Genomic DNA, 60,948 nt, shown 5'->3' on the forward strand with positions numbered 1-60,948 from the left:
TAACTTTCTCCACCGAACTCCAAATGAGTTGATTCTTGTTTTTTTGGAATCTATACTCAAAGACCTTTCAAATTATGTCATGGTAATCAAGTTTAGGCCTTTTTTGCCATTGTAGTCGATTATAAGGACCCTGTAAACGATTACCACAGTGTTTTTTCTACAGATTAGCTCTACACTTGTCGAACTTGGTCCCCTAAGTAAGAATGGCTTCTTCTCCACTTCTTGGGGTCACCTCCCATCACTTACCACTCTCTACCACCACTGAAACACCAACACCAAGTAAATATAAGTGGACTTGTGCCTGAAAGTAACAATTTTTGCCAATGATCACCCAGGACACCACAACTGACTACTTCAGTTCAACTTTCTATACAAAACAGTGATTTCTCTCATGTAATCATTTACGAGGCCACTGTAAACTATTACGACAATGTTTTTTCTGCAGATTAGCTCTGCACTTGTCCAACTTGGTCCCCTCAGTAAGAATGGCTTCTTCCCCACTTCTTGGGGTCACCAAACATAACCTCCCAACCAGTAATGACCCTTAAATTCACTTGTATGGTTTTTTGGTCAACAAATTCCACAACTTATATTCATTTCTGAAACCATTGCCATTTTAAATACTTATTAATATTCTGCGTTCTTTTTTCAATATAACACCTTTATTCATTATAACACACACAACTTAAAAAGAATTAAATTCATGACACTCAAACCGCCACCAGACTTCGAATCAGAAAAAAGATACAAGAATAGGATTAGAACGACAGAGAAGATAGAGGTTAGATCGAGAGAGAAGATAAAAGGGATGAAAGAAGTGTAGAGGTGAGAGCAAAAAAACGAAAACGAAAACCGCGAAATCAAAAATGTTAAACTTGTAAACTTTTCTTCCAATTTTACCCTTAGTCTGATAACTTCTCTCTATTTTCTTTTTATTAAATTTTGCATTCTTTTTATTAAATTTGGCCAATGCAAAGACACCACCTGGCGTTGTCAAATTGTTCACAAAATATCGTTCTCGACATACCATTTTCCTTATTGAATTTATATGCGGTGGAAGGGCGGCCACGTGGCCGCATGGAACGCGTTTATATAATTGGATGGTTTAACGCGTTTATTTATCTCTCTATGTCCACATCTTCACTATTCAATTCGTTGCGCCCAAAGCCATAGTTACCTTAATTTTTAGTAAAGGAGAAGTTTCTTTCTTTCTTTATTGCATTCTAACTTTTTACTGTTACTTTTTACAGAATAATGTTTGTCTTCTAATTATACAAAATTGCATTCTAACTTTTTGCTGTTACTTTTACAGAACCCTCTTTGCCTTTTAATTATATAAAAGCTGTTTTATTTCTTTCACATTACATTAAATTATTTTAGTAACTGTCTAATAAAATGAAAATTTGTGGTTTTTTTATTGACATGTATTTATTCGATTTAAATCTAAGAAATTATTTAAAATATTACTAAAGTGATATGTTATTATTTTTGTTATTGTAAAATTAAATGAGCATTGTCCAAGTAGAACCTAAAGAATGGGCAAATGCGTTTGAGAAGGAGAATTAAAAAATCATGAGGTCAAATGAGTATAAATCTAGAATTAAGAAAAAGAAGCCAAGATTTGAAAGGGTGAAACCGAAATTTTAGTTGAGAAATTGGAATTTCGGGTTGGATTTATTTAGAAATGTATGAAAGAAAGATATAATATGAAATATTTTATATGAAAGATTATAGAGAAAGAGGAAGTAAAGGAAAGAATGTTCGAAAGCTTTCCTTGTTGAAGAGTAGTATCTAAAATCTTGAAGGCGTAAATCGCAAAAGTGATATATTTAGTTCAAAACAATTCTAAGATTAACAAGCTTGACTAATATAATATATCTTAGTTTATAAATATTAACACAAAAATTATGAAAACATAACAAACATCATATCAATTTTTTTCTATTCATAAACCAACAACTATATCTATAATCCAAAACTCATCAATATAAAACAATTTTTTAAATCAGAACAATCACACCACTTTTTAAAACAAATAATCTAACTAGAAATGCTTATGAGATAATTCATTACTTATACCTAGTCTTTAAAATCTAAAATAGTTCCGTGAATTTTCACCTAGGAACAACATTTATTTAAAGAAAACTCGTTAATAATTTAAACATATCTTAACAAAGACAAAAAAATATTTGTATGGATCTTGTTAAGTTATGATGAATACATATTTATATCTCATTTAATTTTTAATATTGGATTTTTAATTAATTTTTATATTTTAAAAGATTGTTTTAATTATAATTTATTATAATTTAATCTATTAAATATGTGATAAAAAATATGTTAAAAATAATTTTTTATTTACATATATTCTTTAGATATTTTGAAATTGGGTAGCATAATTACAATTAAGTTAAACTCGTAAAAATATAAAAATAAATTAATTAAAATTTCATAACTGTTTCAAAATAAATCTCAAAATAACAGGTAATCAACACCATAACAAGTTAAGTGAAACATTTTTAACATAAAAAACAAACAAAATATAAAAAAGTGAAAAAAATTAACTAAATAAAAAATAACAAATTAAATCTTACAGTTTTCTCTATTTCTTTTAAAAGAAATTAATGATTAAAAAATATTTATAATAAAAGATAATTAAGAAAAAGTATATCTATACATGTTTTATTCAATATTTTTAAATAATTATCTTTCTTTAATTATATTAGTAAATATAAAAAATAATATTTATCAAAAGAAATTAATCTAACATGGAAAATAGTGTTATTTGACAGAAAAAAATAATATATCTTTACATGATTTATTCTCTCTAGCTGTTTTGCAGGTCTTATTCACTAGGCCGGCTCATTTTTTCTTTTCAAGGTTCATTTCCTGAACTCTCTCTCTGCTCGTATGTGTATGTGTGTTTGTTGGCATTTCTGGTTTCGTACATGGTAATGAATGACACAGTGAATGTTGCACAGATGTTCACTATAATTCTTTAATGCATCATTCTTTACTTTTATCATATTTATCACTGTTCATTTTCAAATCTTGATTATCCACTGTGAGAGATTTATTTGGGCTCGGTTGCAATGATTTAGTTTCAACTTTTCTACTACAACTAGAAAATCATATTAAAAAAATCTTCATAAACTAAAATTAGCTTAGCAAGTTAAATTTTAAAATCTATACAAACTACGTAAGAGAACTTGTATAAATTAACTTGTTCTTAAACTACCCATAAATTAATTTCTTATGGATAAGACGATCTACAACAATTGTTAGACGTGTGAAAATATAATAGAGTGTTTAAGAAAACTTTTGAAGTAAATAATTATACATGTTTTTATACTGGTTTACTTATCCTGAATCACCTCCAGTCTCGTTTAAGAATTCTTAAGGGATTCAACAAATTTTATCTAAAATTATAAACGAGTATAACTCATTCTTGGTTGCAAGTAATATCAAACAACTCCGAGTTCCCCTTGTCAACCTAACTAATCTGAGTATTCTAAATCACTCTTGGTTCTCCTAGTTAACCTGACTAGTTTGAGTATTCTAAACTATTTCTGGTTCCCCTAGTCAACCTGACTAATCTAACTTTACCTATTCCTGGTTGAAAGTATTGTAACCACTCCTAGTTTACAAGTGTTTGATTACAAGATGGACATAACTCTCTTAGAGAGGATGCTTAACCAATAGAATATATTCATGAATTCTCGCAATTACTCTCCTCTCTCTTTTTTTGAATGAAGGCTTTGAATAATGTGATCTTGGAGAAGAATACTTGTTCTTTGATAGCTTCATTGTTTTCTCTCTTCTTTTTTGTCGAGTATAAGCATTAGACGTTATAAGCTTGGAGATAAACATTGGAGTAGATATTCAACAAAGACTCTTTTTTCTCTTCTCTTTCTTTTCTTTTATTTCTTTCTGAAAGCTTCAAACGTTGTAAGCTTAGAGATAAAGTAGCGAGATAGACATATGATGATAGCTCTTTTCAATTTTCTTTCACTCTTGCTCATCACTTCTTATTTTTCACATTCTCTCTTGCTCGTGCTTCCTTTCATCCATCATCTTTCTCTCTTTCTTCTTTTGCGAGACTTATTTATATAAGTTTTCCTAAGAGATGATCGTTGCACACAAAGTTGACTTCGAGATAGGTTTCATAGTATTTTTCGGTAGCTTGGTTAGACTCAAGTTTAGGCTGTAGAGTAGCATTGCTTTTTCGTGCAAATAGCTTGTACAATCCTTCTAGGCTAAAAGTTTGAGGAAACATTTTAAGAATGTCTTCTTATATCACAACGTCTTATTTTCCTTTGTGCAATGCTTCTGAATAAAGCTTTAGCATTGACATTACTTGCATAAATAACAAGAACAAACATGCAAGCAAAGAGACACTTCTTCATACAACATTATTTATTTTATGCATTGATGATTGTACAACAAATTTCATGTTCTGAGCATTCTTTCATATGTCAACGTCATTTAATTACTGCATCATTTAAGGGCGAGTTGACATAGATGATATACTCTTTAGATGCTTGTCTTATAAAACTCTTTCTCGCAATATCACGTTTTTTTAGCAAGGTTAGCGTGTAGACGCCTTAACATTATATCATACATGTAATTTAGTTCAGATGTTACTATATTTAGACACTTTGTTACGAGTGTTGTATCGTTTAACGCAAGTTTGAGTAATATTTCACTTGATGAAATGTATATCTTTTATCCTTGATTTCTTTTTAGACATGCTATTAATAGACGCATTGTGATGTGTGTGTGTGTGTATATATATATATATATATATATATATATATATATATTTACTGATCGTGTTTAGTGCAATATATAGTTATAAAAAATGACTTAGTTCTTTTAGAAACGTTGTGTCTTCATTGTATTGTATTCACTTTGAGGCATTTATTGTAGCATTAGTTTGAGTGTCCTTTTACATCAGACGTTATTAGTTTCAAAAGAATAAATTTATTGTGAATGTCTTAACTATTCAGATAGACAATTTTATTGTCAAGCATTTACTTCTTTAAACATTGACTTTTGGCATATCTAATTGTTTAGACGCTTCTCTCTATAAGCAATATTTCGTTTAGTATTATTTGATAAACTTCAAAATATGGGTTGCTAGACATTGTAGTCACTCTAGACGATTTTGATTCAACAAAATCCCTCACAAACTTTCACAAACGTTACTTCTAAATCAACCCTCTATTACTTCCAAATCCCTTAGAAAAGCAACACACACTTTAGTGTTAAATGCATTCAAATTCACGAGTGAACACACTATAAGGGTGTGTTTGAAGTTAAAGATAGATTTGATTGAGTAAATTTGAGTATATTTAAAAGGAAAATAAAGTAAAGTTTGTGTTGTTCGGATTAAGGGGAAGATGGTAAGAAATATTTGAAAAGAAAGTTTATGGAGGTTAATGAGTGATAAGATAAATTTAATAAATTAAAAAAATGTTAATTAATAAAAATGAAAAATTATTATTGTTATTTATATTCATTATTACTATCATTTATATTATTATTATTGGTTAACTTAAAAAACAAAAGAAAAAAACTGTGTGGACGAGGATCCTGCCATAGGATAGGGATACATTGACAGTGTCACATGTCTTCTTGAAAAAAGTGTCATATGAAAAATATGAATTTAGTCATTTTATTAGTATTTTATCTCACCTTAATATTATTATTTTTTTAAATTGGAACAATTTCATCCCTCTATAAATTAAGACCAAATTTAACTTTTATATAAATTTCTAATGATATTTCTTTAAAATTAAAATTTTTCTTAAATATTTTTAACAATATTAAACTTATATTTTACATTGAAGTTTATTTAAATTTTATTTTAAATATTTATATATTAATAATTTGTATACAAATGTTAGAGTTGGTTTAACAATATTATAAATTCAAATATAAAATTTTAGCAATATTTAATTAATTTAAATTTATTTTTTACATTGAACTTTATTTATACCGTCCGGATTGCCTGTTTTGACATATTTAATAAATTTATTTTTATTAAAATTTATATTTTTATTAATAATTTTAATGAGATTAAGTTTATTTAAATTAATATACTATATTGAATTTTATTTAATTTTTTTAAATTTTAAATTGTTATAAAACAATTTAAAACTTTATATTTAAATTTATAATGTTTATATTTTTAAACAAAACATTTCTATAGAAATTATTAATATGTGAATATTGAAACAAAATTTAAATAAAATATAATATAAAATATAAATTTAATATTACTAAAAATATTTAATAAAAATATCAATTTTATAGAAAATATTATTATATATTTATATAAAAGTTAAATTTGCTCCTAATTTGGAGAAGGATGAAATTGTTCCAGTTTAAAACAAAACAAAATTAAGACTAAAGTGAGACAAAACAAAAATAAAAAGATATTTTTCACATTACATTTTTTCTAAGGACACGTGACAGTATCACTATCACATCACACTATCTCTGTCGCATGATAGGATCTTCACGTGACAAACTTATTTTTATATAAAAAAATTTGAAAAATTTTAAAAATAATTAAAAAAGTATAAAAGATTAAAAAAATTAAAAAAACCACATACCCGTGAGGTGATATTGAGTTAATGTCGTCAATCTTATACTAACAGAGGTCAAATTACATCACATTTTCAAAATTGGAGACCCAATAATTGAAATTCCTATAAAAATATGAAGATCATAAGAGAGTTTTAACCTATTATTATTTTATCACTACCATTATTTATTTCAAAAAATAACTTTATTTAAAAATAAAATTATCACATCTTCTTTGTAAATCTCTTCAATATTGAAGAGAAAGTTAAAACAAAAGAAATTTTTCGATTTTTGCATTTATTTTGTCTTCTTGAGTGCACTATCTCCTTAAACCGTGTGTTTTACTCCGAAAAAAATAAAAGACCCTAAAGTAATTTGTTAATACTTTGGTCAAATTGTCCGGTATGAACTAGTTCTCAAACAAGTATCATTATTGGCAGAAACTAAGTAAATTTAACTATTTTAATTATGATAAAGTAGTAATTAATGATATTAAAAAAGTAGTAATACATCAATGGCAAAATGTTGGAGTATCATAAAATAAAAAATAAATACACTATTACTAATAACTAAATGTAGTTGAGTTGGATGATATTTATTTTTACCACCCAACCAAATCTAATGAATTAGCTTAAATAAATTGAACAAAACGTGTCGGCAAGCTGTATCCAACCAACTTCTACCCTTTGCAAAATGTTTGTGTCATGTAATGAAGAATAGTTTTTGGTAGCATAGTAATTGAAACCCTCAATTCATGAAAAGGTTGATGATGATGGATGTGTGCAAATTTTCATTGTTCAAATATATTATTAACTATGCAAATTTCTTGGAACAGGTGATAGAAATTTTAATTTATAAGTCAATTAATGAATAATTTTAAATTTCAGATTAATAAAATTCATTTTAACATTATTTGTTGGATTTATTATTTATATGTTAGATTATTTATAAACATCTAATTTTATGTTTTTGAGGTGTTTTGTCGTGTGTATTACAAATTTCATTAAAACTAAATTACATTATATAAATATAAATTGATATAAACATTATTTTACAAGTTTGATTTCTAAGATGGTTATACACTTCTCTCGTTCCTATACCAGTAATAGATATCACCTTATGAAGCAGATAAGCAACCTCCCTTATCTTTCCAAATAAAAATTAAACATCTTAATAACAAAAGAAACATGATCGATATTATTAAGAATTTAATGAAATAAAAAAGTGTACAAATATTCTTTTATTGTCAAATATTAAAAGAAATTAAAATTAGATAAATATAAAATAATAATTGAATAAAATCATGTAAGCAAAAGTTGAAAAATCAATACATGCGAAAAACACAATGATAAAAATAAATCTTGAACTTTGGGAAGATTGTAAAAGAATGATGACAATCGATTATAAAAAAACACGAAATGTTATTTTTTATTTGATTAATATTTTTATTTTCACAATTAATAATTTTCATAATAAGTTATTTATAAATTATTTTTTAAATATATTAATATTTAATTAAATTTATTTTATTATATCAATCAAATCTATTACAATTTTCTTTTTCACTCAGTTTTCTTCAATCCAAACCATTTTCTTTTCGCCTTCTTTTCTGTTTTTTTTTTCTCAACCCTTCATCATCAAACATTCTATAAGAGATATGAAAATAGTTGAACGAAATAGAAAACAATGACGTGACAAGTAACATTAAAGAGATGTGTATGTGTAGGAAAACATTAATTTAATATAGTAGTGTGAGAAAAATGTCCGAGAAAGCAATGTAAAAAGATTGCTATTAAATTGCTATAGTGTTAGGTTTATATTCCAAAATTTTCAGTATCCATCATTCTCATGCACGTGTTTTAAATTCTATAATATGTAACCCTACGGAATGAGAATAGCATTGCCATTGGAGTAAACATTCGTTAAAACTGGCCCTTCGCGATTAGCGGGGTTGCTCTTTCAAAATGAATTCATTCTGATGATGAAATATATATTTTTAAGATAATAAGTCTATTAAAATCTTACTACTTAATACTTATTTATAAAATATATAAAATTTAAATTTCGTATTAAATAAAAATAAGAAAATTAAACAACTTATAAATTTATTATTTTAAGATATTAAATTAAAAATGATATTAAATATATTATGGAATTTAACTAAAGTCTCATTAATATTAAATCTTCTTAGTGCATCTCTTTCAATGCATTTTACACTTAAATTTTTAATAATAATATATATTGAATTATTATTGAATAAGATTGGAAAGAAAAACATGCGACGATTTGATAAGCTATTAATTAGTTACTTAATGTTAAAGTTTAAGAGTTTTGCTATAAAGTTAGTAATACCTAACAAATCCAAGATCTGAAAGAATGCTTATTGGTTAGCTAAATCTACAAGTTGTTTTAAGGTGTTTGTATATAAAATTTTGATTGATGGTTACTTTCTGCCAACTTGTTCAACAAAGTATATAAATATAATGGATCTCCATCAAAAGTACATGTTGAGCATCAAAATGTATTTTAGGGTTTTAGCAAATCCTCCATAAAACTTAGTTAATCATACTTTTTCAACTTGCATAAATAAAGTACATATATATAAAAAAAAAAAAACAATGGACTAGAGTCTTACGTGAACATACGCGTCAACTGAAAATTGATAATAAAGGTGATAATAATTTTATATTATATTATTCATACGTGTGTCTATACATAAACTTCATATTTTATTCTGTGATTATTTGATGATTTTTTATATCTGAAAGTAAAGAGAATGATGAAATGAAGTAAAATAAAATAATAAACGAGGTTGCATTATTTAGTTCTTCCTGACTGGCCCATTATACAGAAATATGATACTTTATACCTGTAATTAAATAGATACTTTCTAAGTACTGATTAATATGATATAACTTTGGTCCTTGATTTGATTATTTTTTTAATTATAATCAGCACTGGCCCTATACAACAAAGAACAACAATGTGATAAGTTCAACCAGCTAGGAATAATTATCAGAAACGTCTTCTTCAATTCCATATCAAACAACTAATAATTAAAAATAGTGTCATATATAAGATTCTCAATTATAAAAACATTTTACATATTTTCTAACTTTGACTAAGCTCTGATAATAATTGAAACAGCTAAACATTCACTCAGCATACAGCAAAATCTGCAAAATAATAATGCTTGCGGCTATAAAAGGCCAAAATATATGGAATCATAAATATATAAGAAAATAGAAAAACAAAGAATAAAACAATTTGCTTAATTTAACAAATTTGCTGTTCTGTTTTTCTTGCTGTACTTATCTGACTTTTTTTGCTGTTTGATAAGACGTTGCTGTGATTAACTGCGGGTAGCATTCATTGAGTCTAATATCGATCCATGCATTTCTCTACATATACATGTATAGATGTTTTCATCAAGAATATTCTCACGTGCTCTAATTAATCGAGTCAAAAAAATATGTTAATATATGATAATTTATTAACATACTTAGATCATAACATTACATAACTCTAATTAAGCTAGAGTTAAACAAATTCTCAAAACTTAAACTATATCTTTGCAAACTTAATAATACGTTAGTAATCAACCAGCTGAGATCCAACTTTACCTGTTAATTTCCAATCCTAATTTAGACAATCTATCATGTGTGGTGAGTCACCAATCTTAATTTATTTATACATTAATAAATATTTAAATATTAATATTTATTTCAATGTTTTTATTTTAGTGAAAGAATAGGTGCTTCATTTATATAAAGAAAAGAGTAGATATAATTCATTTCATTTTAATGTTACGTACTTACAAGTTGGAAAATAAAGCTGATGGAGATGATGATATAATATTGAAAGTGATGGCTAACCAGATCTCATGCATGGTTCTTTATTTCTTCCTTGCAATGAGTTTTTTTTTTTCTTTAAAAAAAAAACTAAACTTTTGTTGAGCGAAAACTTTGACTAAATCGCATGTTGTATCAAAGAGTTTAGTTTTCTTCACCATTCCTTGATCATGGTCTTGTCGCGATTCAGATCCTAACGTTGGAGAATGCAACATGTTCCACCAGGAATGAACCTTTTTTTCCTTTTACGAGTGCTAGCATGCACACAGCAAATAGTTGTTTAATATATATTCTCTCTATATTTAATATTAATATTAATTTATATTATTTTGCACCTAGTTATATATATATATATATATATATATATATATATATATATATATATATATATATATATTAAAAAAAATAAAAAATATTACTGGAATAAACTCTAATCATGATTCTATTACCATATTAAAAAGTGGATTTTAAGTCTAATTCAACATCACAAAATCAATTTATAAGATGAAGTTTGCATTCCACTTATATATTATAAATTAGCCTGAGACTTCTATCAATACTCTAAAATATTTATCACTTAAATATGTTTTCTTTCTTTATATTTTTATATTATGAGAATGGAAATACCTAAAGATTACTATGCATATCTAATATTATGTTTACGTATCTCTATCGTATTTTAGTTTTAGTAAGAGAACGTATTGTCTATTCTTGTACCAAATAATCATGTTTCTAATAGACTTGGGTATTCCTATTTTATAGGATTTGTGAAACAAAAAGCTATATATTGCACTGTTTATTAATGTCTACCTTAAAAACAAATCTCCTTCACATAATAATAAGTTATAATTTATTTTATTTTAGTTCGAGATTTAAGACAAAAATGTGATTTTAGTAAAAGACTAGAGTTGATATTTGAAAATTTAGAATCGTGACATAAATGACTGTCTTGATAAGGGAAAATCAAGGTAAATAATAAAAGAATCAGTGAAATAAAATTTAAAAAATGTATAAATATTAAATACCATGTGTGGAACGTGTTATTACAAAGTGTATTTCGATCAAACAAGCCAGCTAAATAATTTATAATGCCTTTTTTATACTTTTAAAAATAGAAATTCGAACTAATTAGGGTCACTCAAATTAATCACTTGTTGTGTGTAAATAACAATAAAGTTATATACTACGTACAAGAAATAATCAATAGAATGAAAGATACTTTTCCATTTCAAAACGAAGCTCTAAATAATAATCAAAAATAAGATAATGATACTTTAACAATAATTTTTTGATAACATTTTAACATCATCGACGTGTCATGCTTTAATTGGTTCAAAATTACTCCACAATCAATAATAATAATCATAAACACCAACATTGACCAATCACAGAATAACACACGTAGATGATGTTGAAATATTACCAAAAAAATATTGTCAAAGTATCATTATCCTAAAAAATAATTTCTAACTTTAATATATTTAATATTTATTATATGGGATAATGATATTTTGACAATATATTTTTAACAACATTTTTCAGATATATAAACAATATTAAAATATTATAAAAAAATATTGTCAAAGTAATATTATCTTATCACAAGTATTTACTTAGCAGACAAACGTTGATTAAAACTGAAAATTAAACAAGAAATTTGAAAGAAGTCTGAATAAAGCACATAATTTTTGAATATGGCAAAGTAAACACTTTAAATGTGTCCAAGCTTTCAGAATGATCAATGAACATGGAGATGAATATGAAGAGTAGTTGATATGATAGAATAGGTATTGGAAAAAGAAAGAACTGCTTGCATGTTGAATCACCAGCTGGCTTGGGAAAAGTAGGAGTAATACAGAACAGAACCATGGCAATGGAACTTTGAAAATCGAGGAGGAAACTTTGGTGTTGAAAATTGGGTCAAGGAAAAGGCACATGGAAAGAGTCAGAGGAAAAGGGTGGTGTACAGTGTAAGTGGCACATGAGCTGTGATCCATTATCCGTACCTTTCACATGCAGCAGATAAGTACAAAACTCATTAAGATGAACATCAACTCCAACATTTTGTCTTTATTCCTTTATCACTCTTCTTCCTGTGCCTTCCCTGCCACCCTAGTGTTTCATCCAAACAGCTCTCTAATTCTCTTTTCGCCTAAGATTCTACTCGTTTCAGATTATCCAAATATAAATTTAAATCTCTCATTAAATAAAAATAAAATTAATCATCATATAAAAAAATTATAAAAGTTTTAAAATAGAAAGTAGTGTCAATTCGTGTAAACTCAGGTTCACATCATTCTACGTAACAAAAAATTGTATTTAGTTACGGAGTACCACAAACATAACGGGTTTATTTTCAGTTTACTAGGAAAAAGCATGTAACTAAAAAAACATTTATATATCCACGTTGTTTATATAGAGTAATTTGATTTAAAAGAGATACTTTTTTTTAATATGTAATATAAATTCAATTTCGGATTTCTGTCTACAATAAATATTTCCTAATGAGTACTCAGTTTTTTCAGTAAAGAAAATTGATCTTGTTGCAAACAGAAAGATGCTTTGGTTTGAAAAAAGTAACAGCAGATATCAACATTAATGAACTTGAAAGAGACCCGTTTGCATTGCTCAGATCGCTAAGAAACAAGGACCAAATATATAAGTGAATGAATTTTTGAAATTCTGAACCTTTTAAATCACTTGGCCTTTTACGTAATTGTAAATGTGCAACTTATATTGATTTTTAATATTGATTTAAAATTTTTAATACGAGCAATGTTAATTTCTTTTTTTTTTTATAAATTTTAAAGCTTGGTGATGGGAGGGAATATATTTTTGAAAAAGAAAATTGGATAGCATGATGAAAGGAGAGGTGGCTTATCTTATCTTATCTATCACTGTTTCTTGTTGTCGTCATTCATCACGAGGAATCAATCCTTAACATGTATATACATTGTGTTGACAGTGTGCTACATAATCTTCCATTCTTGAAAAAAAAAAATTTTCTTAACTCTATTTTTATTTTCTATTGCGACAAAAATTTAAAAAAGTCATTTAGCATTGTTATTTTTATAAAAAGAATATAAAAAATTAGCTCTATTCATCTTGCCATGTCTACATTACTTATTATTTTGTGTCAAAATTAAAATGTTATACATGTAGTTTTTAATCCAAGAGATAGAAACAGTTTTTGAAGGAACCCAATAGCTCTATAACCCTGACCAGCCTTCTTTAAAAAGAGATCTTGAAGTTCATATGGTATACATAATTTGGCTTCGTATTTTATATTAGATTTTTAATTTCATGTTTATTAAGAAAATAATACTTATGGTTTTTAACTTTATTTACGTTAAAAGTTATAATTTTTCCGACTTTATGTTTTGAGGTTAAAAAATATTATAACTTTCAAATTAATTACAGTTTGAGGTGAATTTATGTTTTAACTACCTTAAACATATTTAACTCGATATTATATAGAACTTAAAACTGATTGTGATGTTTTAATTGCCTCTCAAACCAGTCCTAATACATTTTCAAGTATTTATAAAGTTACAATTACTTTCTGTACATATATTCAATTATGCAAGTTTTACATATTACAAGTATTTACAGTATTTTTCATCAGTAAATGTGTGAAGTATAATTAACTCTACAATCATTAAATGGTTAATAAATAGGGTAGAGTTATTTAGATGAAAAGCTTGTGATGAATAATGGCACATGACTGAAACTAGATGAATGTGGGTTCAGAATTGAAGAGGTTGTTGGAGTGAATTATGAGTGAGTTACTATGTATTTCACTCGAAGGTTGTTCCCATGTACACATCATATAATCTTTAGTTGTACTTTGTGCCATAGAGGAGCTGCCCTAGGTAGTTGTGGAAAATATAATTAATTTCTTTCTAATAATTAGTATGGTTTTCTATTATTATATATTTCATTACACATCTAGGCTCTTCTATGTCTTTAGAGAAAGACGTTGTTTTGTTGTGTCCATGAAAGTAGATGATGTGAATTAAAGCATAGACAAAGAAGAACTAAACTAAGCCGAGGAAGAAAGAAAAACATGCGATAAAGAAAACCATAATAAGAGAAAAAATATATATAAGCCATATTTAAATAATAAAATCCAACTTAGAAAAAAAAAACCTTTACAGTAGTGGGAGATTTGACGTGGTTTCACACTATCCAGTATAAACAGGAACAAAATTGGAAGAGGACCACCAACTTCTTCAAATAGAATCTTTAAAATTAGAATTTTTTACTAGGTTAAAATAATTTGTGTACATGACAATTATAGTTGATTGCATCTTTTTTTATTTTATTGGTGTGATGTTTTGTGAATAAAAATCAATGATTTTATATTATTTAATTTAAAATTTGTTCTAATGTCTTTAAATTAGATTTATATGAATTGAATATTTGAACGATTAGTTATACTAATTAGAATATTTTTTAACAGTGATTTTCTTGTCACATAATATAATTGGGATAATTTTTAGTATACATAGATTTTAAGTTAATCCTTGTTGTGAGGGTAAATCAATTTTTTTTTTATATTTAATTGTTGTGAACTTGAGTATATAGAGCTATAAGAAAAACAATTATTGTATAAAATTGATTTTGTCTAATTTTTATGATTATAATAATGTAAATGGTTAGAAATGGTAAAGACAATTATTTTTGTGATCTATATGTTGAGAGATACTTGACCAAGTTGTCAACTCAGATATGTGTTAATATTAACAAACTTTAGTCTAATAGTTTCATTCTTTTACTCTTAACCTTTTCAAAACATATACTTTGTCCTACACCTTGGTAAGGAGAACAAGTAAATATTGAGTAAAATAAATAAAGGTATGAGATCAGTTTGTGATAGGATATATAAACACCCTACCATGGTAATGAGATTTGATAAGTTTGGGATAGGGTGTTCCTTACCCTAGGTAAAAAAAAAAGAGGGAAGACAACAAATTTCATGTGATGAAAAGGGATTGTGGTGTGGAAAGGATGTGAAAACTTTTGGGAGAATTATTGTGTATAAAGATAGCAAATATCATGATGCCTTTGAATTATTTACATTTAGTTATTCTCTTCGGCTTAGTTGTGCTTTTGAATTCTTGAAAAATCATATTTCTTCTATCCAAGCCTCACTAAAACTTTGAAAGACCTTTTAATATAACCATATGTGTGAATTTTGTAAATTATATGATAGAAAAAAGTTGATAAAGTGGTTTTATAATATGTTGATTATGAGTGATCATTGATAAACACATGGTGGAGAACCTAGGGTTTACAAAATTGAAAGAATAGGGAAGAAATTAAAACCATGGATCAAAATTAAGGTCTCGCCTAAGGTTCTTGGTAGTTGCTTCATGCTCCAATAGTGCCTCTCATTCGCATTCCACCTCCAATTTCGTGACCCATCTTCCTCCTCAATCCAAAAGGGATAAAACCTCCATGGATGAAGATAAAGACCCAAGGAAGAGAAGGGAGGGTTTTCTAGTAGCTCAAATAGTCTCCAAGAGTCTATCTCCAAGACCTCAAGTGAATTCTAGTCATGAGAAAGGAAGAAGATACCAAAACCCTCATGAAAACATGTTTAAATACATAATTTCACATATCAGGCCCAACATTCTCGTTGGACGAATTGGCATAGCTCACCAAGCAACTTGGCCTTACTTGCTAGACAAATTGGTCTTTCTTGCTAGACAAATTGGGTCAAACTAACTAGGTTTAAAAAGTGTACTTGAATGAATTGTAATTGATAATTATTGTATATTCTTCAATCTTTTTTAAATTTCCACTTATCTACCCAATATTCCACAAATAAAATCTAAATATTTCTCTTTTATGTAAAACCCCAGAAAAAAATGATATTTTAGAAGTGATGATAGTCTAAAATAGTGAGACTCGATTATTTTAATGTTAAATGATTTTATTATAAATAGTTTTGTTATAAACGAGTTTCATTATTTTAAAACGTACCATCTCTCTAGAAACCACTTTTCTAGAGTTCTCTACCTTCTCTCTAAGAGTTCTAACTCCTGAGTCATCTCTTTGACGATCAGGAGGTGTCTAGACGATTATGGCATCAAGGTCTAGAAATACAACTGATCAATTTATGTTTTAGAGCAAGTAAGCTTTTACTCGTTTTTCTGTCCTCTTTGCTTCGGTCAATGATCATGCACAAAACTGTTATGCATGTATCATTTGGTTCTCTTTTCTTGCTCTTGGTGAATTTAGAGTTCTAAGAACTCTGTCCGTTTCAATTTTGGTGTCTCGTAGGTCCGTTTGAGAATTTCTTGCGTTTCAAGCGACCAGCGGGACGCTTCCGTGGGTTGAACTGTTATTTTGAAGTAAGGGAAGCTAGACCTTGTCTTAATTTCTGTTTTTGTTATAAATTTTGGTATCATTATAAGTTATAGACGATTTTGAGAAATTGGTATGATTGTGTATGTTATGTATGTCTCATGGATGATTTTAATAGTATGATGTTGTGTATATTTTGTATGGTGTGATTGTGATGCTTGATAATGTCATGATTGAGTGTGATAATGATGTTTTACTATTGAAAACTGAATTCAAAGTAGTGGTGAGGTGAAAGGGTTAAATTCTTGAGTTTTAAGTCTAAAAAGTGGGGTTTTGATGAGTGAATTTGAGAAATAGGTATGAAAGTGAGAAGTTAACTGATTTAGCATTGTTTTGTGGTTAATTAGGACTTGTTAGAAGTGTTGGATGATTGAAAATCGATATGTAGCAAAGAGGGGGATTCATAGGTTAAAGTTTCAAGTGTTTTTGGTGTAAAAAGGGGGTTTTGAGTAGTGAGATTTTGAAATAAAAGGTGTAAACTGTTTTGGAGAGTTTAAAGCATATTTTGAGACCAATTAGGACTTGTTTAGAGCTTCATATACGAAAAATCTGTCATGGAAGTGTTAATTGCTTCATAGGATGAGTTTCTAATCCATTTTGGAGGTTTTAAGTGTTGGAAATTGAAAGTAGGAGGACTGAGATTGATGTGTGCATATTTATGCCCACGTTTATGTTTGAAAATTAAAATTTTGATGGGATAATTGTGTTTAAATGGTTGATTTTAAGTGAATTTGTGATGATTGGAATTATTGGGTTTCGGAAATAAAGAGACGTAAAAAGTAAGTTTTAGCGCATAAATTATTCTTGGATGTTTTAATGTTTATTTGTGCAGTTGAGAATATAAGATTTATTGGTCCAAATGGCAATTCAAGGCCCAAAATCAGGTTTTAATTGGAAAATAATGTACAGATAGGCCAAACAGGCAGACTTTACCCTTGCACCCCCTAAAATTCCTACATACACTCCTATTTCTGAAACAAGCCAACAACCAAGCCCAAACACTAAGTCATTTCTAATACACCTCCCTAAGTTTCCTATACACACCCCTCCTAAGCCAAACTTCACCAGATCATGCCACGACAATCTATCACTAACATATTAAACCACTTAGATGATGCCACATCACTGATCCTTGCACTCACTAGTGAACCAGTCAGAACGCGCCACCTCAGGCCTAACACATTAGCATCATCTTCCACCCACTGAAACCCTAACCCTAGCCGCCATTGTCGCGCCGCGCTGCTCCGCCACAAGCCCCAACGCCGTTCCGTCACCAGACAGCCACCATCATTCTCGCGCATCCGCAACCATGCTGCACCGCCGCGACGCTCTGTCACCGGACAGCCACTGCCGTGTCGCGTCACCACCACGCCGCGACCTCCGTTCATCTTCTTCCTTCTCGAAACCAAATCGCGCCACCATCTCCATGCCGCCGTGAAGCCGCCGCAACATCCACCTTCATCACGCCATTAACAGAGACGCCACCACAACGCCTCTCCTCCATTTACGCAAGCTTCTTCCACAGCCACTGTCATCTTCATCTTCTCCATTCTCGCGAGGCCACCACTGGGTGAATCTCTCCACCATAGACGCGAGTCCTCCTTCCCCGATCACTACCTTACCGCAACCATGCCCCGCAAGCAGAGCCACCCTAGGTCGAAGTCTCTACGCATCAGACCATCACCGGATCTGCAACCGAGAAACCACGCCTCCGCTGCCTTCGTTCTCATCATCGTCTTCGCGTCTCCACCATCAACACTCAGACGCGAATTCTTCCCGCTGCTACACCGCAAGGCCGCCACAATCTTCACCACCATGAACTTCTTCCACGGCCAATCATCATCTCAGACCTGCAAATCCAAAAACCCAGAAAAACCAGATTCAAAGAGGGCGAGCTCATTCCAAAATGAGAACAGCGGCACAGGAAGCAGGAACGTAGGGGGAAGACCTTTCCCCAATTCTGAACCCTAATTTTGGGTAGGGAGGAGCCTGACACGTGTCGAGCTCCCATTGGGCGCGTCCTCCTTTGGTCAAAGTTGGTCAATAAGTCTTCTCTGGTCAAAGTCTGGTCAACTAAGGGGCTTTCTTGCAATTTCAGAAACTCAGAAGGGGATAAAGTGCAGATAGAGGAAATTTTAGGGCATTTGCGCAATTTTGAAAAGTCAAAAAAACTAAAAAATAAAATTCAGTTGTTAAATTAATTTAATTTGTGAATATCAACAGAAAATATCTTCCAAATAATGTTATAATTATCTAAATCTTTTAGTTATTTGGAAGATATGAGATAAAATATTCTTTCAACTGAATATTCAGAGTCCAAGCCCAAGCAAGCCCTATATTAAGAGACCCAGGGGACTTTATATTTTCATTCTCTCCTACTCCTCTCACTTTTCTTTCATCTTGTATTCAACTCCATTCATGGAGAGCTAAGCATCTAGGGCTATTTTGCTATAATTCCATGACGGATTCTGAGGTTATGTTCAGTTAATGCAATTGTTTACTTTGATTATTGATTTAAGTTGTTCTCTCTATGTCTTTCATCTCTCTATCTTGTTAAAAGCAAAGATTTTTGCATCATAATGTGTTTGAATCTACATGCATATTAATTATATGAGTTTTAGGGTTTCTAGGTTTAAATTGAGAATCTACTTTGACTTAATTTAGGAAATTTCATATGATTAAATGGTTTTTACTATCAATTGAGAATGTACTTTGGTTGATTAGTAATAATTTCAACTATAATCAATTGAGAATTTACTTTGATTGATTAGCTTTTAATTTGGTTAGGAGATTTAAGAATAGACATGATTAAACACAATAGAATTTGATTGAGAATGTACTTTGGTTGAATTTATTGTGAATAATCTAAAAAGGTTTTGCATTTGATTGAGAATTTACTTTGGTTAAATGCATGATCGCCCTCAAATTAATTAAGAATGTACTTTAATTAATTTGAAACTTAAACAATAATCAATTGAACAATTATCCGTGAATAACCGATGATGAATCTATCTTGGAAAAGCAGTGGAATTAGCCTATTTCATCGTAACTGTTTTTAAGTTTCTTATTTATTCTTTAAACACTCTTTAACCATTACTTTTATTCATAAGCATTGCATAGCATTCGTAAGAGTCACAGATATTCAAAAGCAATTCCGTGTTCGTTGGGAGACGACTCAGGGTTACTTCAACCCTATCTACTTTCTTAAATACTACTTGGCAATACTGAAGTTGCCTTGAAAAGTAGTATTAATTTGATAGCTTCAACGACAGCCTATCAAATTTGGCGCCGTTGCCGGGGAATACGATTGCGTAGTGCATGACCAGAGCTAACCCGGGAGAATTTTATCAAATTAACCCGGAAGTCGAAAGGAATTTGCGTAAGCTGCGGAGAAGATTGAAATTTGAGTGTTCTACTAAGAGAACACTTCCTACATCTGAAGTCATTCCACCTTCATTATCTCCAGTCACAAACATACCATCCAATCCTTTACCTGATTCTAACCCAAACAATATGGCACAAAGAACCATCAGACAGTTAGCCACCTCCCACAATACAGCTATCCGAAGTAACATTGAATATCCTAATGAGGAGTGGGAGCTGAGACCTGACCTGTTAAATGCATTACCAAAGTTCAATGGGTTATCAAGGGAGAATCCACACAAGCACTTAAGACAATTTCACATGTTGTGTGAAAACTTTAGATCTCCCAAGATCACAATAGAGAGCCTTAAAATGAGAGCTTTTCCATTTGCTCTTCAAGGAGCAGCTCAAGATTGGTGGTATTATCTCTCTGCATGGATTACAAATTGGGAAACTATTGAAAGACTCTTTCTTGAGAATTATTTTCCTGCATCCAGATTATCAGCTATCCGCAGAGAAATTCAAGATATAAGACAGAGAGATAGAGAGAATCTTAGTGAATATTGGGAAAGATTCAAGAAACTATGTTCTTCATGCCCTCAACTCCAAATGGAAGATTTTATTCTAAGCTTTTATGAAGGCTTAAGTCCTACTGATAGGTCATGGGCAGATGCTGCAAGCGGAGGATCTTTCTTAGACAGGTCACCAGAAGATGGTATAGATCTAATAGAACGGAAGGCAGTAGACAATCAACAGTATGGCACAAGAGAAAATTTAGTGACTTTGTTGAAGGGAGTACATGAAATTGATAATGGTGCAGTTGATGGAAAGAGGATAGATGAAAGATTGAATAAGCTAGAAAGCAAACTCGACGAGATTGCAAGTTTGTTTAAAACCTCAGCTCCACAAATTGCTAAGAAGTGTAGAATTTGCATTTCAACTAACCATTATACTGATGAATGTCCTAGCTTGGTGGAAACCACTATGGAAAACCCATCTCAAGCTTTTGCTGCAAACATGATTGGAGGAAATAGACCATACCAGAATTATCATGATTCGCCCTCCAATAGATATCAGCAGAACAGGCAACCTTATGTTCCACCTCAACAAAGGCAGCAATCTCAGCCTGAAATGCAATGCAAGATTTCATGAAAACAATACTTGAGCAAAATTCAGAAATCAAGAAATCAATTGTAGAGTTGACTCAGAGGGTGGAAAAATTAGAGGCTAAGGACTCAAATAAACTACTTGCACAAACAGTGATCAACCCGCAAAATGTAAGTGCTATTACTTTGAGAACGGGTAAGCAAGTAGAAAGCCCTGAAGGAGCCCAAGAGGATGAAGATAAGGAGAAAGAAGGAGCGCAAATTGATGACAATGGAGGACCGAGTGATAAATCCAGGTTAGTATCTTCTAACTGTTCTTCTAAAAATTCTTCTTCATTTTATTCTCCACCTCCTCCATATCCAAATCGGTTGAAGCTGAGAAACAAAAAAATGGAGGAATTAGATCAAGAGATCTTAAATACTTTCAAAAAGGTGGAGATCAATATTCCCTTGCTAGATGTTGTTCAACAAATCCCTAAATACGCCAAGTTTTTGAAAGAAATTTGTACAAATAGAAGGCGTTTTAGGGATAATGAGGTTGTGAATTTGGGAAGGAATGTGTCAAGCTTGATTAAGAAGCATATTGAAATACCGCGAAAATGCAAAGATCCAGGTATGTTTTCTGTTCCATGTGTTATTGGAAATTCAAAGTTTGACAATTCCATGCTAGATTTAGGGGCTTCCATAAATGTAATGCCTTTATCAGTGTTTACTTCTCTATCTCTGGGACCTCTTAAGACTACTGGTGTGGTCATTCAACTGGCCAACCGTAGCACAGTTAACCCTGCAGGTGTGCTTGAGGACGTCCTTGTCCAAGTAGACAAATTAGTTTTTCCTGCAGATTTTTATATCTTGGACATGAAGGATGATGAAGGAATCAGTCCAACAACTATTATCTTGGGAAGACCCTTCATGATGACAGCACGAACCAAGATAGATGTGCATGCAGGATCATTGACAATGGAGATAGGAGACGAGAAGGTGCGGTTCAACGTGTTGGAAGCTGGGAAGAACCAAATTAAAGATCATTCTTTGTTTTGTATTGACTTATCAAGTGATGTTGTAAACAATTTTTCTTTTTCAAATATGTCGTCCCTAATTTTGGACGAAAAAGGAAACTGTAAAGCAGGTGATATTGAGGATACAGTATTAATAGATGATACCTCTGTGGCGTCCGAGTGTGATGTTGAGGTGGCTGAGAATACCTTAGGTAGTAAGATGTTGTCATCTGTGGTACAGTCACCCGTTTTGGAGAATGATGCTAAACCAGTGAGACAACCTCAAGGAGGACTAAATCCTCAACTGATGGGGGTTGTAAAGAAGAAGGACAAGTTGACTCCTATTCAAGACAGAAGTGGGTCACATAATTTAGTAGTTGACCATCTTAGTAGGATTGAAAAGGGAAAAGATAACATTCCTATCCAGGATGACTTTTCCAATGAAGTCCTACTAGCATTCCTTCCACCATGAAGGAGGTAAGTTCCCTCATACTTTTTCTTTGCATTTTATATATAAGGCATACATTGAGGACAATGCATAGTTTAAGTGTGGGGGTGTGGGGAAACAATTAATTCTAGTCCATTTTGGAGGTTTTAAGTGTTGGAAATTGAAAGTAGGAGGAATGAGATGAAACTGAGGTGTTGGGGTGTACTAACAAGTGTATTTAGACCTAGTTATGCAGTTAGGAAACTGGTATGGGGGTTAGAAAGTGTAGATTTGAGTTTGGGTAACTTATAGGAGTGAATTTGGGTTTTCATAGGTCAATTTGGGTTTGGAGTGGTCAATTCTAGTTAGAGGTATGCTTTTAGATATTTCTCAGCGCCTAAGAGTGTTTAGAAATCATTTAAACTTGTATATAGAGTCACCAAAGTCCAAATAAGTGAATTTTAGAACCTAGTGTAGCGTTGGACGCCTCTAAGGGACCCCTGGGCGTTTTTGTGAGAAGAATTCGCTTAGGCGCCCCCTCAACGCCCCTGTTCCAGGGGTCTGGCGCCCGAGCGCCCCTTTTTGGGGTGCTGGGTGCAACTCAGCAGAATTTAGTTTTTTTTTTTCAATTTTTGGGATCTCAAATTGGGGGTTCTTGGTGTCCGTTTTTTGACATTCTTTAGGTCGTTTTAGGGGTTTCGGACCCTTCCGAAGCTTTTGGTGAGGGTTTCAAAGTTTTTTTCCTTACGTAAATATGAGTATCAAGATGCCATGAATAAATTGTGTTATTGGGTGATTTCTGATGACTTGTATATGTGTTTCTATTTCTTTAATGTATGATCAGTAGTCTCATGTATTGGTGTACTATGTGAATGTGAAGTGATATCAATGGTTTTAAAGGTATGGAAGAGAATTCCATGGAGGAACTTCTCAATGGTGGTTTTTAGTGTGTTAGTATGAATGGAGAGAACTTAGTATATGGGGTTATCTTAACACTCTAATGGTCATACATTCTCAAATAGAGAGGTTTGACGCATGTGGTGAGAGTAGTAGGAGGTCCGAGCCTAGGGATGGCAAAAAAATCCGCGCCCGCGGATATCCGCAGATAAAATCCGCGACGGATAGTTGATACCCGCGGATATTTACTATCCGCAACCCGTGGGTAGCGGATATTTTAATACCCGCTTATAAACGGGTCGGGTGCGGGTATTATACTATCCGTACCCGTGGATACCCGCTACCCGCAAAAAATAAAAATAAAAATTTAATTTATTTTTTATTAAGTTAAATTTAATTAAAATTAACATTAATTTATATTTTACAAGATTAAATTTAATTAAAATTGAATTTAAATTTATATTTAATTTAATTTATATTATATTTTATATATTTATTGTAATTTTATTTAAATTTTATTTTAATAATTTATTAAAATATATATTTTTTTAATATTTACGGGTATCCGCGGATATCCGCGGGTTTTAAAATACCCGCGGATATTTTTTAAGCGGATATCCGTGCGGGTAGCGGGTCGGGTAGCGGGTGGATTTTTTTTTGTCGGGTCGGGTTGCGGGTAGGCACTATCCGTGCCCGACCCGACCCGTTGCCATCCCTATCCGAGCCTGAGGGGCCTTTCTCCATTTGAAAAAAAGGTGTTTAATGACTAACCTTGTGATGTGTGGTAGGGTGAAACCCAATTAGCAAGGGCTTTGCAAAGCATAGTGGCCACCACAAGCGCATAACCCACCATAGCTCGACATTCATGCTAAGTTCAGACAGTTCAGTCAAAGTATTGTCATGCATAATTAGTTTGGTTGGTTAGTGTGATATGTGTATTATGTGTATAATGTTTAACATGTTTCAATATATCATTAATTGTTTGTACTCTAGCTTACACTTGCTTTTGTTTTTGTTTGTCTGTGTGTTTTCTTTTTTGTGATGATCACCTTGATGGGTGTGAGCTTAGGGAGGACATCTTTTCAGTTGTCTCAGCGTAGGGGTTGGTGGTGAAGCAACCGTATAATTAATCTCTTTTTCTTTTCAAATGTAGATTTTTCTTCTCTTGAAATCTCAAGTTTGTTGTAAGTTATCTTCTTTGTAGCTCTTATTTTAGTGAATTTAAATTACTAAAATGGGATGTTACATTTCCAAATTTTTTTAACAAACTCTCAATTATTTTAAAAAAATTAATAAAAGTATCAGTAAAAAATAAAAATAAAAATAATAAAAATAATAATAATAATGATAATGACAATTATTATTCTTTTGTTAATTTAATGATGTTTGGTAATCATAAATAAAATTCATAAATTATTGTAAGATTGCATCTAAGTTTAGTTGAACTTTTTAAAAAAATGAAAATTTAAAATGTTATTTTGTATTAAATATATAAATTAGAATTTTAATTACTTTAAAAAAAATATTTCTTCTTTTGTAACATTAATTTTAAATCTCCTCAAATTTTAAAGTATCAACATCATTGTATTTTTAATACTCAATAAAGAAACTCAACAAAGAATTTGAACTCCAAAACTTTTAATAGAATATAAGTTTATTTACTAGTGCAAAAACAAGGTATAACGTCACGCGTTCAACGTCTAATCACTCAATAGTCAACGTTAAAAATGACCGATGACAATTTTGTAAATAAACGCAATTATTAAACGTCGTTTAGAATTATAATTCGATGTAAGAGGATATAAAACGCCGAATGTCTCAGCGTTAGACGTCAAAAGGTTAGTAAATTAAATAAAAATTTCAGCGAGAGATTGAAAATTTATTCACTTTATTTTAGCGCGCGAGACCCTCTTCTCTGCTCAAACTTTTCTCAAACGAAGTTTGATGACCATCACATGTTATCTTTCTTTCATTTGATATAAATGCATGTTAATTAACTACTTTAGGTGTGATTCTTATCCTTCATAGGCACATTCTGTTTTCTCTCTACTCGTGGCAAATACTTTATTCAGATGAACCCACCTTTTGAAGGTTAATTTTCGTTTTGGTTTTGAAGAACTTATTTGTTGAACTTGTTTGTTGTTTTTTTTGTTGAACTTGTTTGTTGTTGTTGTTTGGTTGAACTTATTTGTTGTTGTTGTTTGATTGAACTTGTTTATTGTTTGTTATTGTTGATCCTATATTACTGTTCATAGTTATGCTTTTCAGGTTTCATAGAGTTGTAAAAAAAGGATTACAATTAATTAAAAATAAATAAATAAAAAATTTGATTAACGTCGTATATTGACAAAATTCGACATTAAATTAACGTCGAATTTTTTTAATTCGACGCCAATTTAACGTTTTTCGATATGACGTCGTTCTCGAATTCGACGTGAAAGACAAAAAAATTTCAACGTTGTAAGTTGTTTTTGTACTAATGTTATTCTCTATAAAATATTTTTAATCTTTTGATAATTTATAAGGAAGTTTGGATTCTGATAAGTTTTGTAAGATGAGATGATGTTTTATCAAAATCATATTTTCATTTTGGTGTTTTGTTATTTTTAGTGTTTCTTAGATATTTGGAATTCTTAGAAGTAGATTTCCTGACCTAGTCAATATTGAGATTTTTGTCCTTGGAAGACAAATCACTTTGACAATAGTTGATAAACTTGCTTTTATTTTAATTGGTTTAAAATTTTGGTATGGAGTTGAAATTAAATACTTGAATATGATGAGAGATTGTATAATGTTATTTAGGTCTAAAAATACAACTTGGTTATTTGTATGAAATGATGTGAGAAAAGAAAAAGTTATGAATATCATATTTTGTGTTATACTTGGTACTGTTGAACATTTAATAAATTTATATATAATTCGATTACTTTGAATTACGAAAATTTTATGATGTTTTTAATCTTAATTAGATATTTTGAGCTAGGTTAATGATATGAGTTCTCAATTAATTGTATGGTGTTGAATAAGATGTAATTAAACTTGTAAAGATTTTTTTTTAAATGATAGAGTAAGGTTTGGTTGAGTTTTGAAATATCTCTAAATTGTTGCAGATTTATTTTTTTATTTTTGATATTTTTGCTTAAGTAAAAATGAGAATTAGACAACGATATTTTTTTAGCTATATATTTTTATTAGAGATGTATTTCTTACTCAAACAAAAATAAAAACAAGACTAAACTCTCTTCTTGACATGATTTTTACTTAAGTGAGATGTGATGATTGACTCTCCAATTACGCGTTTGATAAAAAACACAAAATATCATTTACTAAGGGAGCATAGTGGTGTTGAGTTTAGATAAATCATCTAACACATGAATTAAACTATATTTAAACTAACGATTTGATGCTATTTTGGTTTTTATATTTGAAGAGCTATGTATATAGTAGATACACACAAACCACGTATATAGAACTGCATGTCCAATGAATAAAAGTGTTTTCTTTCAATCTTATTCTTTTTTTTCTTGTTGTTTTCAAACCCAACACGAGATGTTCTTGTTTAATAAAAAAATCTAAGGCAAAACAAATATCTTTCTTGGAAAGAATTTTCAGTCTAACAAGAATTTTTTTCATTTAGGAAAAATTCTTACTCACTCAAGTGAGAGATTTCATGAAAAATCGACAAAGGAAGCTCTTAATAAATCGTGTCTATGTAGTGGATGATTCGTGTGTGGGATTGTGTGGATCGTGATAAACCAGAAGTGAAAAAAGTAAACTTACAGAAGCGACAAAAGTAAACTTGCAAAGCAGAGGAAGGAGAAAGACCCTTTGAGAATTTTCTACAAATTGTTATTATGTGAGTGAAAAATGTATTGTACAATAGGAAAGCAAAAAAGTACCTATATATATAGCGTAACAAATAAGCAAAGAAAAACATAATAGAAATTACAGAGGAGGATTCTAATAGCCCCCTCAAGCTTGGCATAGATATTGAGAGTGCCAAGCTTGGAATTGATGTTATGAAAGGTTGAAGGAGGAAGAGTCTTGGTCAATATATCAGCAAGTTGTAGAGTAGTGTGTATGGAGAGGAACTTCACAATGCCCTGTTGGACTTTTTCCCGAATGAGATGACAATCAATTTCAATGTGCTTCATTCGTTCATGGAAAACTTGGTTGATGGCGATTTTGATGGCAGACATGTTATCACAATATATGGTGGAAGGTTAAGGAAGTGGTAGATGGAGATCGTTCATAAGATCGCTAAGCCACTAAAGCTCAAGATAGTCTCGGCAAGAGTGTGATATTCTGCTTTGAATGAGTTGCGTGAGACCATGTTATGCTTTTGGGATTTCCATGATATTGACAAGTCCCCCATCTGAACAATGTAGCCAATGGTGGATTTGTAAGAGTTGGGGCAATTGGCCCAATCGAAATCACTGTAAGCTTTCAATTGAAGGTTATTAGTCGCGGTTAGAAAAATACCTTGGCTAGGAGTTTGTTTGATATAACATAAGATTCTAAAAGTAGCTTGGTAATGGAGCGTGGTTGGAGCAACAACATATTGGCTAAGATGATGTACATCGTAACTGATATCTGGACGGGTGTTTGTGAGGTAGATGAGCCTTCCTATTAGCCTCCTTAACGCAACGGGGTCACCAAGAGGAGCACCATGAAAGGAGACTTTGGTGGAGAAGTTCATAGGGGTGCTGACAGGAGCTACATCAATCATCCTTGTTTTTGTGAGAAGATCCAAAACATATTTCCTTTGGGTTAAACAGATCCCCGCACTTCTTCTAGCAACTTCAAAGCCTAGAAAGTAAGATAGATTACCAAGATTTTTTATTTAAAAGCTGTCATTAAGCAGTTAGTTATTTTATCAATATCATGAATATTATTTTTAGTGAGTATTATATCATCAACATAAACAAGCATTATAGTAATGTTATTCCCAGTATGCTTTGTAGAAAGGAAGTGGTCTCCAAATGTTTGTGAAAAGTTGTGAGAGAGATGAAAAGATGATAACTTGTCATACCACTGTCTGCTAGCTTGTTTCAAACCATAAAGGGATTTGTGAAGGAGACAAACCTGATTTTTACCTATTGCAAGGAACCCTAGTGGTATTTGCATGTAAACCTCTTCATTTAAGTCACCATGTAAAAAGGCATTATTGACATCCAATTGTCAGATGTGCTAATTTTTAGCTGAAGTTAAAGATAGGATAAAACGAACACTGGTCAGTTTAACTACAAGAGAGATTGTATCAAAATAATCAATACTCTCCATTTAAGTGTAGCCCTTGGCAACTAGGCGAGCCTTGAATCTACCTATGGTCCCATCAGCCTTGTGCTTTGTTTTGTATACCCATTTGCAGCTTATGGCCTTTTTGTTAGAAGGAAGAGTGGTGATGGTCCATGTATTGTTGTGTTATAGAGCCATGATTTCTTCTTTCATAGCATGCCACTAGTGATCATGTTGTATGACCTCTTTGTAATCCTTTGGATCAGTAATACTATCTAGAGAGAAAATGAAAGCTTTATACCCAGTGGATATTTTGGAAAAAGATAGGACATTACTAATTTGGTATTTTGTGTTAGTGGTACTATAAGAAGAGATTTGAAAAATCTTTTAGATAGGTTGGTGGTTTTCTAACTCTAGTAGATCGTGTGGGAGAGTTATTTTCATCTTTTTCATTTGTTGTAGGGTCTTGAATGTTAAAAAAGGAGTGCTTAGTTTCTCACACCAAGAGGGGGGTGAATTGGTGATGTGTAAAAACGTTCGCTTTCAAAATCTTTTTCGCAATGAAGGATGTCTTTCAACTTTTCTTGAAACTCAAGTAAGTTTGTATGTAATGCAACAATAACCTTAATCGAATGCAATGACAGATCAATCGATTATATGCAGAGATAGGGATCAGAGAAATCAAACACTGGTTTTTATACTGGTTCGGCCAAGCCTACATCCAGTGTCCTTCCAATCAACCTGAGTTGGAAGCCAATCCACTATAAAGATCTAGGTTTTTACAACAAGGTTTTTACAGCAACCTCAAGTCAAAATGTAAAACACCTCTCTAACCTACTAATCTAAAAATAGGCAGTAAGCAATACAGACACACAACAAGAACACCCTCTTCTGCTGTCAAACCCTTTGAGCCACCCTTAAAGTCAAGAACACAGTTCTTCTTCCTGTAATCACAATAGGGAACACCAGTCAATCTTCACGATTGCAGATTTCCTGATAATGCAGTGTACACCACTTTGTGCAGATAGATCAGACGTTCAGTAAACCTTTCTTCGCAAGAAACCTTCAAGTCTTTGATCACCACGATCAATCTTTGGTTCTTAGAGCTTTTCTTTCCTCTGTAAGATCACACAACATTTTCTGAAAGATATGAAAGTGTTAATTCCCAAAAGTTCTTACAGAATTCAAATGAGCGTCAATTTATAGTATTACACACATCAGACGTATTTTAGTCGATTTAGCTATTAACGTAGTCGAATACATTTGACAGTTGTAACAGAATAATACTAGTCAAATGCATTAATTGAATACACATTTAATATAATCGATTTGTCATAAATTTTTGGTCAACATATTCAAAAATATGATCGTTGTTACAATTATGTCAAACATTTAAACAATTTTTAAATCAACAACAAACTTAGCACACTTTTGAAAACTTTTCTTCTCAAAATATCTCACAGCACACTTGAGAAGTATTTGTGTAAACCCACGAGTTTTAATCGATTTCACCCATAATGTAATCGACTTAAAAATTGTTGTTTTGTCACACTTTAAAGTTCAACAAAAGTGCTTGTGGTTTTTTATATCTGAAAACATATGTTATGCATACACAAATAAAATCACATATCAATCACAGTAGTATGTTTTAATCAACACAATAATGTTCACATATATGCTTTTAACAGATATAACATAGTAATCAAAAGCATATTACATGTATAACACAATACATACATCTGTTATTATTAATTATGTGTTGTCATCATAAAAACACAGTTATCGCTAAGATTGTAGGTTCAAATAAACCTGTGCGCCCCCTGTCAACAATCTCAACACTGAATATGTTCATCATTTATGGTGACATTGTCAATGGGAACAATAGTGTGAGTGTGATCATCATTATACATAAAGGGATTAGCATATAAAGGCATTAAAACACTCTGATCTTGGACAAGAGGAGATGTAATGGCAGGAAATTCAGTTTCAAGGAAAACAACATTTCTAGAAACTTTAATATCATGGTTGTCAAGGTCATATATAATGTAACCTTTAGTAGTAGGATGTAATCCAAGGAAGAGGCTGGACTTGGCACAAGGATCAAGCTTTTTTCTATCAACATGTAGAGTGCTAACATAACAGAGGTAACCAAAGACTCTCAACCTAGAAATATCAAAAGCATTATGATATAATATGTCATATGGTGAAGTGTTATTGAGAAAAGGATTAAGCATTATGTTAATTAGAAGAGTAGCATAGTTGAGGGCATATGTCCAAAATTGAATAGAGATTTTAGAATGAAAAAGCATGGCTCTAGTTACATTGAGAAGATGTTGGTGTTTCCTCTCAAGTATACCATTTTGTTCAGGGGTTTCAATGCAAGATGTTTGATGAATTATACCTTCAGTATTAAAATAATCAGTCATAGCAAATTCGCTACCATTATCAGATCGAATGATCTTGATGCTAGTTTGAAACAAATTTTTAACATATGCTTGTAGTCATGAAACTTTTTCCATTATGGAGTTTATGACCAGGAGGAAACCCATGTTCCCTGTAACAAACTTCAATGGTATATCCAGTTTTGCCACAATGGGAGAAAATATTTTTACCAGTAGTATTTTTGTTGGCAGGAAATCCATGTTTCTTGAAGCAAACCGATTCATTATGATCATTCTTGCCACAATAGCAACAAGTGACAATACCCACAATAGAAACATGTTTAATTTCCAGTCCATTGAGAAAATTATTGCTCATAACATTCTTATTGTGCAACTGCAATTCAAATTTTAATTCCAACTGCATCAACAAACATTAGACTATCTAAGATAATTTATGCAACTAAAATAACATTTTAAGCCTCTTTAATTTCCAAACTCGATAAAGTCAATTATCACACATCTTATTTTAAATCAATCATTTAAGCACAAGAATCTCATAAAAAAATTGAATTTTAAAACATAAATGTGGGCATAAATATGCACTTATCAACAACATAGGAAAAATTTTCGAAATGGGAGGCATAGGATTCATTAACAAAACGTGAGACTGAATGTTACTGTATTGTTCATTCAATCCACGAAGAAATTGTAGAATCTGATCCTCATGCTTTCTTTGAGCAATTGTTGAACTTAGTTTGCAAGAACACCTGATTTCACAGGAGCAGGTTGGCTCAAGATGAAAGTTGTCGACCTCATCCCATATTATACAAAGCTTGGTAAAATACTCTGTCACGGTTCTTTCCCGTTGTTTTAGAGCAGTGGCTTCATTTTGAAACTTAGAGATACATAGGAAATCTCCTTGGAAGAATCTTGATTTTAGGTCGTCCCATATGGCCTGGGTGTTGTCCATCCATAAATGTTGCGGCGTATATCGGAGATATAGAATGCACGAGTCAGGAAACGACCATGTCATTGCATCTTCTCCATGCATGATAAGAATCGACTTCCTTTTGCGACGGAGTAAAGGTACCATCAATAAATTGAACCTTGTTCTTGGCATTCTAGGTTGTGTACATTGATTTTCTCCCAGCATGATAATTATTGGATTCTAGGAGAGGAGAAACAAGGGAAATCCCAAGGCTTTCGCTTGGATGGAGATACAAGAGACTAGAAGAATGGTTATGTTCCTCTGTCATCGTGCAAGATCCTGTAAAAGAATAGACAAATAGAAGAAAACAGGAACAAAGAAAAGAAAGAAGAGAGAAAGGAAAAGAAAAAGAAAAAGGGTTAAAGGCGCAACAAAGCTCTTTAAAGGAAGAGCTCTTATACCATCATGGAAGAGCGACAAAGGAGACTCTTGATAGATCATGTCTATGTAGTAGGTGATCCATGTGTGGGATTATGTGCATCGTGATAAACCAAAAGCGACAAACGTAAACTTATAGAAGTGACAAAAGTAAACTTACACAATAGAGGAAGGAGAAAGACCCTTTCAGAACTTTCTACAAATTGTTATTATGTGAGTGAAAAATGAATTTCCCTTACTCTTCTCATTTTCTTCATCCTTTTCTTTCTTTTTTATCGGGATGTTAGCAAAGCTCAAGAGGTTAACTTCACTTTGATTCTCTTCCCATTGTTCTCCTTCTATTTTTAAAATTTCAAAGATTAGTATACTATATTCTTCCTTAATCTTTATGATTTTTGGGTTTAGCTTATAGAATTCTCCTTTTTTTGTAATTAGTATTGGTTGACTTTTCCTGATTTGGTCAATTGTTTTTCTATCTTTCATTTTAATTGGATTCCCTAAGTTTTTCATGCTTTCCTGCCATTCTTCCTTTTCTTCCATGGGTATTATGAGTGCACTGCTTTGATTATAGGCTAAGTTTATTTGTTTTGGTGCTTCTTCCTTTTCTGTAGCATATGCGCTTTTTTTGATTCTTCTTAGTAAGCATCCCCATAATGTGGCAATTACTCTTTCCTCCTCAAAATTTTGTATCTTTGTGGAGAACCTTACTCTAAAGAACCTTGCTCTAAAGGGTCCATGCCTTTCCATTATTTTTGGTAGCTTATTTGCTATCATGATTATGGGAACGTTTTTCTTCTTTTTGAAAACCTTTGCATATTTTGAGTCTAGCCTGCACTCCTGCCCATCGAGTACTTTCAATAAGTATAGGGGTTTGGCGGCGAATCGTCTTCTTCTTCCCTAATTCTTCCTTTATTTGGGGGAAATTTACCTATCGGCGTATCGTCTGTTCCCGTCGGCGAATCGTCTTCCCTTCGGTAAATCGTCTTCCCTTCGGCGAATCGTCTTCCCGTCAACTTTTCCTACACACACTAGCATTCAATATTCCACATTTGTTTCTCAGCATTTCTTGCTATCGATACCACACATTTAATAGTCTCAATCTCTGTATTTCTTTCTGTCTTTTCTATTAGCGCCTTTAACTCTTCATACCTTTTTTTAATTTGTCTTTCCTCTTCCCCTTCCCTTCTTACATTCCTAAGTATGGCCGGGAATACTCTATTGGTTTCCCTCCCTGAGTTCTCATCTTTTTCAACTATTTTAATTTCCAGTGGCCACATCGCATAGTCTTCCCCCTCCCCCTGTTCCCTCCTGTCTCTTTGTACACTTATTACGCTCCATACTTCATCTTCTTTCACACCATGTAGTTGCCCCATATGTACATGCTTCCTCTCTTCTTTTCTTATCCATTCTCTTTCTTTGTCATCAAAAACGATGCTATTGAGTCGCACAATAGTCTCCTCCGCCCTTCCCTCTTGTTGTTCTTCCTCTTCTTCCTCCCCCATCGCTTTTTTTTCTTCCCTTTTTTCAAATAGTTTTTGTAAGGTACCCTTACTCTTCTCATTTTCTTCATCCTTTTCTTTCTTTTTTATCGGGATGTTAGCAAAGCTCAAGAGGTTAACTTCACTTTGATTCTCTTCCCATTGTTCTCCTTCTATTTTTAAAATTTCAAAGATTAGTATACTATATTCTTCCTTAATCTTTATGATTTTTGGGTTTAGCTTATAGAATTCTCCTTTTTTTGTAATTAGTATTGGTTGACTTTTCCTGATTTGGTCAATTGTTTTTAAATTAAGACGTAGGTAGATAGAAGTAGTAGGGGCAAATGATTCATTTAGAAAAGATCCGATACCAAGTGACAGCGCACTAGCTGGTCGGTGTGAATGATAAAGTGTTAAGTTAGTCTTTTTGGAACGCCACATCGTAGAATAGCAACATCTTTCTTATTACAGCACAAAAAAAAACACACAGATAACTATCGCTGTTGGACCGGGGAAGGCAAGAGCGATTGTATTCATAAGAATTCCCCAACAGGAGGGAGAAGGATCGTTACTTTGAGTCCTAAAAGCACGACAATCCTATTTTTTAAAACGACTTGTATTTTTTTTAGACGTCAATGGTTTAGGAGAGGTTTCCTGCCCCGCCTAATCATCTGAGGCCATAGTCAGCCTCAATCTTTCTGATTCGTAAGTAACTCAGTGAGTGCTTTCCTTTTCCCATGTCTTTTTTGGTCAACAACCAACCACATATCACTCACTACTCCTACATGAAGGGACTCTCTTTCTGTCCGGAGGGAATCATTCTTTCTCAATCAATCATGCATCAACTGGATAAATTCACTTATTTCACACAATTCTTCTGGTCATGCCTTTTCCTCTTTACTTTTTATATTCCCATATGCAATGATGGAGATGGAGTACTTGGGATCAGCAGAATTCTAAAACTACGCAACCAACTGGTTTCAAACCGGGGGAACAAAATCCGGAGCAACGACCCCAAGAGTTTGGAAGATATCTTTATAAAAGGTTTGAGCACCGGTGTATCCTATATGTACTCTAGTTTATTCGAAGTATCCCAATGGTGTAACGCCGTCGACTTATTGGGAAAAAGGAGGAAAATCACTTTTCTCTCTTGTTTCGGAGAAATAAGTGGCTCGCGAGGAATGGAAAGAAACATCTTATATTTGATCTCGAAGTCCTCATATGGCGCTTCTTCTTCAAATCCTGGATGGGTGATCACTAGTAGGAATGACATAATGCTAATCCATGTTCCACACGGCCAAGTCATAATAAAACAAATAAGAGAAGAAAGATCGTAGAAAAGAAAGTCTTACGTGCTCTCTCCTCTATCTAAGTAAGAGAAAGAGGAAGGTCCAATCATGCTACTTTGAGAAAGATGCTTAACACATGCAAGTCGATCAGTTCGCCCTTAATAAATAGGCAACATCGGTTCGAATCCGATACCGATAAAGGGCTTTTTCCTTTTTTTTCGGTATGCCGCTCCGCCAGCAAGGAGCGAAAGAACCAAGTGGTTTGTGGTTATGTTAGAATTTGCACCTATTTGTATCTATTTAGTGGTCAGTCTGCTAGTTTCTTTGATCTTACTCGGTCTTCCTTTTCCCTTTGCTTCCAATAGTTCGACCTATCCAGAAAAATTGTCGGCCTACGAATGTGGTTTCGATCCTTTCGGTGATGCCAGAAGTCGTTTCGATATACGATTTTATCTTGTTTCTATTTTATTTATTATTCCTGATCCGGAAGTAACCTTTTCCTTTCCTTGGGCAGTACCTCCCAACAAGATTGATCCGTTTAGATCTTGGTCTATGATGGCCTTTTTATTGATTTTGACGATTGGATCTCTCTATGAATGGAAAAGGGGTGCTTCGGATCGGGAGTAATCACTAGTGATAGGGCAAAAATAGGAAGGACAAAGGAAAGAGCGATGCCTACATTAAATCAATTGATTCGTCATGGTAGAGAAGAAAAACGGCGCACGGACCGTACTCGAGCTTCGGATCAATGTCCCCAGAAGCAAGGAGTACGCCCGCGTGTTTCAACGAGAACACCGAAAAAACCAAATTCAGCTCCACGTAAGATAGCCAAAGTACGATTGAGCAATCGACATGATATATTTGCTCACATTCCGGGCGAAGGTCATAATTCGCAAGAACATTCTATGGTGTTAATAAGAGGAGGTAGAGTGAAAGATTTGCCAGGTGTGAAATCCCATTGTATTCGAGGAGTCAAGGATTTGTTGGGAATTCCGGATCGAAGAAGAGGCAGATCCAAATATGGTGCAGAAAAACCCCAATCTCTATGAATGGAAAAGGGGTGCTTCGGATCGGGAGTAATCACTAGTGATAGGGCAAAAAAAAAGGTCGGGGAAAGTAAATCTGACATTAAAATGCTAGGTACAATGTTTCTCTTTATTTAAAATATCGTTCCGGGTATTTTGAATGCCCTATGGTTTCCAGGCGAAGTGGCCTCGCCTCTCATACTGGTGGGGGGTTCTTCGGCCATCTTTTTTCTTTTTTTCGCAAAAAGTTTAGAAGAAAGAAGCCTTTCTCTTCTTTCTTTTGTTTTGAATAACATTCTGATTTTCTATATTTTACACATACCGAATCCTTGCTGCTTTCTTGTCGGGCTTTTTCTCCTCCTATTAATCGCGTTTCATGTTTATTTGTTTTTGAAGTATGATGTTTTCTTGGATTTCATTTTGTTTGCGGTGCTCCTCTCCCGAATCTTCTTTCATCCTCAAATGGGTGAATGGGGATTCGGTCTGGTGACCGAATTGCTCTTTCTTAGACTATATGGTAGATTCTTCTCTATTCCAAACGAATCTATATATCACAAAGCTAGAATAGAACCACTCTTCTATTTGATACCTTTTTTTGGTATCGCTTTTTTGAATCTTATTGATTTAGACTACGGTCTAAATCAAATACTTATACATTTAACCTTCATTGGAGCAGCAGGCTCTCTTCTCTTTTTTTCGCTCTTTTCGACAACTGGAATGGAACTCCTCATCCCTTTTTTATTATATCTCATCTTCAATTTGATTCTAGGGTCTTTGCTAGCTCAATCAATAATGACCTTTTTTCTTTTAAGTGGTATTTTCCTTATATCCAATGGACTATTCGTGACCTTCTTTCTTTTTAAAGCCCAAAGGATAAAGCAGCCCTTGGCCGAAGTACTTCTCGCGAATAAGAGAGAGGGCATCCAAACCCTCCTAGTTGTTTATGTATTGATATTAGGCGTTCTGATGACCCAATTAACCCACTCCTATTCCCATTGGATTCTAGGATTCGGGCTTCAAGTCGGAGTCATCAACGTTTTCCTATTTTTCTTCCGAAAGGAATGAAGAATGGAAAGTAGCTCGAGCCAAAGGCGACAACGAGGCCCGTCCCAGAAATGGGGCGGGGAAGGAGAAGTGGGTCTCCTTCACTTGACTATCAATATTGGAATGAGGTTTGAAAGGCTATCATTGGTAGGCGGACAAGCGAAGATTCCAGTGTGATTGGGGCATTCTACAATGGAAGGTCCGATTTATTCTTGTCCTTTATGACTGGGATTTGTTGACTCCCTAACCTAATATGGATACCCAGCCCAGACCTGAGAATAGCCAACTTCTTATTCTTATTGTATGACCATGCTGAGTTAAGAGAAAGCACCTTCTCAATTTATGTAATGTTATGTAATGTCTACTGCTTTTTCGACTACTTAATCTGTTGCTGGATGATTGACTGTGGATTGACCAAGGGTAAATACCTTTGCTCCAGGCCTTTGCTTCCAAGATGTATAGTTGTTTACGAGATGTGAGAAGCGTGGATTCCTCGAGATGTCTAGTCATAGTCTGTTGTGTCACTTCAAAGATGATTGCCGGGGAGACTTCAATGATTGTATTTCCTCTGGGCCTGTTCAGAACGAGATGTTTTGGTCATTCTGGTCATTTTTTTCATTGAAACAAGTTCCAACCACGATGGTTTGGCGTGAGAGGTAGAGCCAAATGCGCCGATTTCCTTGTTTGTCACCATCTCTTTCAAATGTTCGTTCATTCGCGTCTTAGACAAGGTGGGTTCACCCCTCCCTTTGTGTGCCGGTTGGTCCTGAATTTATTCATATAAATAAGAATTTGGTGTCGCATTAGCTTTTTACAAGGTGACGACGGGATAAGATTTCAAATAAATAGGAAAACCAGCCCTTGAATGGCATGCTCCCTATCTGTCTCAATTGCTCTTATATCTTACTGAATCACTCAACTTCGATTCCTGCAGCGTTTGCATACATTTATTATCCGGGATAAGGGGTTTAAGGCGGAAAAGGCGCATATAGAATGGTAACGGCTGAACAGAATCAATGTATCCTCAGAAAATAGAGTCCAGTGGTTCGAATCCACTTCTAAAAGCGGGTGAAGGTGGGGACATTAGCAACCTCTCCTCTAAGCGGCTGACTCTTTTTCTCGAGTACCACAGTGATCTGAGCCAATTGATAGGATCCACAATGCAAGGGAGCGCCTTTGTAAACAACTTATTGAAAGTACTCGATGGGCAGGAGTGCAGGCTAGACTCAAAATATGCAAAGGTTTTCAAAAAGAAGAAAAACGTTCCCATAATCATGATAGCAAATAAGCTACCAAAAATAATGGAAAGACATGGACCCTTTAGAGCAAGGTTCTTTAGAGTAAGGTTCTCCACAAAGATACAAAATTTTGAGGAGGAAAGAGTAATTGCCACATTATGGGGATGCTTACTAAGAAGAATCAAAAAAAGCGCATATGCTACAGAAAAGGAAGAAGCACCAAAACAAATAAACTTAGCCTATAATCAAAGCAGTGCACTCATAATACCCATGGAAGAAAAGGAAGAATGGCAGGAAAGCATGAAAAACTTAGGGAATCCAATTAAAATGAAAGATAGAAAAACAATTGACCAAATCAGGAAAAGTCAACCAATACTAATTACAAAAAAAGGAGAATTCTATAAGCTAAACCCAAAAATCATAAAGATTAAGGAAGAATATAGTATACTAATCTTTGAAATTTTAAAAATAGAAGGAGAACAATGGGAAGAGAATCAAAGTGAAGTTAACCTCTTGAGCTTTGCTAGCATCCCGATAAAAAAGAAAGAAAAGGATGAAGAAAATGAGAAGAGTAAGGGTACCTTACAAAAACTATTTGAAAAAAGGGAAGAAAAAAAAGCGATGGGGGAGGAAGAAGAGGAAGAACAACAAGAGGGAAGGGTGGAGGAGACTATTGTGCGACTCAATAGCATCTTTTTTGATGACAAAGAAAGAGAATGGATAAGAAAAGAAGAGAGGAAGCATGTACATATGGGGCAGCTACATGGTGTGAAAGAAGATGAAGTATGGAGCGTAATAAGTGTACAAAGAGACAGGAGGGAACAGGGGGAGGGGGAAGACTATGCGATGTGGCCACTGGAAATTAAAATAGTTGAAAAAGATGAGAACTCAGGGAGGGAAACCAATAGAGTATTCCCGGCCATACTTAGGAATGTAAGAAGGGAAGGGGAAGAGGAAAGACAAATTAAAAAAAGGTATGAAGAGTTAAAGGCGCTAATAGAAAAGACAGAAAGAAATACAGAGATTGAGACTATTAAATGTGTGGTATCGATAGCAAGAAATGCTGAGAAACAAATGTGGAATATTGAATGCTAGTGTGTGTAGGAAAAGTTGACGGGAAGACGATTCGCCGAAGGGAAGACGATTTACCGAAGGGAAGACGATTCGCCGACGGGAACAGACGATACGCCGATAGGTAAATTTCCCCCAAATAAAGGAAGAATTAGGGAAGAAGAAGACGATTCGCCGCCAAACCCCTATACTAGAGTTAGGGGGGTTGGCGGAACCTATATATATCTATCGTTCGTTCTCCCCACCCGGGGAACACTCACTTGCTTGGTAAGGAAGGAACTCTTTCCTCAGGACCTCGAAGGAGCGGGCGTTATCGTTGACGCTTCGCTATTGATCGCTCCTTTGTGTCCCTCCCTGAGGAACACTTCACTCACTTGATTAAATGAGCTCTTTTACCTAGGGGGAGCCGGGTGTATTTATTGGGGTACCTAAGGGCAACAAGGTTCAAAGAAAGGGTCACAAGGTCCAATGAACGGGCGACAAAAAAGATCAAAAAAAACAACATGAAGCGACCAATTCAGATAGAAAATGTTCTAAGGGTAGAGAAAGAAAACCAGGCGAGGTCCACCATAAGAGAATTTATTTTACTAACTTTAATTCATACCGAAACCGAAATAAGATTGCTCGTACGAAGAGAAGGCATCATCAGAAGAATTAAAGAACTCTTTAGATGCAGAGCCATTGTAGCAACTGAGAGACATCAGGAGGAGGGAGATCACTATCACGTAGGAATTTGGGCTATTAATGCCTCGAAAAACACGCTGAGAGGAAAACTAAGAAAAGAATTCCCGGAGTGGACAGGAAGAGCTATAAATATAAGCTTACACAAAGGTTGGGGATCTATATGTGCATATATATTAAAAGAGGATAAGGAACCCTTAGTTTGGGGAGAATCAATATAAACCAAATACAAATGGTAGCAAAAGCACATAAAAATAAAAAGGAGGTAAACTTAGAAATAGGAAATTTAGCTATACTCAAAAAACTAGAACAAATAGAGGACTGGTACAGCATCTACAGAGACGATATACTAGCTAACAAAGTATTACAGCATTTCCCTAGGATGAAGGAAGCCTTTGAGGACTTAAAGATTGTAAAGGAGATAGAGACCAATATCTTCAATAGAATTATTGATTATTTAAAAGAAAAAGGAAACCCCAAGGAGTACGATGTAGAAGAACTAAGGGAGAAATATTTAGTCATAGATTGGATTGCGTGTCAACTGTGCTTTACAAGACCCATTAAAACAAAACAATTATTTATTTATGGGGAACCCAGCACACAAAAAACGCTGCTATTGCACTATTTATCAAAAGTTATACAGATTTACTTTGCGAGTTCCAGAAGAAACGACTTCGCAGGAGCAAATGATTATTATGATTTATATATATATAGCGTAACAGACAAGCAAAGAAAAACATAACGGAAATTACAGAAGAGGATTCTGACAATATTTGATGGATGAGTGTGAAATATATTATGAAAAAATAAGGGTTAAATATGTTTTTCGTCCCTTAAGTATCACACGATTTTGGGTTTAGCCCTACTCGAAACTTTGATGGTTTTTAGTCCTCATAGTTTTGAAACTCTTACTATTAGTCCTTCAAATTGGACGGCGTTAACTTTTAGTAGATGTGGCAAACGGCAAGACCATGTCTTATGCCAGCTTGCCTCTTCACTCTTTTCCACGTTGCTTTTCTTTTTATCTGGCCAATAATAATCTGACACGTGTCAGCCCCCTTCCACCCCAAATTAGGGTTTGCCAGATTGGGGAAACTTGCCCCTGCACCTCCGCCACGATTTTGCTCTTCTATCTTACGCCGTCATGAGCCAAGAACACGAGAAGGGAAGGGTTGCTCTCTTGCAGGTGGCGAATGGAGTTTCTGCTGTGTTTTCGGATTTGCAGGTCTGTTGCAGGTGATGGCGCCTCTGGATGACGGTGATGTCGCGGCTTGCAAGGATTTTGCGCGTTGAAGGTGGCGTTGATGGAGGATGGCGTCGCTGCGGGGAGCTTGCAAGATGAAGGCGCGATGGCGGAGAGGCTTAGGCGATTTAGGGTTCGTCGCAACACTCGCGATTTGGGATTTCGCTTGGCCGTGGTTCTCGATTGGTCGGAGCGAACTCGGTGTGCATCTTCCGGCACGGTGCGATTTGCGATTGGGGTTGCTCGCGTTTTCTAGTTTTGTCTGAGTTTCAGGTGATTCTGGGAATGCCATGGATGCTCACGTTTTTTGGAATGCCATGGAGCAGGTGTTGACGGCGCAGAACAGTGGACGTTGGGTTCGTCTACTTCGCCAAAATGGGGATGATAACCCCTGCTTTTGGGCCGCACCAAATCAAAGGAAGGGGAGACCAGTCCTCACGACTCTGACCGGTTGTCGAGGACGGCGTCGGCGGTGACCATCCTAGTTTGTGGCTCGCGGAGGCTGGGCTCTCTCAGGCGGCGATTAACGGAGGAACGAGAGAGCTTCTCTCTCGCGCGCGGAGAAAAGGCAAGGAGGGAGAAATCGACGCCGTGGCTGGCAATGGCCTCAGTGGCGATTGGTGTCGCCGGCGACACCTTGGACTGAGCGGAAGGTCCGGCACGGCGACTGGTCCAATGGAGGCTAGGCTCTGTCGGAGAAGACGAACGAAGTTCTCAAGCACAAGCAACGTGACAGAGAGTGAAGAGGCAAGTTGGCATAAGACATGGCCTCGCTGTTTGCCACATCTACTAAAAGTTAACTCTGTCTAATTTTAAGGACTAATAGTAAGAGTTTCAAAACTATGAGGACTAAAAACCATCAAAGTTTTGAGTAGGGACTAAATCCAAAATCGTATGATACTTAAGGAACGAAAAATATATTTAACCCAAAAAGTTATTCTATGATATGATTTTAAGTTATAAATGTTGTGTATATGTGAGTCTAATAAATGAAAAAAGATTTAAATATACTTATGAATTAACAATAATATTTGTTAATTATTGAATGTAATTCTAAGTTATGAGTAATTAATTATATATTTATATTAATCAAGGACGACCTTTTGAATTTTGATTTTTTTTTCTACCAAAACTCTTAGGAATGATTATATATATATATATATATATATATATATATATATATATATATATATATATATATATATAATGAATCAATTAATTTATTTAAAAGTAAAAGTGGTTTAAATGAAATGAAATATTATTATTTTATCATTTAAGTTGAAAAACTTATAAATAGAAACCACTAACTATTTAAACATCATTTCACAAAACTCACTACCTCACTAAAATACTTTTCATTTATTTTCTCTTTATATTTTTTAAATAGTTAAACTTGATGGAAAGTAGAATAATTTTGTTCAATCATAAGTTATTTTTGTATAAGTTTCTCTTTAGCTTTCTCTTTTCTTAAAATAGTTTTATGGAAAGGGATGTTATATAAGTTAAAGCTTTGCTGATGTTGTTAAAGCAAAGATGAATCTCGGTTAATCCAATAATATGCTAATTTGTTTAGATTATTGTCAGAATTTTATATATACAAATTTAGTTTTTTTTTATATGAAAATAGAGAAGTAAAAAAACCTTGACTAATATATATAAAAATAAGAAAAATTAAATTTTATTTTGTAAAGACTATTTTTCTTATCTATTAGTGAAAATTTAAAAATACTATTTTATATTGATAAATGATAATATTTTTAACTTTATGTATTCTATAACGAATTACAAATATTATTTTAATATATATTTATGGCTTTCTATTTATAGTTATAAACTATACGTAACACATAGCACGCATAACATGTTTAGCGTTAAAAAGTTTACATGCAATTGAATCTCATCTTAAATTTTTAATAATAGGTTAAATAATATCATTAGTTCTTATTTTTCTATAAAAGTATCAAATCGGCTTCTTTCTTTTATGTATTTTAGTTTTTATTTTGAAAAAATTAATACAATTAAGGTTTTTTTTTAGTATTGTACTAAATACTTTAATGAAGTAAGATATATCTGTCAGTTATAGCTTTAAGCTGTGTCACATCATCATCCATTAATTTCGTTAACTTATATTTAACGAAAGGGACCAATCTGACCCACTATTTTAAAAGTTAGGACTAATTTAAAACACTTTTATAACGAGGGACTAAATTGAGATTTTTCAACCAAAATGAGGACTAAATTGGCTATTAAACCTTTTTTTAATTTTTTAAAATTGTTTATTTTTAAATAATAATTTAACATTTGTCAAGTCATTGTATCATACGACAGTAACACTATGACAGTGACATATTATTTGAAATCAAATTTAATTTTTGAATAAATATTATACAAATATTTTTATTAAAATTAATATTTTTATTAAATATTTTTAATAAAATTAAATTTATTTAAATTTAAATTTTACCGTTGAATTTTATTTAAAATTATTAATAAAAAATGTTAATAAAAAATAAAAATTAATTTAAATTATATACTAAATTTATTTATCAATGTGACAAATATATTTAAAAAAAATTATTTTTTTTAAGAATAAAAATACTTAGAAACTGATATATGATATTACTTTAACACTGTTAATATAATATTAACCATATAAAATTTAAAAAGTTAGTACATTATTATATCTGCCGTGACAGTTACTTTAATTAAAAGTGACTGTGACGACGCAGGATCACAGTGACCAATGCACATATACCTTTTCCTTTTCTATCTTTTGGGTAGAATAAACAAACATATAACTTTAGTATTTTAATTAACATTTTAAGAAAGTTAAAACACAACTTAAAAACACGAAAAACTTATTTGATAGAGCCACGTGCATATCCTATATCGTAACTTTTACATAGGTTGGGTTGATAATAACACACATATTCATGAAAGGTTATCATGGGCTAATTATAGGTTGCATACGACAAACAAACGCATAAAATAAATAAAAATCCTTTAATTTTTAAATTAAGTAAATTAAACAAACACATAAAAAACGGAATAATACTTATTCTATTTAAAAATAATCTTATAAAATTAAGCTTAAACAAAATAATTCAACAAATTTTGTAGTTTGGGTGATCCTAAAGATATCATCTTTTCCCGGTTTACATTTAGAAAATAGTATTTGAAGAGGGATAATGATTTAAAAATATTAAATTTAATTATTTTAATATTAAATAATTTTTATATAAATAATTTTTATTATAAACGTTCATTATTTTAAAATTATAAATTATCTTTCTAAAATTATTTTACTTCTATATAATGTTGTGTTCTTTAGAGTAATCTATTATGTTGATTTGGGACGATGAACTTCAAATCATTTTTATATTTGTTTTAAAGATTTGCGCCATATTGAAAATGTAGATTTGCAGGGATAAAAAAGAATTTTTCAATCTTTCAAATCTGTAACGATTTCTTACCATTCTCAATTTCATCCTTTGAATATAACATGTTTGACTGAAATGGATTCACAATAATATTAATAATAATAATAATAATAAAATGTATTATTTTAATTATTTATTAATTTTTTTATTTCAAAATAACTTTTACAAAAAAATATCTTATTCACAAATATCATTTTATATCAATATTATTATTAAAGATAATGTGATAATTTTTATTTTTTATTTATTAAAATATTTTTTTATCTATCACATCAGTCAAATATTATACAAACTTTCATAAAATTTACTTGCAAATTCACTTTTAATTACTTCCAAATCCTTTCAAAAAAACAATACATATTTTACTCTAAATCCCTTCAAATTCATTCACTCACTCAAGTGCATACCCTAAGGGTTCTCATCCCATGTTCATTTGTTTGAAGATTAGAGGTCGCTTGAGTGATCCTCGCAGCGAGATCTTCAGGTATAACCTATCAAATTTTACGAAAGACTAAGTTGATTTTTGCTCTTTCTCCTTAGTTTGTTTGCTTCTTCTTTGCATGTGCATCATTTGTGGTTGCATGTATCATTTAGGTCTTCTATAAGACTCTTCGTTGATCAATGGTTCTAACTGTGTATCTTGATCGTGTTTTTGTGGTTCATAGGCGTAGATAGGAATTTCTATACATTGGAGTTGTTTTAGATTTTCTAGAGCGGTTTAATCTTCTGTCAGGTAAGGAAGCTAATATTTGCTTTATTTTATGTTAAGATGTATGATTTTAGGTTTGCTAAGTTATGAGAATTATGTTTGGTTGAATCTGTTATAAATTGAGATGATTGTTGAGTGATGTTTGTATCTTGATGAGTGAAAGTTAGTTTATTGATGAATATTACCGTGTATGCTTTTGAATTGATAATTGTTTGGAATTTGATACTACTAATTGGAGTTTAATTAGATAAAAATTTGATGTAGAACTAAAAGTGGTAAAAAAGGAGTGTTATTGGATTGATTATTGGTCTAATTTAGGGTTTTGATAGGTGGATTTCTAGAGGAGTGACTTTGGAGAGATAATTGATATTTGGGATCTATCTTTAGGCCATTTAAAACTTGTCTAGAACCTTAGTTAAACAAAAATCTGATGTTGAATTGGAAAGTAGCAAATAGGTAGAGTTATAGGTTAGTTTGGGTTCATTTTAGAGGTTTTAACCAGTGAAAATCTAAAGTAGAGAGTTTGTTATGAAAATGAAGGTTTAGAGTTTATTTTTGAGTCAATTGTGACTTGTTCAGACCCTTAGTTTACAAATTTCTGATTTACAAGATGTAAATCTTAGTTACTTTTGAGTTGTTGAGTTGGTCTAGTGTATCTTATTTCTAACCAAATGAGAAAAGTGGTATTCTATTTTCATATATAAACACGTTTTCACATCAATCCTAGTGTTAGATAACCTAAATTGATCATTTGGATAGGTCCAAGGTACACCAAGTTCAGAAAAATAGGTTGTTGTCTTTTGGTATGACGTTGAGCGGTCTTGTGTGACGCTCAACACTGTCAAACCCGAGCGCCCTGTTAATATGTTAAGTTTTTTCTTCTTTTCTTTTGTTTCCTTATGAATAAGTAATATATTGATACTTAAATGTTTATTTGGAGAAAACTATTAAATGTTTGGATGGTTTATGAATAAGGTTGTGTAAGTATGGAAGTGTGGTTTCAAAAGAGTTTCTTAGGTGATATTCTTGATGGTGGTTTCAAGTAGGATATAGGGACTCACCCTTGAAAGTTATCTTAACACTCCAATAATCGCTCCATCTAAGATAAAGAAGAGGATTATGTGGTAAGGAGTAGGAGGAGGTCCTAGTCTACGGTCAGGTGTTTTTTGTCCATATGTGGTAAACGAACTAGCTTTGTGTGGTAGCTTGGGAGAGACAAATGTTCCATCACTAAAAGTACAAAAACTTGCCATATAGTCTAATATCAATACATATATCCAAATGGGTCGAGCCTAGAAATCATATGTATGTTGAGATTTGATTTTGAAATGAATTATATTGTATAGGGTTAAATATGGTTTTAGTCCCTAAACTATTGGCCGTTTCTGGTTTTCGTCCCTCTTTCAAAGTAAGGTACAATTTGGTCCTCATTCTTTTCGAAACGTTCGTTTTAGTCCTCGGAATTTTGGTTTTAGTCCTCATTTTGTTGCTAAGTGAGGACCAAATTTTTAAACGGTGTTAGTTTTCGAGGACTAAAACGAACGTTTTCGGAAAGAATGAGGACCAAATTGTACCTTACTTTGAAAGAGGGACGAAAACCAGAAACGGCCAATAGTTTAGAGACTAAAAACATATTTAACCCTATTGTATAAATGATTTTTCTTTTATAATATTAGTTTATCCTTCTTGTATGGTTGTCTATTCGTGCTTGTTTTCTCTTTTGCAATGATCACCTTAAATGGTGTGAGCTTATGAGAAATGTCCTTCCAGTTGATCCAATGTTGGGTGAAGGTGAAACAACGGTAGAGTTAGGTTTTAGTTTTCTAGATATAAGTCTTCAACTTTAGAAATCTTAAGTTTCTTATGAGTTATCATATTCGTAACACTTATTTGTAAGAGTTTTATACGAATAAAATGAAATGTTACAACCATTGTAAAATAATATAAAATTCATCCACTGGAATTATTTTTTGTAATGCATTTAAATGTTATATGTCACGGAAACTATTCTTTTTGATAAAAATATCATTACAAAAAAAAAACTCGTTTTTATGATATAAAATTTTACATCATGGAAATTGTTTTTATAATGTATAAAAACCCTATAAAATCTGATAAAAGAAAGTAAGGAGTGTGAAGAGAACAGGAAAAAAAATTATTTAGAAATATCTAGAAATAAAAAGAGAGACAGAAAGTTTGAATAACACATAAAAAAAAGCACAGGTTTGGAGGAAGTAACTTCACTTAAAGGTCCAAGTGTGTTTTCATTTTGGGCCTTTACTTCTTGCACCTTACAAATTTTAACCTGGTTTCGAAATTGTTTTCTGAAATATAAATTTTTATATTTTATATTATATATTTTAGAATATAAAATAAAAATATAGTTTGGATTATATTTTTTAAAGTAAAAATATATTCAGATTATATAATGTAGAATATAATTTTATATTTCAGATTATATAATGTAGAATATAATTTTATATTTCAGATTATATATTTTGAAAAATAATTTTGAATTATACAGTATAAGATACAAAATAAAATATGCTCTTCGGATGGTATGTTCTAAAATACAAAATTTACATATTGACTAATCTGCAAAATTTTACGGGAGTGTGAGCTGAAATTATAAAGGGGTAAGAAGAAATTGCGTTCTCTTTGTTGAGAATTTGGAATGTTGTCCATTTACTAAGTTTTTCTATTTTTTCTACACTCTTGTAATTTCTAACCGCACCCTATAACTTTTTAGTATGAATACTTTATCTTTTGTAAAAGTGATTTCCCAAATAGTTGTTTAAGAAACTTTTAAGATTTTTTTTTTCAAGTTATTGGAATATGATTTCCAAATGAAAATTTTGGAATAGATTTCCATAACGGAATTTTGGGAATAGACATTTTGAAATAAAATTTTTGAAATGTATAAAATATATTATGAAACATGTTTTTAAAGACAAAATTTCTAACTAATTTTTTACAACATATATAATATTTTCCAGACTAACTTTTCAAGAATGAGTTTTTTTGGAAAATATAATATATATTCTAAAAGAGAGTTTTAAAATGAGCATCTACAACGTGTTCTTCCTCTTTTCTTTCCTCTAGAATAACTATGAGGTTGCGATAATGATGACTGTAATGTAACAAGGTGCAATTAGTAATGATACGGCGCAGGAAAGGAAACAGCCGTTTTTTTTTTTTTCAGGAATACATTTGCATCTTTGACACTATGGTCCAAAAATATATTGGTACATTATCTATTCTGTTTTTTTTTAATCTCTTTTTCACCTGGTTGTTAACTCCATTTTTTGCACCAGTTTAAGGTATCATTCCGATATATGTATATTCATAATTTTTCAAAAGGTCCAAAATAATTTTCCTTTTGATTCCAAAATTCATTTATTTATTCTGTTTTATTTCCAGTTTTTCTTTTTATCGATAATGACGTTTGAATCAGTTTAATATCTATAACAATTATCTATAAAAACTGAAATATCTTCGTTATTTATTTATAAGGAATAATACAAATTAAAATAACTTATAATTATTTTTGTAGTTGTAATCCTATTATATAATCTGCTATGGATATAGAAACTTAATTATTACGTGTGTTTCTACTTATTCCAATAGACATATTATTCAACAAAATTAATTGAGTCTTTTATTTTGGAAGAACATAAACTTACGTTTATTTGAATAATACTCATATATCACAACTAATTTGGACAGTATGGTATTATGATTATTATTTATGATGAGATATATTATGTTATTATTAATTACTTTATTATTATATAATTAAGATAAGTATTATTCTAATGATAACATAGGCCCATGTTTCGTGCTGATCTATAAACACAATTTGTATTTCTTAAGGAATACTCACTTAATAATCACTCATATTCAAGACTATTCATAAAAGATCTAAACTTTCTTATCGACTTAAGCGTCAAAGTGTCTTTTTGCAGATGGATTTCCCCCTTTTGATAAACAAGAAATTTCATTATGTCCATCAAAAGCATTCAAGCCATCACTAGGATCTTGCTACCTATCCGTAGATCCACGCTTAAGATCCTGGTAAGATCATTTAGCGCCTACTGTGCGATCAAGGTAAAACATTATCTTTCCTCCATGTATGAAATTTACTGCCTTTTCCTCTTTGGTTGCTAACCATGCTAGGTGTTGATTCACGAAAACAAGGGGGACTCATAAGCATGAAACTCACCAACATGAGAAGCGGTTTTGATGATCATAAACACTATCCTTCGTCTCAATGATGCTGATGTTATTGGGAACATCTCTGCCCCTCGTAGGTAAAATGTACATGTGTTCTTTATATACTTGTTGACAGTGTAGGTACGGAGGACCAAGACTCGAAATCATCGACAGATAGGAAGATGCTCATATCTGACCCATCAACAAGCTTAGTAAGATTCCTGTGGGAGCCAAGACCGCTCTCGTCAATGTCAAGTTCAAAGAGACAAGAACAAGACAATTGTTGAAAAGCTTTTTAGTCGGATAAAAAGTCAACAAAACCTAAGTTTTCCACTAATGTAGTAAGAGGGAAAACCTCGGGATCAATCCAAGGACTTGACTAACTTAAATCTAAAATTGTAGAATTAAAACCTAATTACTATTTATTAAAAACTAGATGGGGAAAAGAAAATTAACTGGAATCTAGAAAGAGAAACGAAAAGAATGAATATCTAAGTAAAACTATTGGATAGAAAACAATATAATCCGGACCAATAGAAAATAGAACCTAAATTTAAAGTTCATGTGCAGTGAAGAAAAAATGTAAGCAATTATTAGAATAGATGTAGATGAAAAGATTTAATGGAAATGATTAACACAAATTCAACAATGGCAATGTTTTAAAAATGAATGAATGCATCAAACCTAAACTAAAACCTAAATTTACATAAAACAACTACTGACCTATGTCTATTTATTCAAAGGAAAAAGTCAAAAACTATGAACTAGTGAAACTAAAATGCTAAAAATCAAAATCTAACAGTAAACTGATTATGCAGAAAAATGAAAATGTAAGTAATTAATTCTAATTCTACTAAAGAGTAGTAATGATGCAAAGTCTGAAAATAAATCTCAAATGGAAACAACAATATTGAAGAAGATATAAAATTGAAACAGGATTGAAGCAACTTTCCTAACTCTATCATTTATCAAACCAACTGAGTAAAGAATTATACAAAGAACTTTTGATAAGGACAATTTTCAGATTTAACAAACATTGATTTGGTAAAAGAGTCTCAGTCACTCTCAGGAAGACATCCTGTAACATAAAGACCACTTTGAGGTCTTTGAGTTCATATTTAAGAACTTGAAATGGTGACTCTAACTCAATTCATCAACCCAATATTTGTACAATCCAGAAATATGTCATAGCACTTATCAGAAACATCATAAAACTACTCTAAAATCAATAAGAATCAAAATCATAACATCAACTCTATAATATAAAAACATCAAACTCAAAAATGAATATCAAAAGGATAAGATCAATACAAGAAAGAAATATACTACAATCCAAAATATAAGTAGAATCAACAATGGTGCTAGCAATGTAAATGAAAGTACAAAAACGTAAATTAAATCAAAACAGGTAAATTAGTAATCAAATGTAAACTGAAACATAACAACTATTATTAAAAACTGAAATCAATAGTACAATATACCTTAGTGCTTGGAATCTCAATGTCTATCACCCAAAGTATCCTCCAAGACTCTAATGCAGAGAACAATTCATGAAAACTTTAAAATCTCAAACTAAGACAAGAATGAAAATCAAAAGTTGAATCCTAAAGTGGTGTCTATCACCCACCACGAGCTACTCTATTGTGTATTCTCTTACAAAACCCTCCTTTTTATAGGGTAATTAGATAATGAGAAAATGGGAAGAAGGGAGGAACCTAGTAACTAACTTGGAAGCTTCGCGAATCGCTTTGGATTTCATCTTTTCGCTTTGATCACGAAAATGCTTTTTCAATGTAGGCGGTGGCAAACTCCTAGGTTTCATGATAACTAGGAAAAACATAGAGGCTAACATAGAAAAGTATGAGCCAACTCGGCATAAAACACCGACTGTCGTCAGTTGAGTGTCCTTACACAAATGGGTAAGTTAAGAGCACCAAAGTCATCCTCTTCCTTCCTTATAAGAAAATGGGGTCATTCGCTATAAGAGCTCAACAAGAAAACACCTTGATGAAGAATACAACGAAGAAAATCTTAGAGTTGATCTAAATCTCAAAGTCTAGGAAGAAGCCTGCATAAGAGAAAGGATGGCGAAATAGAGAGTTGCACGATAGTACAACACTTGAGTAAAAGAGTCAAAAGCTTGACAGAATTAAGAAATAACAAATTTCTCCAAACAATAACTCTTTGAAACACATAGCTTTGTTGAGCGATGTGTTGATGGACAAATCTAGTGCTTCAGATGAAGACTTTGCATACATTGATAAAGACTTAGCTCGAGAAAAAGAAGAGAATGAATGAAGATTATTGATATGTAACAATTATCTATGTATAAATGGAAAGAAGAAGGGAGAATATATACAATATAGTACTTACATAACAAAAAGGAGCACATAAGCTCGAGCATACAATAAACTCGGCCCATATAAGCCCAATGGTACAAGCTCAACTCATTTCATTTATCTTAGTTTGAGAGTAACAACTCAAGAAACAATTGTCGAACTTTGTCCGAGTAACAAGATAGCAGAAAAATCTCGCATAAACCCATAAGGAACCTGACAGCCCAAATGCTAGGAACAACTCAATCACTATGACAACCATATATTCCAAGAAGAATCTTGATCTCCAAAACGTCGAGATTACGCAGTAGACTACATGAGGAGTCTCAAAGGTCAAAAAGAGATCGCAATCAACCTCACCAATGTAAAAGGGTGGTTGGGTCCGATGACCCTACAAGAACAAGGCATGAATTCAAAGACTACAAGAATGCACTCTCTAGGCGAATCAGAGACTTGACATCCCAGTTATTATTATTGTTGTTGTAACATTCGTTTTAATAATATAAAATTACTAAAATAAGTGGTACAAATATGATATATACCTGACGAGAAACTTGAGATTTTTAAAGTTGTAGACTTACACTCAGAGAACTAAAACCTAACTATGCCATTGTTTCACCTACACCCCGCTTTGGATCAAGTACAAGACATCCTTATCTTCTCCCACCATTAAGGTGATCATTATAAACAAGAAAATGAAAAACAAACTAACTAACACAAAAGTAAGGGTAAGCTAATATTGTAAAAGAATCAAATCATGCAATTATAATTCAACATACAACACATTTCACTACTTGACAAATTCGGATACAGGTATTGATGTCGAGCTATGGTGGGTTGTATACTTGAAGAGGTGGAACAACTGGCCCCCCGAGCTACCACACAAGATTATCATACCATAGATTATGACCTCCTGTTACTTCTCACCACACAATCCCCTTTCTACTTGAGATGGAACCATTATTAAAGCGTCAAGATAACCTTCAAGATTGAGCTTCCTACATAAACACCTGCACTACAGGGCACCACCATGGAATCTCTCCACGAGAGTCATGGAATTATGTTTATCTACCATGCACATGATCAATACATATTCATCCTCACCATACATCATACAATTCAATAAATAGTACCAAACAAGCATCAAAGTACTGATACAACTCAAACCTAGCAAGGCACAAAAGAAAAGAATACACAAACCAAAACTTCACAGAGGGTGCCCAACGCTAGCATTCTAGCACTCAATGCTGACCTTCCTTGTGCTATTAATATTAGTATTTATTATTGTTGTTATTATTATTTTGGATTATTATTATTATTAGCATTAATGTTATAATTAATGTTAATATTAATATTACCATTGTTATTTCAATTACTACTAGTTTAAGTTTCAATAGTATTAACATTAGTAATAAGTATTGGTATTATTATTATTATTATTATTATTATTATTATTATTATTATTATTATTATTATTATTATTATTATTATTATTATTATTATTAGGTCATAAAATATTTTAAAGTTTCTCATTAGTCTTGAGATCCATAAGCAAACATAAAAGCAAGGGTAAGCTAATATCATAAAAGAATCATATCATGCAATTATAATTCAACATACAACACATTTCACTCCAAAATCAAACAAGAACCTAAGCATATATACATTGATGTCGAGCTATGACGGGTTGTACACTTATAATGGTGAAAAAACTGTCCCCGCCGTGCTACCATACAAGATTAGTCTGTCAACTACCTATGGACAAAGAACACTATATCATAGACTATGACTTCTTGTTACTTCTCACCACACAATCCCCTTCTCTACCTTGAGATGCAACAATTATTGGAGCGTCAAGATAACTGTCAAGATTGAGCTTCCTACATAAACACCTACACGACACTACCATGGAATCTCTCTACGAGAGTCATGAAATTAAGTTTATCTACCATGCACATGATCAATACATATTCATCCTCACCAAACATCATATAATTCAATAGATAGTACCAAACAAGCATCAAAGTACCGATACAACTCAAACCTACCAAGGCACAAGAGAAAAGAATACATAAACCAAAACTACATAGGGGGCGCCAAACGCCAGCATTCTAGCACTCAAACGCTGACCCTGCTTGCCTAGAGAGCTCCCCTAGCTTGCCTAGTGAGAGCCAAACCAGAGATTTCCCCAAGCCCAATGAGAACTCTCACCTAGCCTCTGAAACATACTATCATTTGTCTCTATTAACTCGACCAACGAGCCTGTACTTGCCCAACCACCAGAACTCGCTGGAAACGCAACGTTCAACACCTATCAAATGATATCAACTTGTTGTTCTAATCTAGATGCAACATGGACCTATCCAAATAACCAAATTGACTTACTTGATATTAGGATTGATGAAAAAACAATTTTATTGATGAAATTGAGTATCCCTTTGATCATTTGGTTAGAAACAAGATTAGATTAACTTAGTCACTCAAAAACACCTATAATAAATTCTACACCTTATAAACCATAATTTCGCTAACTAAGGTTATGCACAAGTCCCAATTGACTCAAAAATAAACCCCAAACCCATAGTTTTAACACAAAATAATTTTTTTAGTTTTTCTTACCTTTTAAAAGACCAAACCGCTTTAGAAAGCCTAAAATAGCTTCAACACACAGGAAGCTCTTTCTGCTCCTACGAACAACAAAAAGATTATCAGAGTACAATGTTAGAAACACTGATCATCAAATACTTAAACTAAAAACTCAAAAAACACATGCAAGCTGAACGAGACCCACATGCAATAGATAAAGAAAGGATCCGAGAAAAGAGATTTAAACTTAACTTATTCAAATAGAGAAACTGATCGGTCTGAGTTGAAGAGCTCACTCCCAATATCACTCATACAATTTTAGTTCTTCAATTAGATGAATAGAGAAGAAGAACTCCTAAAGAGAAGTCATAAAACTCTAAAAAAATGATTTATAAAAAAATGATTTATAAAAAAATGATTTATAAAAAAATGATTTATAAAAAAATGATGTGTTTTAAAATAACGAAACATGTTTATAACGAAACTATTTATATTAAAAAAATTTAATATTAAAATAATTGCATACTACTATTTTTAAACCACTACCATTTCTAAAGTATTATTTTCTAAATCTTTACAATTATTTTTAGTGTTTAAGTAGTATTATGATAAGTATTAATATTAATATTATTGTGCTATTAATATTAGTATTTACTATTATTGTTGTTATTATTAGTTTGGATCATTATTATTATTAGTATTAATGTTATAATTAGTGTTAATATTAATATTACCATTGTTATTTCAATTGCTATTAGTTTTAGTTTCAGTAGTATTAGCATTAGTAATAAGTATTGGTATTATTATTATTATTATTATTATTATTATTATTATTATTATTATTATTATTATTAGGTCATAAAATACTTTAAAGTGTCTCATTAGTTTTGAGATGCTTAAAGAAGATGTACTAATGGAAAAATCTTATAAATGATTTGAGGTAACAAATTATCCGATATAAAGTGATAATTTTAGTGAATAAAATATTATATCTATGGGATTGAAAATTATCGGATTGTATATGAAAACCATGGGAAAGCCTGTAAATCGCATTGAATAGAATTATGGAATGGAGGCTGCACCTTACCCCGAATTAATCATTGCGAGTGGTGCCCACCACGACAGAAGAAAAGCTACATCCGAGCTAGTTTCCTCGTGACAATTTAAACCTCAAACAACAAAGACAAAAGATAAGAACATAACACATACTTACAATAATCCACAGGTTCTCCGAAATACAGTGGTTCTGCTGATTCTTGTGTCACAATATTGAGGGCCTAAACATGTCTGAATATATTTTGTTTATGTCACACGTTGGAAAGTGTAAATTCAATTGTCTTTCACTTTTACTAATTCATTAACGTTAGTTCAAAGTTCAAACGAATAATTTAACCCTCTTAATTATTAAAACCATGTCACATCTATTGCTAACTATCTTGTCCTATTTTGATATGTCATATTAGCCTGCTAACACACGCAATTGCAGTCCCCTCTAAAAGCAAAAGCAGAAAGGAAAAAATAAACATTGAAAAATAGTAATAAAACAAAATTCCAAGTTGAAGGCAAAAGAATAATTACCTTGGCCATATTGCTTAAAATAAGAGACTTTGCTGTCCAAACAAGGGAAACTGCTTCCAATCTCCCATGGTAATAGCAAATAAGATGGACTTTAGAAGGATGACAGTGACCACATGGGACCAAAACTGTGTTACAAAGTAGACAAAAAGAGAAATTCTTGTACGTTTTTGGAGAAAAATATCGTATTTTGAATGATTACGTCTGTTACCATTGTACTGCATTGTATACACATAAAACTAAAAATCAAATTTTTAATTAATATTTAACAAGATTATCCATTAATTATCCATTAATGATATCAATGTCTGCTCTAATCATATTGTTAATGTTATAATTAAGGTGATAGATATAAATTATTTAGAAGAAAAATAGTTCCCAGGATAAGATCAAGACTTTAAATATTGGAAATTTGATACTTATCCATCAAACTAGGATATAGGACCCACGCCCACAACTTCAAACAAGGCCACCTTAACCATTCCCAACTTTGGGGTAGGCACCAGATATGACCAATCTAGATCCTCTCCCACTATGAGATGATGCAATCTTAGCCTTTGATTAATTATTGTTTAATATGGAAAATTTTAAAACATATGTATTCAATGGTGAGATTTTAAAGCTGCATACTGTCCAAATTTTTTCAACTTGAAGTGGGGCTATAAATACGACAATGGTCCTTCCTCAGAATCCTGCTTTTCCTTTTTCAATTTTAATATTTCTTTGTAGTGAGGCTTGAGATTCCTGTTGCTGAATCAAAATGTTGGCCATTTTCCACAAAGCTTTTGCTCATCCCCCTGAAGAGTTGAACAGTCCTGCTTCTTACAAAGGCTCCAAGAAGCCTAAGGTTCCTGAAGAGACTCTCAAAGATTTCCTTGCTCACCATCCTCAGAACACTTGCTCTATGAGCTTTGGTCATGCTGCTGTGCTAGCTTATGTCCGTCCTGATCAACCTTTCTCTCGTAATCAAAGGTTATGTAGCATTCTCTTTATGTAGATCAATGATTTTGTGTGCTGATTTTTACTGTTATCTGCACCTACACCTACCTTTCTTGCTTTCTTATAAAGGGTAATTTTCATTTGGTCATGTAAAGGTAGGTGTGATTTTTGAAATCAGTTAGGGGAAAGTGGATGATGAGTGTTGAATCACGGTAGGTTGAGAAAGAATGCTGAATATGGGTTCTCTGAATTGCAGGTTGTTTTGTGGGATTGATGACATATACTGTATCTTCTTGGGGAGTTTGAACAATTTGTCTCTACTGATCAAGCAATATGGCTTGTCAAAGAACACTGATGAGGCCATGCTTGTGATTGAAGCTTATAAGACCCTCCGTGACAGGGGTCCATACCCGGCAGATCAAGTTGTCAAGGAACTTGATGGCAGCTTTGCCTTTGTTGTGTATGACAGCAAGGTTGGAAGTGTCTTTGCAGCACTGGTATGCTAATCTGCCATTTTGGTTTTGACCTTTGCCACACTTTTCTTAATAAGTGAAGTGCTTCTACTAACAAAGTTGTTGATCATGGTTTTGCAGGGTTCTGATGGGGGAGTGAAGCTGTATTGGGGTCTTGCAGCTGATGGATCTGTGGTGATCTCTGATGATCTAGAAGTCATAAAAGAGGGCTGTGCCAAATCCTTTGCTCCCTTCCCAACAGGTACCTTTCTAGCCACCACTCACTGGTTTCTTATAATCTTGCAGTTTTAATGTTCATAAGTATCACTTTTAAAATAGTGAAAAATCAAACTAAGGGAACAAATTAAGCTAATGAAATCACATGAATAGAAATTTCAATGAAAATAGAAGCACAATCCTGTGATGCATTGAGAAACATGACATGTTGGCGGTGGAATGCAGGGTGTATGTTTCACAGTGAAGGAGGCTTGATGAGCTTTGAGCATCCAATGAACAAGTTGAAGGCAATGCCAAGAGTTGACAGTGAAGGGGCCATGTGTGGGGCCAATTTCAAAGTTGATAAGTTCTCCAGAGTCAACAGCATTCCTCGAGTGGGAAGTCAATCCAATTGGATGGAATGGGACCAACATTAGCATAAACAATCCTTATGGATAATAATGTTTAATAAAAGTGTCATCTATGGTCCAATTTACCCTTCTGAATCTGTTTTCTCTTCTTCTTGCTTGTGTTGTTTTCCTGTTTCCTTCCGGCATGGTACATATTGAAGCGTTTTTTCAAACATGTTAAGTGCTGACCGTGGTGCTTGTGTTGTCACTCAGATTAACATGGTTCAGGTCAGGAACATCTGTGTCAGTGTTTTATTGCATGAAGATGTGCCAAATAGGTCCTAGGAATTGTAATGTAACATGGATGATATGGTGTACAAAATGGATGAACAAGGACAGACTATAGTTACTGCACTCCATTTCTCAATCTAAAGTGCTTCAGCTAGTTCAATGCCAATTTTCATTCATTTGAAAAACATAGCATAATAGCTGCGTTTGTCTTGCTTCTAGATTCCTATATGAACTGAAAGAATTTAATCAAAGTCTACCCAGAAAATTTTGGGTACATCAGAATTTGAAAAAAACTGTCATTAGTGTAATATGATTTATAGATCATCTATACCTTCTTATGTGATTAAGAGATTCAATCTTCAAATTCATGCATATGAAAGCATCTAATAAGAACACAGATTTAAATAAGTTTCAATAAGTTAAGATGTTAGTTCATAGCTTGCATGAGAGAAATATCTTCTCAAGTCATCATCAAGAAAATGCTAGCAAGAAATACCACAAATATTTTGTCTTAATTTCTTGTTTTTTTCTAGAACCATGATGTATGTCTTACACATTGTTTAGGTAAAACACTAATCTATATCAAAGATTTGAAATTTAAGGAGGGTGTAAGCATTTTATAGTGCGGTAAAGTTGGGAATTCTTTTAATTACGTTAGGTTTTTAAAGATGTAACATGGACCATATTATATCATGAATGATAAAAATTGTGCTATGCCTTTTGAAGTGCATTTAATTTGTCAAATGAGTTTATCGATATGTATTTTAATGATTGGATTATTTCTTCATGTTTTATTAATTTAGCTAAAGAGTACAAATTAAAATATTTTAGGAATTGTTGTTTTGGAGATTGATACAATCATATTATATCTTTTTAGAGATAATTTGATTATATATATTCCCATACAAAACAATTTAAGGCTATTTTTTTTATATATTTTATTACATCCTTTAGAAAGCTTAATATATCCTAACTTGCACAATTAAAATTTTCTCACATTATAAGGTGATTTATCTTTTCAAAATTTGTTGTGGTATTTGATAAAAACTTGCATTAAAATGTGTTTGAATTTTAATTAGAGCTATCAAAACAGGGGGTGTTGCTCTCTCCACCTCCACAGTCTTCTTCCTCCACCTCCCCAATTATCTTTAATTCTAATTATATCCTTAAAATTATAATTTTTTATTTTTATTATTTTATTATTTTAATATTTTAATATTTTAATATTTAAATATAAACTAATATAAATATACATTATTAAAATACATTAAAAAGATATTCAAAAATAATAAATCAAAATATTAAAATATCTAATAAAATAATAACAAAAACATAAAATTAAAACAAAGCTTAAACGGATGACATCCTTCAACGGATGTCAACATCCGTATCCGTTTTGCCTTAAACGGATGTTGACATCCGTTGAAGGATGTCATCCGTTTAGGCTTCGTTTTCATTTTACGTTTTAGGGTTAAAGGATTATTGGAAGGATTATTGGAAGGGTTTAGGGTTTAGGGTTTAGGATTATTGGAAGGATTATGACTACGTACCTGGAGAGGAACCACGACAAGCACATTACACCACAAACGCACTGCACCACATACTGCACCGAAAGCAAGAGGAAGATTGCTTGATAATTCTTTTCACGATCACTGAGCTTTGCAGAAAAATATTTTACTCATACAAGGAACTACGTAGGTTATCAGTGAAATATGTTATAAATGAGTAAAATTAAAAAACAATAATTCTAAAAATAAAATTCTACTGAGGGGCAAAATAGTAAAGGGGAGGTGGAGGGAGAAGGTTGTGGTGGTGGAGGGAGCAACACCCCAAAACAGGTAATCCGTCTCGATCCAACCCGGTCCACTATGGGTTGGTCACTTAGTGAGCCAATCCAACCCGGCTCGCTTATTAGTGAGCTGAAAAAATTTGAACTCGACTCGACCCACCACAAGTTGGTGGATTAAACGGATTGACTCACTAGCTTATTTAATTATAAGTTTTTTTTTAAATAAAAAAGTTATAATTTTTTTAATTCAAATCTAAATAAATTTCACTCTAAAATAATGTTAAACTTCAAAAATAATTCAAAATAAAGAAAAATATCATACAAGCCTAATCCAAAAACAAACACAAAAGACGAACAAATAAGTTTTTAAAACAAACACAAAAGACGAACAAAT

At 32.3% G+C, this 60,948-nt stretch overlaps 4 protein-coding genes across 4 annotated transcripts; all 4 read left to right on the plus strand.

The window, feature by feature from the left end:
• Positions 1 to 34,376: 34,376 nt before the first annotated feature.
• Positions 34,377 to 35,599, plus strand: LOC124827003 (Plant mitochondrial ATPase, F0 complex, subunit 8 protein). Its single transcript, XM_047299977.2, has one exon. It carries the CDS (start codon positions 34,806 to 34,808, stop codon positions 35,403 to 35,405), a length of 600 nt encoding a protein of 199 aa, XP_047155933.2. The 5' UTR covers positions 34,377 to 34,805; the 3' UTR covers positions 35,406 to 35,599.
• A 28-nt stretch (positions 35,600 to 35,627) lies between these two features.
• Positions 35,628 to 36,098, plus strand: LOC124827006 (NADH:ubiquinone/plastoquinone oxidoreductase, chain 3 protein). Its single transcript, XM_047299979.2, has one exon. The coding sequence runs from the start codon at positions 35,628 to 35,630 to the stop codon at positions 35,982 to 35,984; it is 357 nt and encodes a 118-aa protein (XP_047155935.2). The 3' UTR covers positions 35,985 to 36,098.
• LOC124827004 (Ribosomal protein S12/S23 family protein) lies at positions 35,954 to 36,478 on the plus strand. Its single transcript, XM_047299978.2, has one exon. It carries the CDS (start codon positions 35,954 to 35,956, stop codon positions 36,404 to 36,406), a length of 453 nt encoding a protein of 150 aa, XP_047155934.1. The 3' UTR covers positions 36,407 to 36,478.
• Positions 36,479 to 57,205: 20,727 nt separating this feature from the next.
• Positions 57,206 to 58,888, plus strand: LOC124827007 (stem-specific protein TSJT1-like). The gene is made up of 4 exons (XM_047299980.2): positions 57,206 to 57,489; positions 57,713 to 57,953; positions 58,050 to 58,170; positions 58,371 to 58,888. The coding sequence occupies exons 1-4, from the start codon at positions 57,278 to 57,280 to the stop codon at positions 58,559 to 58,561; spliced, it is 765 nt and encodes a 254-aa protein (XP_047155936.1). The 5' UTR covers positions 57,206 to 57,277; the 3' UTR covers positions 58,562 to 58,888.
• Positions 58,889 to 60,948: the final 2,060 nt, after the last annotated feature.

This window comes from Vigna umbellata, chromosome 6 (genome assembly GCF_029865625.1).
Source record: "Vigna umbellata cultivar VRB3 chromosome 6, Vumbellata_1.0, whole genome shotgun sequence".
In the NCBI taxonomy this organism is placed as follows: Eukaryota; Viridiplantae; Streptophyta; class Magnoliopsida; order Fabales; family Fabaceae; genus Vigna; species Vigna umbellata.

Bases quoted from the DNA above. Each gene is read 5' to 3' on its own strand.
- LOC124827003 (XM_047299977.2), top strand. From the start codon at position 34,806: ATGTCTTTTTTGGTCAACAACCAACCACATATCACTCACTACTCCTAC.
- LOC124827006 (XM_047299979.2), top strand. From the start codon at position 35,628: ATGTTAGAATTTGCACCTATTTGTATCTATTTAGTGGTCAGTCTGCTA.
- LOC124827004 (XM_047299978.2), top strand. From the start codon at position 35,954: ATGGAAAAGGGGTGCTTCGGATCGGGAGTAATCACTAGTGATAGGGCA.
- LOC124827007 (XM_047299980.2), top strand. From the start codon at position 57,278: ATGTTGGCCATTTTCCACAAAGCTTTTGCTCATCCCCCTGAAGAGTTG. The intron at 57,954-58,049 runs GTATGCTAATCT...ATGGTTTTGCAG, and splicing joins GAAGTGTCTTTGCAGCACTG to GGTTCTGATGGGGGAGTGAA. The intron at 58,171-58,370 runs GTACCTTTCTAG...GGTGGAATGCAG, and splicing joins CTTTGCTCCCTTCCCAACAG to GGTGTATGTTTCACAGTGAA.